At 46.1% G+C, this 60,948-nt stretch overlaps 2 protein-coding genes and 1 non-coding gene across 3 annotated transcripts in view; 2 read left to right on the top strand and 1 right to left on the bottom strand.

Moving 5' to 3' along the window:
• Positions 1-5,791: 5,791 nt before the first annotated feature.
• Positions 5,792-22,668, top strand: TNFSF8 (TNF superfamily member 8). The gene is made up of 4 exons (XM_051636856.1): positions 5,792-5,986; positions 12,463-12,508; positions 21,657-21,728; positions 22,271-22,668. The coding sequence occupies exons 1-4, from the start codon at positions 5,792-5,794 to the stop codon at positions 22,666-22,668; spliced, it is 711 nt and encodes a 236-aa protein (XP_051492816.1).
• Positions 22,669-41,604: 18,936 nt separating this feature from the next.
• On the bottom strand, positions 41,605-41,729 carry LOC127392741 (U6atac minor spliceosomal RNA). Its single transcript, XR_007891328.1, has one exon. It is a non-coding gene; the product is annotated as a U6atac minor spliceosomal RNA (small nuclear RNA).
• Positions 41,730-58,953: 17,224 nt separating this feature from the next.
• TNFSF15 (TNF superfamily member 15) overlaps positions 58,954-60,948 on the top strand; it is a 20,865-nt gene continuing 18,870 nt past the window's right edge. Inside the window, exon 1 of the mRNA XM_051636871.1 lies at positions 58,954-59,139. Within this exon, the coding sequence (XP_051492831.1) occupies positions 58,954-59,139 (186 nt within the window). The remainder of the gene's footprint in view (positions 59,140-60,948) is intronic.

Here is a 60,948-nt window from a genome sequence, read left to right as displayed (position 1 = left end):
ATGCTATTCTGAGCAGACTGTCTAGTTTGGTGTCTATCAGGCAGAAGGACATTTAGTAGCTGTCAAATGGAGAATGCCATCCCTTTGTGTGGCCTTTATTTCTAATCTGGGTACATGATACCACCAGCTAAATCCAGTCATGATGTAATTTTGCTCTTCTAGTGAAGTTTAACCAGAGGTGATGTGGTTGCTGCCGAGGTTTCATTATTTTCCATCTGACCTCCAGACCTTTCAACCCTCTTCAATCAAAAGTTTCCAACACATTCCTCATGCATAGGGAACACAAATAATGGCTTTTGACATAACTAACCAAGTAGTCTTTAGGTCAGGATTCCACTCCTACCATGGCCAATTACCAAGAGCTTCATTTCACACCCAGGAAAATTCTTATTATTACAGCTTAACATTTGCTGATCTAGACCCTTACGTATACATCTCTAAAGAAACCTGAGCTTCCCTTTCCATCTCAGAGGCACTGTGATCCTTGCTGAAATCATTGCTCATCCCCAGGTGTCTCCATACCTCCTGCTCTTCCTTAGGTGGGAGGGCCACAAGCAGATGCAAAACGCTGCTCGAGTCTGATCGTGTCCCACAGCTCAGCCCCCACTTGATGTTCCTTTGCCCAGCTCATCAGTTTCCCAGATAAAACTGTAGGCCCTTTTCCTAAATAGCCTGTCAGACTACATGATCTAAAGGCCTTCTCCTGACTTCAAACCTTGCAGACTTTGAGTGTAAGGTCTTTTTTCTGTGACTCTTTGATCACAGTGCTGCGTTCCTCTGCCAGCTCTGGCCTGTCTTGTTACAGCTGGTTTCAGTGCCACTTCCCTTCATGTGGTCACTGTGTGTTCTCTGCAGACCTCATTGAACATCCAGTACCATGAAGCAGAGCAGTTCTCTTCATTTCAGTGAATTTTGTTGCTTGTTTCTTCCTGCCACCCAAATCCATTGGTTAGAACTTCCTCCTGCTCACCCAAACCCACCTCACGGATCTACTCAGGCCAAGATTTTCTGGTGTGTCCCGAGAACCACACTCACACCAGCAAGTGTGAATGTCCTTTTTTTCCCTCTCTTAATGAACTGGAAATGGATGCATTCCTCTTTCCTTTGAATCTAGACCCCCAAGTCTGAATACACTTCTGGATGGCTCAATTATTTTATTACACTGCAAACAGACATGGCCTGGTTTTCAGGAAATCATAGAATCATAGTGTCATAGAATAATTTGGGTTGGAAGGAAACTTAGATCATCTAGTTCCAACCCCCCTGCATGGGCAGGGACACCTCCCACCAGCCCAGGCTGCTCCAAGCCCCATCCAACCTGCCCTTCAACACTGCCAGGGATGGGGCAGCCACAGCTTCCCTGGGCAACCTGGGCCAGGCTCTCACCACCATTTCTTCCTAACGTCTCACCTAAATCTCCCCTCTTCTGATTTAAAACCATGATGAGAACTTTGCTGGAAATGAAGATCCTTCTGCTGTTTTGTAACAGAATAACTAAATATCTGAAATCTCTAGACATGCCTGAAAAACACATTATAAGTAACTTTGCATTTTTATTTTTTTTTAATTTAACCTATGCTATTACCTATTCCATATTTTCCAGCTTTGTGATTCATGCATTGTTTTCTGCATCTTGTCCCAAGTCATTAATCAGAATATAGAGGGGTTTAATACCCAGGAAGGACCTTTTCCATTGACTGACTCTTAGCAGCAAATGCTGCTAGAAAATACCAGAGATCTTCCAGCAAAGCAGGCAGTTCCCTTCTCTGGGGAGGATGCTGCACAGAAAGAGCTATTGCTTCTTTGGGCAGACAGTAGCTCTTCCAAATGGAGTCTCTGGCAAATCTGTGCAAGTTATTGCACTTTAATAACTGTTCCATTTGTACTACTTTATTTTTGCATTTTATTAGCTATCCTAACGCCTCTGGTTTCTACCTGCACTTCAAAAGAGATGGATGGTGCATATCACCTACAGTATAAAAAGGTGTTTTTTCTCCTAGAGCCAATTTTCAGTTAATTTAATATACCTGGCTTTCTATTGCCTTACAAGGCTGAGTGTTATAATTCTTTTGAACACAGAAGGCAGTTGCGCAGCACGAATAAACACTGTGCAGCTGCCCAAGGAGATAACACTCTGCAAAGGCAGCTCGAACCTTCCTTTTTCTTCTATTTTTTTCTTCCTACCTGTGCTGCTTTGGTTCTGGTGGGTTTTGATTCTGGGACCCCAGGGGTGGCTCCTGTAAGAAGCTACTAAAAGCTCCCCCAGCTCAGGTGGCCAAGGGCAGAGCCATTAGAGACACACCAGGTGCACCTCTGCCATTAACATGTGAAAGAACTGACCTAACACCTGAGCAAAAAACAAGCAGAGGACAAGAAGTGGTGCTGGGGAGCTGGTTTTGGAGGCCCAAACCATGACACTATCTGATGTCTGTTTTTATTTGAGAAACAAAATGAGAAGAGAGCGTTGCTATTCTTGGAAACCTTCCAAAATGTTGCAAGACCAGAATGTTTGGGTGAGACACACAGCATCTCCCTCAAAAGACCATTTTATGGTGACAGCCAACAATATCTCCAGAGCAGAGCTAGGAGTGTGGTGTTGGTATGGCATTTGCTTCATTCTGTGACCACCCTTTGGATCAGGGTCACATAAATAGGCACAGATTCTAACATATATAATTTAAAAAAAAACAACCCACAAACAAACAAAACCACAAAGAAAAACAAATAAACAACAACAACAAAAAAACCCCACACATAAAAAACAAACGACACCCAAACAACTTTGTCAGTGTTGGCCCAGGCACCCATGTGCCTTGGCTGGGGCTGAGATGCAGGGCAGCAATGTAATAGCAGAGAGTGATTCATGAGAGGAAACAAAAGCCTCCAACAACACGATGATTCATCCCCTGAGCACCAGCAGTTTTGCAATAACCTCAATTTACTGATGTTGCGTTTCCATACGAAGCGATTTACAAGCATCTGCCTGTGCCCACACGTTGCTATGGGTGCACTCAGGTGTGACCCAGCCAAAGTCAAGCAGCCCTTTATTTAGTGGGGTCTCTCATTGAAGACAAGAATCATAGAATCTTAGAATGGTTTGGGTTGGAACGGACCTCAAAGATCATCTAGATCCAACCCCCCTGCATTGGCAAGGAAGAAGGCAAATAGCTTTTTTCTATCTAAGACCCTTAATTAGGGGCTTCTAGGAATCACTCAAGGTAATAAAATATAGGTTTGAGCCCATCTTCTTGGAGCTCTCTTAGATTTTTGAAAAGCTAAGGATAAGGTAGCAAATTACTTGGGTGAAAACATGAGGGATGGTTTGGGTGAGAAATGCTCTGAGTTCCCACTGAGAATAAATCTAGAAACTTCCCAACCCTGGAGTTCCATGGCAGTTGGGTATCTACACATCTTCGAAGAATTGGCCATTAAAGTCATTCAGAAAGGTTTTCAGTTCTCACAGACTACAGTCAAGGGTGAATTTCCACTGGCCACGTGGATGTATTTTCAGTTCTCAGCAAGTTTCTTTCCTTTCAGCAGAAGAGCAGCTAAATAAACACTAACAAAGGGCTGGGATGCTTTGTTTTTTTTTTTCTGCTAAAGAAACAACCACTTGCAAACCCTACCAAGAAATAATTAGAACTTCTGGCTTTGTGGTTCAGTTGTTTTCTCCCTCTTTGTCCTTCTCTGCAAAGCTCTTTGCTGCAGAGGGTGCAGCCTGTGTCAATGCAATACAGGGCCAGCATCTGCTAATCAGCCTCTTCAACTACAGCTTGTGACAACTGATGCAACACTGGTCAGAAGGTATGAAAGCAATGAGCTGTGCTCTGGAAAGCAGGCAGAATCAGGCAGGTCAAGCCAACAATGTGATCTCACAGCCAGGAGGGTCAATGCCATCTTGGGGTGCACTAAGAAGAGCGTGGCCAACAGGTCAAGGGAAGTTCTCCTCCCACTGTACTCTACCCTGGTGAGACCTCACCTGGAGCACTGTGTGCAGTTCTGGGCTCCCCACTTCAGGAAGGACAGGGAACTACTGGAGAGTCCAGCACAGGCCACTGAGATGATTAAGGGACTGGAACATCTACCATAGGAGGAAAGGCTGAGAGATCTGGGGCTGTTCAGCTTAGAGAAGAGAAGGCTGAAAGAGATGGGATCACATCAATGCTTATAAATATCTACAGGGAGTGTCAGGAGGATGGGGCCAGGCTCTTCTAGTGGTGTCCAGTGACAGGACAAGAGGCAATGGTCACAAGAGGTTTAAACTAAATATAAGAAAATACTCCTTTACTCTGAGGGTAACAGAGCCCTGGGACAGGCTGCCCAGGGAGGCTGTGGAGTCTCCATCCCTGGAGACATTCCAGACCCACCTGGATGTGTTCCTGTGTGATCTGCTCTTGGGGATCCTGCTCTAGCAGGGGGGGTTGGACTAGATGATCTCCAGAGGTCCCTTCCAACCCCAACGACTCTGTTTTTCTGAGATAGTGTGATAGGGTTTGGAGAGGGACACTGCTAGGCAATAAAGGGTAGCAGAGCATTGCACCAAAGAGAGGTTTGAAAGGGCATCACCACCTACAAACCAGGCTATACAGACACAGCACCCCAAGAACATTTCTTCCTAAGGCCTCTCTTGTTGGTCCCTACTGAAGGCAAGATGTTGATCTAGATGGACCACTGGCAAGATCCTATTTGGCCCCTCTGAGGTCTTTGCATTAACAAACTGGAAACAGCAGAAAGAAATACCACTCCTGGCATTTTGGCTGGGTTACATGAGTTAACAGGCTTGCATAGATGTGACTCAAAAGAGGACACACATCTACTGCGAACATTTTCAGAAATACCCAAGTGTATTTTGAGTTGGACTGGCAAAGCAAGGAAGAGAGGAAAGCAAGGAGTCATCTCACATTAAAAAAAGCAGGGTGAGGAATGCCTGGTCCTTCCACTCTGGAATGATGTACAAATGTTTCCACTTACAGAAATCTCATGTGAGTTCTGTGAGAAGGCCAGTGCATGGCTGGGTGATTGTCCCAGGATAGGACAGAGGAGAGCTTTGTGGACAGGACAGAAGTGAGCATCATGAGCTGCAAATAGGGCAGGAAGGTGAACACAGACAATCTCAGTAGGCACATTTAACCTCATGCTTTCAGCTCTTTGGTGTGACCACTTTCTATGTCTCTGCCTAGAGCCTGCATCCTGCTTCAAAGTCATCTTCCTGACACATTTCTATGAAACACTTCACAGAAAATCTCACCCAGCATCTCCAGACCTTCACAGGCAAGAGCAACAGTCACCAAACTCAAGTCACTTCTGAGGGCAGATCTCTGGAGATGGCAGCTCTGGGATGCCACCAGCAGCGAGGAAAGGAGAAGTCACTGTGTGCAACAGGAAGGCAGAGCTCTGGGGTGTTGTGCTGTACCCAACTATAGCTGCACTGAGTATAAAATGAAACACAATTTGCATAGCTCTCTGTGTGACAGAAAGGCGGGGGGGGGGGGGTACAACTGATCTTGGTAACTGTTCACCTTCTGACATCAGAAACCTCCGATGCGCCAGACAAGACTGTCGTGGCAATGACATCCCTGAGCAAGATCATGAAGCTCCTTCCCCTCTTCACAGCTGCGTCCTGCTTCACGCCCCCAGGTCCCTCTTTCTTTGTATCACAAGTGATGAAGATTTTTTTCCAGATCACATGATCCAGGATGAAGGGGGAAAATCCTGCCAGGAACAGAGATGGGCTGCAACTCAAACCTGATCGAGGAGAGATACAGAGCAGTACCCTGAGACCTATATAAGAATGTGCTCAGCACAAGAGCAAACACTTTCTCAGGTCAAGGACTCTCATGACTCAACCATGAAGGAGAATGAAGACACCGTTTCAGGGAGGTTTGGAGCCACTAACAAAACATGTTTGCTCTTCATCATCACCACCCTCATTGCCTTGCTCGTCTTTGCTTTGGCCACCATCATGGTCTTAGTCATTCAGAGGATGGTAAGAAACTTCTTACTTTATTCATTACCTTTTTCTTCCTTTTTTATTTTTTTTTTCCTTTTCTTTTTAACCTCCTGCTTTCTAAAAATGATCCTGTGGCCAGAAAATCAAATCAGTCACTGCCTTCTGTTCTAAGCTCACAAAAATGAATTAGGGGAAAGAAAGATCAAACAAAGATGGAGAGAAAAGAACTTTCAGGAAAAGAAAGGCAGCATTAATATTTAGCATGCAATTTCTACTTGGTAAATCATAGAGTTATAAAATCATAGAAAATCAAAGTAAATGGAAGTGGAAAGTTCATAATCCAAGATGCAAGCCAAGCCACCCTCTGTCCTGCCTAGTTATGAGGAGAGGTGGGGAGCAGATCCATCAGTGTCTCAGTGTCTGCTACCTGGTTTCATTTCTGTCTCCTGTCACCTCTTCAGAGGGCAACCACCATCTGAATATTACTGAATACTGCTGAATGTGGGTGATGGAGCTAACACAAAACCTCTCTGTGCTGCCTGGTGGGATGCCCCGTGGCGAGGGCAAGCAGAGCTCCCTTGAACTACCCAGAGCAGCAGGTGGAGGCAAAGCAGCTCACTGCCCCTCTTGTTTGTCAGTCCTGTTCTAGGGTAGGATTTTTAATGCAGAAGGAGAGTTATAGATAGGATAAGTGAAGGATATAAGCAAGGCAAGCTCTGACAAAACCAGTTCCCTCTGCCTAGTGACGTGTTTTTCTTCTCACAATGAAGAGGGCTGCTCTCCAGTGGATCTGGGGTGGAATGGGGAGCAGTGAGACAATGAAAGCCCTGGCAGAGGACCAGGTGGTTGTGAATATTAAAAAAAAGTTTTTCTGATCTTACCAGGGAAATTACCATAAACCTCACTCAGGTAGAATGACAGGTTAGAAGCTCTATAGTCTTTGAAATCTTATCACAACTATCTGAATGCTGAAGTACCTCCACTGCTCTTTATAGGATGAAAGCACGAGCATGTGGCTGCTGGAGGAAGTTGGCCATGGGAAACAAAATATGATCTTTCAGCTCAGCATTTTCTCTTACTAAATTTACCCTGTGCAATTTGTGTATCTGTGTATGCACATTACCCCGAAATTAAACCATGAAGGCTTGATTGATACTTCTTCAAGTGGTACCAGAGAGGAGTAATTTACCTGAAAACAGCTTTCTTCCAAAAGAGAAACAGCTTGGGCACAGTTAGAATTAGACATGGGGGCTTTCAAGTGATAAATAGCGGGACATTAAGAGAGATCTTTAAAACAACAGCCTGAGTAATTACAGAATTGCCACAGCTTTCCTATATAATGAGACTTCCATTTTTACTTATTATGAAAGCAAGCATTAAATTACCTCTCCATCAGGAGAAACACAGCTACATCAGTTGCCAGAGGAATGATATTACAGAAAGAGTCAAGGTTTTCATTTAGAAGAGTAATGACATTATTGCAGCTGCTTTGGAAACGAGCTTGGCTGAAGGAGAAAGTAGCAAGCTGAGGTGTGTAAGAAACAAATAAAATCAAATAGCAATTTTATGCTGTGAGAGAAATTTGGCAGCAAAAGCATAACTCCTGTTCTTATTCTCAGGGACCCAAAAGACCCTCTGTTCAGAAGCAGGTAGTAATTCCCCATCTCTGACAGGTCTTGAATTTCCAAACCAGGGAACAAATGTAGATTCTGTGAGACAGGTTCCTCAAGGAGCTTCAGGGCTTGCTCCAAAACCACCTTAGCTCGTGATCACATTGCCAGCACAAGGCTAGGGACAAACTCCTTTGGTAACTACAGCTGTGGATGGTCTGTGTATCTTGTAGTAGTAACTTCAGCAGCTTCAGGACTGGGAGTCTGGGGTGTTCTTGTACTCGGTGCCCTGTGGCTACTGAGTCCTCGGCAGCATCAGTTGGCTTAACTATTTGCTTTGTAATTTCTCAAGAGAGAACCAACATTTTGTGTGATTGGCCTCTTGGGGTGATCTGGTTTTCTCTCCAGGTGTTGTCAGCTGGTTTATGTGAGGGATCCTTGATCACAGGGGCAAGGGTGCCAACTTCATGCCCTTTCTATACTGAGCTGAGATAAAACTTATCTTCCTCTGTCCAGATGAGTGTTACAGGGCCTCAGGAACAATTGTGACCCACACCTTGGGAACCACTGCATTAAGAGGAGGCTTCTGGTGGCAAGCAGATAACACAGTCCCCTACCCAGCATGGAAGCTGGTTATTTGTCTTCCTTTTGATTAATTTACACTTGCTTAGTTAAAGGAAGATGCGTTGGAAAGAGAACAATCACAATGTTTAGAAACAGGGCACTCACATCACCCTGAAGGTTGGTGCTCTGAACAAAGGAAACCCAACATGAAAGACCAAATCAAAAAAAGCAACCATGAGCCCAGAGCTGCTTCTCTGAATCTAACAGCACTTCTAATACACATGACACCCAGCCCCCACATTTTCCAGCACCCTGAGACATTTTCTTTACACCTTGTTTTCAAGAAGGGCAGCACAGCACGGCAGTGTCAGCCGTGGGAAGTTTCACTTTTTGGAACTAACCTACATTTTTTGGAACTAACTACGTGTACTGCTGAAGACAGTTCAGTTCTTCTGCTTGCAGCAGCAGAAACCCTCTCCTTCAGGCCATCCTCTTGCCTAAAGCCTTCAAAAATAACTGGTTTTCTCTGGAATAGGAATAGTTGCTGCATGGTGGTCCATAGCCTACACTTTCCTTCTTGGCCTTGCTATAAGGTTGCTAAAGCCTCCATCCTTCTGCCTCCTGCATCTCACTGCTGCTGGATTCATGTATATATCCACATTTATGTGGATATTTATATAGAGAGAGGGGTACATGTAAAATCAGTGAAAGAACATGGGACAGAAAGGACTAGAGAAATGTAATTTCAAGACACACAGACCCTAGCAATTCCTATATTGCACTGCAAGACCTGCTGTGTCAGACACACAGGCCACCTGCCTCTACCAACAAATTCTGGGTTAATGTCCAAAGTCTGGAATCTAGGACAGTCCATCACTGCTCTGGATTTTGTAGACTTCATATTTTTAACCTCCAGGCTGCCTGGGCAAATCTCAGCACCATTAAGGCCCCAGTATGGTAAATGCTAAAAGTTGGTGCAGTTATTTAGATTTGCTGATTTAGTCTTCCAGGCTGCTCGGGCAGTAAGTGTCAAAGCCCTTCAGCAGTGGAACCGCGTGACCTAGAAGGGTTCCTGCAGCACCTTCATCTCTTTGGGGATTTGGCTCCTTCAGAGTCATCTTGCCAGGGCTCCCCATGCTGGGCCTGTTGGCCCCCTCTGCTGGACAACCCTGGGAAGCACGAGAAGAAAAAAGCCAAAGCAAACTAAACCAAAAACAAACAAAAAACCCCACCCAATCCATTGACTTGTCAGCACCCCAAGCCAACTTCGTGGGGACTTTGGCTTCAGGGTGTGTTTTCTTGGGCCTTCTAGAGGTGGACACACACTTGAGAGACATCCAGGTAAATGAATAGTGACGGTTCTGACACAGGACGTTAGGATGACTCTCTGGCAACACCCATCTCTCTCAGCTTGGGAAATTTTCTTGCAAAATGATTAAGGGAAAGAAGAAAGAGCTTGTTTCCACTGGCACCTGATTTTCGTTCTCTTTAATGAAGCAAACTCAAATTATTCTACTTGCTGAGTAAGCACTGAGATCCTTCACCATCAGCACCCAGCTCACTCCAGACAGGGTGAAATTCATTGTCATGAATTCTTCCTGAGCTGGCACTGCAGAATTTAATCTCTTTGGGCTCCTACTGTGTGCTGCTCTGCATCCCAACTTACAGCATCACATGCAAGGTTTTATGCTGTTAGGAAAGACAGAAGTAATGCCAGTAATATTTCAAAGCAAGATATGAAGTTTTATTTGAATATCTAGGATTGTGACTAGAATAAATGACATTAGTATCTGTTGTTCTCACCCACTTGGAGGCTTCCCAGGTGAGAACACAACACATCAGGACATTTTAATTTTGTTTCTGACTCCAAAGCAAGCTGTGAGTCCTAAGTCTTGTCCAGCACACAATCTCCAAGGGAGGGCTGCAAGGTGACCACCCCACTGATGATCATGTGTCCATCACTTTATCAAACACTTCCCTACAGGCAGCAATGGATCTGCTGCCTGATTTCATTTAGTGCTATCTGGCTTGGGACAGAGCATCCCCTTAAATGCCTGGAATTCTCTGCAGAGGGCAGAAATGCTCAACCATTGCATGGAAAAGTAACTCTTCTCTGAGCCCTGAGTGTGTGTGAGAGGGACAGCCCAGGGCGAGGGTTCAAGACAGGAGCTGAGAAGCTCTGGCAGATGGTCCTTGGGTGTGTTTTCAGTCTTTTCACAGTCCCACATTTGATGATAGGTGTGCACAGGATCCATGAGAGTTTGCAAAGGAGGGTGTCATGTGGGGGAACAAAAAGCTTAGAAAAGCCTGTTTTTTTAAACCTACAGCTCCATGTTCTCATTCTTCTCCTAACTCAGCAGCCTTCCTGCACAGCTTAGGAAAACTGGCTGGAGAAATACTGTCTCGACAGAAAACTTCTCCTCTGTCTTACACAGGTGTAGGGAGAGAAAATGAACAAACCATCCATTACAGATACCCAAATTATGAGGCACATCTGCCATCCTTGGCATTTTGGTGTTAGGTCAAAGGGTAACATTGCTTTGCCAGGAGCAGATGAAGCTCTGCACTTCAGCCATGGTTGAACACATGGTCATGATAGGCCAGAATCTAATTAAAAGTATTTTTAAACGTTTAAGAACAATAAATACTATAAACAGACAGGAAACAACTTCTCTCACTGTCCATCTTCCTTCTCCCCACAACACATGTAATCCTGTTTGCACATGGAAACAAAGTGCTTATGTTTCAAGACCACTATGGATGAAGTTTCTCCCACCACATGCATGTGCCTTTTTTCTCCAAGGAGATAGTAAATGTTCTGCTAAAGCTGGTACTAGGTTCCCAACTTCCTTCTTCTTGGTCATCCTGGTCAGTCCCTGGAACAGGCTCCCCAGGGAAGTGGTTGTGGCACTAAGTCTGTCAGAGTCCAAGGAGTACCTGGGTAACACTCTTAGTCATATATAATTTAATTGAAGTTGTCCTGTGAGGAGCAAGGAGTTGGACTTCATGATTCTTATGGGTCCCTTCCAACTCCAGAAACTCTGTGATCCTGTGATTTGTGCTAGGCCTGGCCAGTCTGCACAGTTATCCCAGATAATTGGTATCCAGATAAGAAGAGCTGGTTTAGACTAACCTGAGCAAAACCCACGCCCTGATACTGAAATCACTGTGGGACTGTCAGATGTGTGTGATTGAAGGAACATGATACAGAGTTTCCAGCACTGAGTTACTCTTGGTACCTTTCCTCAGTTGTTGGGAGGTGTTCTTTGCTCCTTGAGGGCATTGCTGGATTCTTATGAGCTGTCAGTGACTTTACTGGAGTGAAGTAAACCACAGGCAAGCACAGGCTCCAGGGCTGTGTGTTTGGGTGGCAGAGAGGTGTGATAAAATCAAAGCAAGAACATGGATGAAGCCTTCCACATCTCATATTTGGAGCTTTTTTCCTGAGAAGTTCTCAGGCCATGCCAATTGAGGACAGCTTCCCATGTCATCCTGACCCTTGGGTTTACACCCCTGTCAGAAGCAGGAGGAGAGGTGAAGCAGGACAACACTGTCACTCTCAGACCTGGGGGCTCTGCAGCTTTTTTTTCCATCCAGCTATGGGCTTCCAGGGACAGGCACTGGCTCCCAAGTGTGTCCTGCCCCACTCTGTCCTGCTCTTTCAAAGTTTTGCAAGCCCCAGAGTGAGGTTTTCAGGGTTTGTGCTTTCAAAACAGCCCCAACAAAACCCACATGCATTTCTGACCCCACTGAGAGAATCATTGGTTGGGTCAGAAATGTGGATTTTCTATGGCAGAAAAAAAACCACAAAAGGGCCGTGATGAGGAATGACTGTTTGGATGAGTGTGGAGATCCCACAGGAGTTGTTTGCTCCACAGCAATCCCTCATGGACCTGGGAGGCTCTGTAGGAGCCTTGTGCTGGCTCCCTGAGCATCAGGATCTGTGTTACCTTCATGGCATGCAGTAGAAACATTTAAGATCTCTTTTCAGTCGTGCCCTGTGATAGGAGTAGGGACAATGGATGCAAACTAGAACACAGGAAGTTTTACCTCAGCATGAGGGAAAACTTTTTTACTGTAAGGGTGATGGGACCCTGGGACAGGCTGCCCAGAGAGGTTGTGAAGTCTCCTTCTCTGGACATTTTCAAGACCCATCTGGATGTGTTTCTGTGTGACCTGCCCTAGGTGGTCCTGCTCTGGCAGGGGGGTTTGACACCGTTATCTCCAGAGGTCCCTTCCAACCCCTAACATTCTGTGATTCTATGAAGATCCGTTTTTAAAGCACATGGATATTCCCTGCTCCCAGAAAATCCATCCCTTCTCTTGCTTCTCTTTCAGACAGCTGATCCTGCTGTGGAGGCCATCGCAAAACCTATCAGGACAGGTAAGACACCTAACCAATACACATGATTTCTCTCCTTTGCCATGCAAATATTGCCCAGGATCACAACTAAATCAGTTGTGCACATCTTAATAGTTCACATAAAGTCTCTTCTTGGTGAAAAGCCAAAGAGGCAGGAGAAGAAAAGAAAAACAAAACAAAAGATGAAGAAAAAGTGCTTTCAAAGTGCTCTGTACCTCCGGAAACCAGCACAGGGCTGAGGAAATAACAAGTACATCTGAATCTGCCCTGAGGTGTCTTTGTAAATGAGCCTTTTTTCCAGAGGATGTGGATCTCAGTATGTTTAAGCCCTTTTTTAAGGGCTGGTTCTTGCACATGGGGGGGTAACGTCCCCATCTTCGCAAGGCAGGGGAACAAAATGTTGGCAGGTATTTCAAAACAACTGAACCTCCTCCTGTGCTGCTCTGGCCTGGAGCAGTCTTGTGTCTCCTGCTGCTTTGTGGGACCAAGGAGAAGGGAAGGGGCAGGTCTAGAAGGGACAACTGGAGACCAGCAACAAGACACACAGAGCAAGAAGTTAAAACAGGGAGAGGATGAGCACACGGAGCCCCAAATAGGAAAAACTCTCTAACTAAACAAGCAGAGACAGTGTAGAGAGATTCTGTTTTTCCTTGGTGTAAAATAGGAGAAGCACTGTTGATCTCACTGACATTGCCTCCCTGGTTGCATGGCCCTTCCCCCTCAGTAGTCTGACTTCTTGCAAATGCACAGTTCACACTCAGACCTGAAGGAAAGGAGATACCATCCCCTCCTGCTCTACAGATAGGAAAAATGAAGCACGGGGCCCGTTCAGAAGTGATGGCAGAATGGGAAATTAAAGTTCAAGGTCCAGAGTCCTAATCATATAACCATCTTTCCTGCAGTGGTGTTTTTGCACACAGGTGACATAGTCCAGCATTTGGGCAAAGCACATTTGCCTAATGCTCATTTTTTATGTTTTACAATTCCTGGAATGATTTTCTTTTCCCCTTAGAATGTCCCTAGGACATCCTAAGCACATCTTGCTGCCTCTCTATCAACCTAAGCAGCTCCCCAACTCTAAGTTCTTCTGAAGTCTTCTAGTGTTTTATTTTGCACCTGAAGTTCCTCAGAAATAAAGCAGGGTCTGGGCACCTCAGGTATGTTTGGATAAAGGTATTTGGACAATCATATCACAGCTCTACTCCAGTACATCCCAAAAGATGCACAGAAAGGAGCTTTGGAAACCTAACGGGCTGCAGGACTTCAGTTTTGCATCCCAAAACCCCCTGTTGATGATGAAAAGTCCCTTGGGAGGTGATGCAGCCCCAGAGCAGAACCTCTGCTCCTGTAAACCAGAATAAACTCAGAGCAGTCATCAGAGCTGTGCTGGCTTTCATGGCTGAGTTTTACCACCAGTTTGGCAGAGGCAGTAACAGCTGCTGGCGTGGAGGTCAGTGAGGGACAGAGCCAGAGCCCCTGAGACTGTAGGTCAGCATTATTGCAAAGGAAAACATGAGCAATTCTGGCATTCCCAGGGCAGGAAGAAGAGGTCTCACTAATCCAAAAGTACATTGCAATATATATTTATCTTTTTGAAATTTCATAGCAGGCAACTTATGCCAATTGCTTTTTCCCCTCATCACCAACTGGCAGGAGCCAGGCAGGAGCAATGTGCTCCCTCCAGGCATGCACAAGCTGCAGTTTCCTTAGCCAGAAACCTTCCTGTCTTTGGGTCAATATCAATTACAGGCACCCTCTTGCTCTAGATTCTGCTGCCAAAGCTGAGATGATGCCATTAGTGGAAGACAAAGGAGGCAATGACAGAGAAACCCCACAAGGCAGGAAGAGCTGCTGAGAACTGCTGGGGCAGGGGGTGAGCACTCTCAGCCTGCCCCTCTCAGCCCATCTGCCTCTGTTGCACCTCCCTGGCAGGGTGATGTAGCATTGAAGTGATTTACAACAGCCTGTGATTTTTCTCTTAAAATGCATAAAGCAGGGCTAATTGATTAATATAACCCAGTGGATAATTTACTGAGGCTTGATCAGCCAGGAGCTCTGCCTTCTACACAGGGAGCTGCAGCAACACCTGCAAGGTCCACCCAGCAGCTACAGGACAGTAGCAAATAGAAGCACAGAAGCTTTTGGGGATGGGGACTGTGGAGAGGCTGAAGTTGCTGTGGATTTAGATTTGGATCCCTGTCTGCCTCTCAGGCAGCCCAGCTGTTAAAAGTGTAATTTGGATGTATGTCGTGTCCACCTTGTTCATGCCAGGGCTTTGAGACTCTGAGTGGTAAAAGTGGGCAAGTGAGAAAAAACAACAAACCAAACCAACAAAGAGCATTGCTGACTTAGAGGAGGCTCCAGGGAGACCTTATTGTGGACTTTCACTTGAAGGGGACCTACCAGGAAGATGGGGACAGACTTTTTAGCAGGGCCTGTAGTGACAGGACAAGAGGTGACAGTTTTAACCTAGCAGAGGGAGATTTAGACCTCAAATAAAGAAGAATTTTTTTATAATGTGGGTGGTGAAACACTGGCCCAGGTTGCCCAGAGAGGTGGTAGATACCCCATCCCTGGAAAGGTTCAAAGCTGGGTTAGATGGGACTTGGAACAAACAGACCTGGTTGAAGATGTCCCTGCTCACTGCAGGGAGGTTGCACTAGATGGCCTGTAATGTTCACTTCCAACCTGAACCCTTCTGTGATTCTGTGACTTGCCAGCTTGGTGCTCAGCCTTGTTCCAGCCCTGTGTCAGTACCTGTATCTCAGAGATGCAAATGGGGGGTGCAGGATTGTCCTAGTGGGAACAACTGGGATCCCTCAAGTAGATACCACAGAGTGATACAGGTGACTGGTGGTTCAGACACGGCTGCAGCTCTGAATTAATTCTGTAATATTAAAGCAGGAAAAAACCAGTTTCATTTAGATGTCCAATGAGATCACGTTCTATTATTAGCTAAACACCAGTGGGCACTAAAGCAGATGGACAGATGGTCTACATTCCTGACTCAGCTGTCAAACCTCAATGGATGGGTTTGCAGGGATCCCCAGGCAGTAGCTGAGAGTGATGCAACGACAACTAATTAAATGATTGCATGAAAAATCATAACAACCTCCTCAAAACCTGTGTCACTGTCGCTGGAGTATCTGAGCAACAGGGGGAAAGAAATAAGTGCCTCATGAACTAAGTGTTTGTGAAATGTTGGAATAGTTTCTCTGTGGAAACTCATCCACATTTCATAAATATTAAACCATTATATAATATTAGTATGGGCCAAGGAGGTATTATTGTTAGGTTCATTTTTTCAGAGGGAATACTAAGCCACAGAGCAGTTTATGACTTGGCAATGTCTAAGGAAGTTCAATCCTCATAATCTCTTTGCTGTCTTCTGTGAGCCTCATTTCCCCATGAATGTTGTAATCCTGGACTGATGGCTTCCCTGGCTATTTTGAACTGCAAAGACACGGTACCAAATTCTTTTCTCATTTATAAAAGGAAAAACCTGCAGGCAGATACTTACACACATACTATTTATAGATACTTTTGTCAGGCAGTAAGATCCATTAACAGTTGATGGACAGACCAGGAAGGGAAACCCAGCACCCCAGTCACAGTTTCAATGGGAAATAAGTTCCCAAATAAAACTTTGGCTCTGAGAAACTGAGATAATACAGGTGATATTCACATCCTTGCTACCCTAGAGTCAATCAGCCTGAAGGCAGTGAAGCAAACAAGATTGTCCAGACTTGCAGCAGTATCTCTGAGTGCAGTTTGGCCTCCTGCAACAGTGTCTGGTCTCTTCCAGCCTGGAATTGTCCCAGTGCAACTCAGACAAAATTGCTGGGTTGTTACTCACAAATTCCATGATGGTGCATTCCTCAGAAATAGACATTTCATGTTTAGATCATGCAGATTTTTGCCTCCAGTACATGTATGTGCATGTGTGCATAGACATGAAACTGTGTAAGGTTCTGTCTGCTCTGGAGGTTGGGGCAGATGAGCTGTGCTTCTCAGTTCAAAACATTTTTCAAGTCTGGACTTGCAAATGCTAGAAAGAGTGCACAGGCATCCTCCCAGACAAGCATCCGGAGGAAACTGCAGCTAGACAGATTCTAGTTAGTCAGAATGGGGGCTGGTTCTTTATTTAATAATGAGATGATGGGTATTGCTACAAAATGCTGAGTGTTAGATCACGCACCTCCCCGACACATAAAACGCAAGTTCTAGATGAGCAGATGTATATAGAATCGTGGGATTATCAAGTCATTTTGTTTGGAAAAGACCTTTCAGATAGTCAAGTCCAACTGTTAACCCAGCACTGCCAAGGCCACCAGTGAACCATGTCCCTCAGCACCACATCTACATGGCTTGCTAATTCCTCCAGGGATAGTGACTGAGATGAGTAGAAAAATTGATGAAATTGTGTGACCTAAACTGGCATAATCCAGTGGCTGAGGCTGTGGGTTTTGCTTCTTTGTGTTGATGGTTGGTCTTCATGGTCTTAGAGGTCCTTTCCAACCCTGATGATTCTGTGATCCTGACAAGCAGGTTAGACTTCAACAGTTTTGGCCTTAAGCTCTATTGAGAAGCCAGGGGTGCAGTGGTGAGTTCATACGAGGTTCTTGCTAAAGAAAGAAAGGGATGCTTCAAAAATTGGTGGGTTTGGAAGGAGGTGACATTAGCTGCTGAGTTCAGCCTCTTTCAATGTATGGACCAGAGTGACAGTTCTTGGGCTCTTGAGGACCAACAGCACTCGCTGCATCTGTGACAGGCACAGCCACAAGCAGAGTCCAGCTCTGCCACTGTGCCCAAGAGAGGACATCACCCAGCTGGCACTTGTCACAGCATCATTTGGTTGGGACAGTCTACCAGTGCCAGCCAGAAAGTTTTTGCAGGACACTTCAGTGGAAGGAAAGAATTAACAACAGATACAGGGGCTTCAGAGGGCAGCTGCTGAGAAAGAGAATTGGGCAAGTTCTGCTAACTCTAGCACGCAGACAGAGACAGGTGGAGTCACCTTGCCTCATCTTGTAAGCTCTTAAATTGGTGGGGGGATACGGAAGAATTGAAAGCTGTTTGTTGCCTGCCCACACTCCTTCACCTCCTAAGAAAAATTCAGGCTTTTCACCTGCTCTTGTGCCTGTCCACCCTCAGCCTCCAGCTGTGCACACTGCAAAGCACCATCACTGTACCAGGTGCCTGGTACTAGGTCAAGCCTCAAAAAAACCCCAACCCTCTGAGAGGCTTTCAATATCTGGGTGCCACTTTCAGCTCTTGGTTTCACTGCCCTTTCTCTATGCTCCCATCTCAGAGGTGGGGAAACTGAGGCAGCCAGCAAAGAGAGTTCCCCAGGCAGTCACATCTCCTTAGTCCTGGCTGGCAGCAGCCTGTGCATCCACATCTCCCACAGCCCTTGGGTTCCTCCAGACAGCACACAGCCTCTGCTGGGCTGTGATGAGATTTGGTTTCCAGTTTGCAGGTGAGAATCATAGGGATGTCAGTGAGGCCACAGCTCCCTCCAGTCCCATGTTGTTGTCCTGTGGCACATCCCCTTTGGCTGGGTGGGAAAAGCTGCTCATGGCAAGAGTCTGGCCTTTTTCCTCAGGGCTGTGCCCTCTGAATATTCATCCTATGGTGAAAGGAGTCAGGAAGGCAAAAGTGAATTATCTCCTGACAGCTTCTTTAGGACAAAAATAGCCTAAACGGTTTCCTACTAAGACTCCTCCCTTATCAGCAGGCTTCCCAAGCAGCCTGACCCACAGTGTCCATACAGCACAGTGGACCATGAAACCAGTGTGGTCTCCTTGATCCGTAGGCCCAGAAGTACCTTTGATTTTCCATCTCCTCACAGTATGTTTAAGCTCATATAACCCTATTGACTTCTGAGGGATCACTTCAGATTCACACTGTTGGTATGGAAAGCCAATTAGGTGATGTGATTGAACACATTCATCAATCAGTCCTGAAACTGTGGCTACTTCCATCTCTCCTGGCATGTGCTGAAATGTTTCAGATAAAATAATTAATCTGAGAAATAAGACTAGAAAACAGATACAAGCTGCCTCAGCAGAGTGAGAACCGGAAACATCTCTATAAAACATTTTTTTTTCCATAAATTGCCTTCTCAGAAGCACAGCTGATGTCACCCAATAAATGACTTAAACACACACAAAACTTGCTGACATCAATAAATGAGCAGATGCTGCAGGGCTGCAGCTTCCACAGGCTGCCTGGGCAGCAGGGGATTTTCTGCTTTATGAATAAACTCACTAAATGCCAACGAATTTCTCTAAAAAGCAGAGAATCATAGAATGGTTTGGGTTGGAAAGCACCCTAAGGATCATCCAGTTCTAACCCCCCTGCATGGGCAGGGACACCTCCCACCAGCCCAGGCTGCTCCAAGCCCCATCCAACCTGCCCTTCAACACTGCCAGGGATGGGGCAGCCACAGCTTCCCTGGCCAACCTGGGCCAGGGTCTCACCACCCTGTCAGCAAAGAATTTCCTCCTCATGTCTCACCTAAATCTCCCCTCTCTCAGTTTAAAACCATTCCCCCCCTGTCTTCTCAGTACAAACCCTTGTCCCAAGCCCCTCCCCAGCTTTCCTGGAGCCCCTTCAGGCACTGGAAGGTGCTCTAAGGTCTCCCTGGAGCCTTCTCTTCTCCAGGCTGAACATCCCAACTCTCCCAGCCTGGCTCCAGAGCAGAGCTGCTCCAGCTTTGGGATCATCTTTCTGGCTCCCTCTGGACTCTCATCTTGCAGGACACCTGGAAGGGGAGTGGGCTGAGGGCTCTGACTGTGTTGCCAGACTGTTGGTACCACCGTAACAGCTTTAGCTTGAAACAAAGGCCAGAGGGATCTTCTCCCATCCTTTGCCATATCTCCACATCACTGTAGTGTCTGTTCACTCACTGCAGCACTATTGGCATGACTAATATCAGGAAAGTGAGCTTTGGTTTTTCTTTGGGGATTTCCAGCCCAGCCAAGGGACTTTGATATATGATTTAGTCACTCCTGGAGGGCAGTGAACACCTGCCTCCCTCCAAAGTGCATCACCTACTGAAATCAGAGACAGGCTGCAGTCCTTTCAAGATATCCTCAGCCTCCTTCTCCAACAGTGAATTCAAAGGGTGCTATGTTACAAATCACCAAGCAGGGGAACTTGGGTGTGGGACCAGCTTCTCCCTGACCAAGTAGAAATCAGGGAATCCTATGAAACTTAAGATCCTCACTTGGCATTTCATAGGCACCTTCTTGATCATGTAAGAAATAAGCAATATGTCAGCTGATGACATGGACTAGGGTCAAGATTCAGTAGAGCTTAGTTTTGTTTGTTAACTGGTCCTTCAGAGACCCTTTTAGGATGGGTGACTCTTACACGAATTTTATAAACCTAATCACAGGAAAACTTGGGTGATTTGTGTGCCCTGGGAGAGGGGAGCTGGAACTATAAGTCCTTTCCAACTCAAACCATTCCATGATTGTATGATTCTATATAACCACAAAAGAAAGGAGGAATAATCACTGCCTTTCACTGAAAAAGGTCACAGGAGGAAAAGCTTACACAGAACAGATGGGAAGGTGGAATGTGGCTGGAAAGAGGTGAAATGCCAGGGAAAGTGGTGCAGTGCAAGGGAGTTGGGATATCAGGCTGCAGTGCCAGGATGCAGGAGATGGGACATGGGGCAGGGGTGCCAGGATGCAGGAGATGGGACATTGGGATGGGCTGCTGGGATGCAGGGCTGGGGATACAGTCCCGGGATGCAGGGCTGGGATGCAGTCTGGGGATGCAGGGCTAGGGATGCAGTCCCGGGATGCGGTCCCGGGATGCAGGGCTGGGGATACAGTCCCGGGATGCAGGGCTGGGGATGCTGTCCCGGGATGCAGGCTGGGGATGCGGTCCCGGGATGCAGGGCTGGGGATGCTGTCTGGGGATGCAAGGCTGGGGATGCAGTCCCGGGATGCGGTCCCGGGATGCAGGGCTGGGGATACAGTCCCGGGATGCAGGGCTGGGGATGCAGGGCTGGGGATACAGTCCCGGGATGCAGGGCTGGGGATGCTGTCCCGGGATGCAGGGCTGGGGATGCGGTCCCGGGATGCAGGGCTGGGGATGCAGGGCTGGGGATGCTGTCCCGGGATGCGGTCCCGGGAGGCTGTCTGGGGATGCAGGGCTGGGGATGCGGTCCCGGCAGGCGGTGCCGGCGGAGCCGCCCGCAGTCCCGGGTGCAGCCGTGGGAGGGAGCCGCTCCCCCGGGCCGTGGGACCGAACAGCCCCGTCCCTCCCCCGCGGCCCCGCGGGCCCCGCTGCCCCGTCCCTCCCCCGGCGCTGAGCCCGAGCTGTCCCTCCGGGCGCCCGCAGCGGGACAGCCCCTGCCCTTCCCCGCACGGGCCCTTTGGGTTCTGGGGACGTTCCCGTGACACGCGGTTGGCCTTGGGCCGTGTCCCCCTGCCCGTGTCCCGGCTGGAGGAAGAGATGCCCGCAGGAACAGCAGAGCTCGGGACAGAACCACCAAAACCTCACCTGAAGCCCGGGCTGCATCCGCATTTGAACTGTGAAAAGAGCAGAGCAAGGCTCCAAACGCACCCCCAGAGCCGTCTTCAGAAACAGGCTCCAGCTCAACATTTCAGAGCTTCCTTCTGTGATTGCACCTCACAAACTGGAACAGGTTGCCCAGAGAGGCAACTGTTCCTGGAGACATTCAAGGTCAGGCTTGATGGGGCTCTGAGCGACCTGACCAAGTTAAACAGATCCCTGCTGGCTGCAGGGAGGCTGGACCTGGTGACTTTTCAAGGTCCATTCCACACATTCCGTGACTCTAGGGTTCTATGAAATAAGCTCAGCTTAGTGCACTTCCTTTCTCTTCATAAGGAGAATAAGAAATACAGTTTTTAGGACTGATAGCTGCAATCTACCAGAGCTTTAGATGGTAATGAATGGACCAGGTGAGTTATGCTGCCATGAACTCCCTCTGCAAACCAGATATTATCAGCCAAGCAGTGGGATTCATCCTTCCTATGTGCTATTCCAGCTGCTGCTTGTCCCTTTGGAGCTGCTGCTGTGGAGTTTGTCCGTACAGTGCTTGTAGCAAACACATGAGGACCTCAATGCTGATAGCATTTTACAGTACAATGAAATCAGGAGTGCTTACTTAATCTCTTGTTTTCTCCAGGAAACACCTCAGAAGACTATTTAAGTATCCTACGGAAATTGCCTACCAGGAATGCTGCTGCCTACATGAGAGGTCAGTGGGAACTCAGCAGGGAGCAAGAGCTGGCAAAGGGGGAGTGCAGAGCTGGCTGGAGAGCAGGCTCTTCCTGCTATTCAAACAGAGTTTAGTGACTTTTTATGTGAGTGGCTGTTTCGTAGGAAAAGAAAAATAAATCCTTAGATTTCCTGAAACGTGGGTGTGTTTGGTAAAGCCCCATCTGGTCACATGCACCTTTTTTTTTTTCATACCAAAAATTAGATACCTTCTGCACACAAACACATGAATCTACCTCCCTGTTACTTCCCTTTCATCATGGCAGAAAGTAATTTTCACTGCATCTCCCTCCCTTGGCTTTCCCAAGGGCTTACACAGCCCTTGGGACTTTTTAACACGCCACTTCCACATATAAGATCCCAGCCATCTGGCCAAGACCTTTTCTTGGAGCTTCCTGCAGGAAAAGGACTGAGCAGGTATTTCCATTTACCAGGAATGACACTGCTGCAAGTCACATAAGGCTGGATTCGGGTCACGAGAGCTCAGCAGCTCATCTGCAAATTGTTTGTTTTCTTTTCTAGTGTCCAAACCAGTCAAGAGCTCAAAACTGAGCTTGTTTGAGAAGGGTCTTTGTGAAGAGATCCAGTGCAAGAGTGAAGAGCTGGTGATACAGAAACGAGGCATCTACTTGATCTACTGCCACTTGAACTTCCATTTTCCCAACTCTTCCAACAGTCCCACTGACCTCAAAATAGAGTTCCTCGTGAATGACAATGTCAACAGGCAAACATTATCCACATGGTGCGCATCAGAAACGTGCCAAGAAAAGACTTTTAAGACCTTGTTCCAGCTCCATTTGACGTATCTGAATGTGAAGGACCGAGTATCAGTGACACTGAATTATCCTAAATTCTTGAATGAAATTTCTCTTCCCAATGAAAATGTTCTGGGGGTCTTGAGGTACAGTGATGACATGTGAGCAGCTCCCTGACTTGCTGCTGCTGCCCAGACCTGCCTTTCTCTGAACAAATCACCTGCTTTTACTAGGCAGCACCTGGGGTTAAATTTCCCATCTTACCTCATCACTAGGGTAAACAAGGAACTTTGTGAGAGTCCCAAAACAAAAGCTAAAACACTGTGAGACCTGCACCTGACAGGTCCCTCTGGTTTGGCTCAGGGTAGAATTGTTGTGGGATCCAGCAAATAACCCACAGATCAGCCAACGGTTCCTCAAAACCATATTATGTAAACACACATCAAACCATAACCAGATGATGGGAAGAACATGCAATATCAAGACTTTTTGCCTAAGGGACTGCTGGCAAGGTGCCTGTGCTCAGAGGAGGGGGAATTATTTTTAACTGAATTTTCTGGAGCAGTATTTTAACTTGGCCTTTCAAAAAAAACCTAAGAGTCAAAGCTTGTAATTAAGGCTTTCTTAACAAGTGGAGAATGCAACCACAACTCTGGAGTGGGTTTGTGGGTAGATTGTACGAAAGCAATGATGAAGCAATTGTTGACTCTCAGGCTGGTAGATGAAACTCTGGGACAGGACATAGGAGATTTGGGACTTGGAGGATATTTCTGTGCTGCATTCTGCTAGGGACTTTATGCAATTTACTTCCAAGTGTCTTCCTTTTCACTATTTATCCACCTTTTCTATTTAAATATTAAGCTCCTTGGAGCAGAGACTTTGGATGTGCACAGTGCTCAGCCTCTGTTCTCACCTGGAGTTTTCAGACCTTCTTAAAACAAATATTAAAACAGTGATCAGCACTATTAAAATAGTGAACAGCAAAGCTCATTACGATACATTTTCCTTGAATCCAGTCCAGCCTGTTTGGCTGCACCTTGTGTGACACCAGACCACACTGGTGTATGACTGACTACACCTCCAACACCTGCACTTTCTGAAAATCCAAAATCTGAGGTCCAGACTTTTCCAAAGACAGTTTCAGACCTGGTCCCCAGCTGAGAGCTGCGGTGTCTAAACAGTCCAGAGGACAGATGTCACTGGAGCTTCTTTGGCTTCCCAGCAGGCTTGGATAATGAGGGATAAAATGGTCTTCTCCATCCCTCTCATTCTGTGAGTTGTAGTAACACAGGCATCTACTTGAAATGTAATTCATACAGTGTGGGGAGTGAAGGGACCAAAAAGTTACAAAAGCTGGTGCCAGTTCACTCTCTTCTCTTTTCCTTCATCCTTAAGATCCTACTAAGCTCCATTTTCACTGATATTCAGGTTTTCCCCCTTGGTAACCCGTCCTTTCCTTTCCATGACTAGAGCCTGAAGAACTGTTCCCATCAAAACCTTTAGTCACAGATTTAGTTTTTGGTTTCAGAAACTCTGTAAGTGTTTTATTTTTCAAACTCAATTGATGTTGTCAACTGAGGGAGTTTAGCTTGTGTTAGCACACTTAAAATACTCCTGATAATAATTTCCTGCTTGTGTTTTGTCACCAGCAACTCACAGTCCTTATTGGTGAGGTGTCATCCTATTGACCAGATGATTCCAAAATACACAAGGAACTTGAAAAGGGTGGTGAGCAAGTGGTGTGATTCACTGCTAGAAGTGCCTAGAAATGCCTCAATGTTTTGAGACACATTAATGAAAACCAAAAAAAATCCTTTTACTATTCATAGTTGGGGGAAAGAAAAGGAGAAAATTATATCCACGTTTTCTTTCTTTCCTTTCCATCAAAGAAAATAAATGTATTTTTATAAGAGCCAGCTTGCCCAGCCTATGACATTGTAACCTCCCCTGGGATCTCCTCACCCCTCTGGACCTTTTGAATTTTTCATGTCTCTGATGAGGGTTTTTAACTTCTGCCTCCACCTCGACACGCACAACTAATGCCCAACGAGGTTTAAACAAGGCTGGTAGTCAGGAATCAGGGCTCCTGAATACAGAAAAGGCAACTAATGGATGAAAAAATTCGTTTACTTACACATCCCCCCCCTCTCCCCACCTTTCTCTGAAGGCTTTGAATTGAAAGAGAAAGACCATTATTTTAAAAAATAAATAAAGCAGCTCTCTGCACAGGATTATTTTATTCTGTTCTTTTGCCAGATGGAGAAAATCCTGACCAAGCAGTGCTGAGCTTTTCAGCCCCAGGCTTTTTAATACCACAGGAGAAAGCAATCTGGCCTCTCCTCCATCACCTCTGAGAAATAAGAATATATTATAGCCATAAAGAGAGCCCATGAATAGTGAGCAATTTTACCATCAGTTATAAAAATGTTAAATAGCTTTCTCTGAAACAAGGCTTGAGCCAAGCAGCTGTCTCCACACTTTCTGCAGGCTCCAAGTCACTTCAGGCTTTCATCCTTTTTCTTTCTCTTATTTCCTAGGGTTTTTTTTCAAAGCAGGTTGGTTTTGATAACAACCCTGGCCTGGAAAACAAAAAAATCCAGGCTGATCCTTTACATGATGCCACCTCTTTTCAGCAACACCAACAGCAACGTGCTCCAGGGAACAACCTGTTCCCAGGGTTGCCCCTTCATGCTTTGCAGCAGTTGAGCTTTTCTGCAGGAGGGTCCTCACTCTCCTGAGGAGCACCTCAGACCTCCAGACCCTGCCCTGGTTCCCCACCACAGGGCTCAGTCCAGGAGAAGTTGGGCACTAGGGCAAGCACTGAGGTCAACAGAGAAGTTTTGAAAACATCTCCCCTTGTCCTCAGCTGTGGCCAACGTGTGACTTTCTGCCCATCTGCTCCGTTGCTGGGCTGACCAGGAGCAGGAAGGACCAGCAGTCTCACCAGCACGGCTGCTCTGCTGAGGTTCCTCAGCCCTTCTTAGACACCAAAAAAGCTGCACCTCTAACTTGGTTTCTGCTTGGCTAAGAAACATCTACAGGAGTTAATATATGTCATTATTTGTAAACTGGGTTGGCAGGAAAAAAAAAAAAGCAAGCAGATGATTTGCTTTACTTTCTGGCTGCTGTTCACTGCATTAAAAGAGGGACTTCAAGAGATGTCACATTAAAGCAATACATTTCCATCCAAGCTCACCCAGGACAGCAAACCAAAATTAGATCATGTTTAATATCAGAGATGACAGAGTTGGATCTGAACTTCACCACAGACTTTGAATCCAGGGTTGCAATTAGACTTTCCCATGAAACCAGCCTGAGCCCAAACCCCTCACAGCTCAGACAGGAAAATTAGGTCATGGCTTATCTGACAGAGAGTGACTACTTAGGTTAGTCAAGTGCTTATCAAGGGGCTTGAATAAAACCAGAAGTGAATGCAAAACTCCCATATTTTTTTTTTTTCTTCAGGACTTCCCAGAGGGAAGAAATACCACGTTTGCTTAGAGAGAAACCTATCACTGTGTCCTGGGGAGGGACTGTGTGCTACCCAAAACTGCACAGCAGTCCTCTCCTCACTCTGGGATCACTGCTGCACTGATCTTCTGCACTCCTGTCCTCCTCTTATGCACCCAAATTCCTCTGGAGAGCAAGAAGCAGGCTACAAAAGATTCAGCCACTTGCTCATCCTCTTAAATTAATATTATGATTTCCCTCATGCTATTAGATACAAGACTTACAAGCAGTTCTATTTGTTTTCAAGCACCTTATCCTGCAGTTAGAGTAAGAAATGGACCACTCAGCACAATTAGCCAACCAAAAAGCAAAATAAAAAGGCAGTCTTTGCTTTTCTAGACTTCTAACTGAGCCTTATGACAGGACTGCAAAATTGGAAGTGATACAACTTGTGTTTGGTGTTAATAGCAAAGGAAAACCACAAAGCAAAACAGCTTCTGCAAGAGGAATAACTGTAAAAATGAAAATTCTGATGAGCAACATGTGTGACAGCAAGAGTTACACCCAGTGACCTCAAAACCTCTTCCAGCCTTGGTTTTTTGTTGTTGTTGTTGCTATAATGAGCTCAGTTTTAAGCAAGTATGATGGACTGGGAGGGACAGAGTCTTGGAAAAATGATTTGGAAAAGTATGATCTGCAGCCCTGATCCAAACCTTCAGGGCAGCTCAGCTGCAGTGGTTTAAATTCCCAATTTCTGTTTCCAGGACTTATCCAGGAGCTTGAAGATTTGGGGTGGAGGAAGATAGAGACATAGAGACCAAAGACAGGCTGCATGGCAGGCTCTGAAACTCAGGTGCTTTTGTGGAGAGTCCCCAGGGCCAACATCTGATCAGTGCCAGAACCTTCAGCCCCATCTCCAGACCAAGGCCTTGCTGCTGGCAGCAGCCACCTCTGTTGTAAGAGCAGGAGGTTGTACACCATGGGTAAAATCATCAGTTTTTCCTGAGATGCCATATCCTGTAGTATTGGCCCACCATTTCCCTTCAGCTACGTTCACAACATCTAAATTTAGGCTCCTTATTTCCCTTTGTAGCCAGTGTGAAGCAAGAACCTTGAGAGCTGAGTCAGAGCACCCAAAATAGCTGCCTAGATAAGACATCATCTACTACTGAGGGAGGCTTGACTCTCTCCAGCCACTGGGTCCTCAGGCTGAGCAGCCTCCTTCAATTCCTGATCAATAAAAGATCATTTAATCTGTGGATTTATAATTTATGGACACTTTGCACACCTGCCTGTGCTTTGAGGCTGTGTGAGGCTTGTGGGAAGCTCATGGCTCCCCAGGAGAACACGTTTGTAAGGTAAAACACAGATGCCAACAAAGTTATTAGATTTATGAATGCAAAAAATTCAGATTTTCCTGCTTAGATAATTTTCATTCCCACCAGCACCTATTTCTTTGACTTGTCCAGAACTGATACAGGAACAATGATATTTTGGAATTAGGCACCAATTCAATATTGGGGTTTTGAAGTGACTATTTTCTCATCTAAAACAGTTAAGTAAATATTTGACTTCTTTTTTCATCCCTTCAGTTTACCTCTTTTCAATTTCCTAGTGTTCCTGTTATTTTGCTTCTTCCTCAATTTGCTTTGATTATTCAGTCTCTATTTCTGCATAAGAATGGATGGCAAAAGCACATAAAATATAAAGGGGAGAGGGGAGGAAGAAAACCAAAAAATTGTGAAGAATTAGGGAAAAAAAACCACCAAAAGAACCTATTTGGACAGTCCAATGAGCACTACAGAAGCTCCAACTCCAAGGATGTGAGTATTGGCAAATGCAATAATCTGGAAACAGGTATTTTTAAATGGTTTAGAGGAAGAATTTAAGTTGAATGCTTTAAAATGATGATTTTTTGCAGTTCTTTTGATACTTTATATGAACGTCATTCCAAGGGCTTCACCAAGTTCCTCCAGCTTGACAGTGGCAGAAGAGCAGAACTTTTGCCCCTGGCAAGCAGAACTGTGTGCAGAATAGCAAAGCCTTTATATTTAAAGGGAATGATTTTCATGTAGAAACCTGTGTTCTGAGACAGTTCACTGGGGGCTTTAGCCATGTGAAATGTCAAAATAATTGTATCATGTGAAATGAAACCATTCTGTGTTAATTATTGGAATTGAAAGATTCGGATATGGGTGTTTTCCTGAATAAACACATCTGATTCACAAGCCAGTGTGTCTTTAATCACCTCCAGATGTCTCACAGAGCATGTCTCCAGGTAGATGTGGGTACAATCCTGATCCTACAGGGAGTTCAGCTGATGCTGGTGCACAGGAGACCTTTGGACCACCTGCTCAGGCAGGGAGCTGCAGGGAACATGGATCCTTGCAAGGGTCATGGAAACATACACATACAGGTCTAGTTGGTCTGTTACTAAAGTCCAGAGGCCAAGGAAGTGACATTTGGGCTGATTTATAGAATCATAGAACCATCAAATGGTCTGGGTTGCAAGGAGCTTTTAAAGGTGATCCAGCCCAACCTCCCCACAATGAGCAGGGACATCTTCAGCTAGATCAGGTTGCTCAGAGCCCCATCCAACCTGACCTGGAAGGTTTCCAGCACTGGGGCACCTACCCCATGCTTGGGCTGCCTGGGCCAGTGTTTCACCACCCTTGCTCTAAAAAATTTCTTCCTAATGTCTAGTTTAAATCTCTGTTCATTCATTGAAAACCATCACCCTTGTCCTGTCACTAGAGGCCCTGTTAAAAAGTTTGTCTCTGTCCTTCTTAGAGGCCCCTGTCATGTATTGAAAGGCCACTGTAAGGTCTCCCCAAAGCCTTTTCTTCTCCAGACTGAACAACACCAGTTGTCTCAGCCTTTGCCCTTTAGCAGAGCTGCTCCAGCCCTCAGATCATCTTTTTGGCCTCCTCTGGACTCACTCCAAAAAGTCCATGTCTTTCCTGTGCTTAGGACTCCAGTTTAACTATGAGTCCTGCTAGATAGTAAGCTATCCATGAGTCAGCAATCTGTTCCTGTTGCCAAGAAGGCAAACGGAATCCTGGGGTGCATGAGAAAGTCTGTGGCCATCAGGTCAAGAGAGGTCATTCTCCCTCTCTACTCTGCCCTGGTGAGGCCACAGATGGAAAACTGCAACCAGTCCTGGGCTCCCCAGTTCAAGAGAGCTACTGGAGAGTCCAGCAGAGGGGAACAAAGGTGATTGGGGGATTGGAGCATCTCCCCTATGAGGAAAGGCTCAAAGAGCTGCAACTGTTCAGCCTGGAGAAGAGAAGGCTGAGGGGAGGCCTTATTAATGCCTCTAAGTATCTGAAGGATGGGTGCAAGGAGGATGGAGCCAGACTCCTTCAGTAGTTCCCAGTGACAGGATGAGAGGCAACAGGCACAAGCTGAAATGTGGGAAGTTTAAGTTCCACTTAAAGATGAGGAAAAACTTTTTACGATGAGGGTGAAAAAGCCCTGGGACAGGCTGCCCAGGGAGCTTGTGGTGTCCCCTTCTCTGGAGATATTCCAAACCCACCTGGATGCAGGCCTGGGTAATGTTCTCCAGGGGATCCTGCTTTAGCAGGAGAGTTGGACTAGATGATCTCTAGTCCCTTCCAACTCTGACAATGTGATTCTGTGAAATGTGTTGTGATCTGGAACACACCTGGGGGCTGGTGGTTGGTCCCCTGATGGACAGCTCAGACTGCAGCAGAACTCTGTGCTGCTCTTGGGTCAGCGGCGTCTGAGTAAAGACAACTGAAAGCACCACAGGGCTTTTGGTGTTCTAGGGTGGGGGTGAGAGGCAGATCTGGCCCTGAAAATGTAGAAGAGCTTCATTTCACAGATGCACAGAAGTTTGCAGAAAGTTAGCAGGATCTTTCAGAGCTGGGCAAGTTTTTGTTTTTCTCAGATGAGGATAAAATGCCTGTATGAAGATGTAAAGCTGGCAAGCTTTTAGTTTAACACTAATTGAAGTTTTGGAATTCAGTCCCAGGAAGTGCTTGGTACTTTCACCCACCTTCTCAGTGCAGACCTCACCTTCAAGCAGGTGTTTCATTGCAACCAAAAGACTCTGAAAATATGTGGCCACTTCAATACTTGAGTGTTTTTAAGAACACTTAGATACAGGAACAGCCCCAGTGCACGAGTTTAGGTGCCTGAGCAATTCTGGGTCATGACACTATACATAAGTCACTCAAAGGACAACAGGCATTGATGAGTCAAAGAATTCTTTTAAAAAAATCTTTAACTGATTAAAAAACAAATACATACAGCTGATAAATGAAACTGTAGCAACTATAAGTCTGCATATGAAAACAAAAACACAACAGATATGACTCATTCTACTACTCCTCTTATATTAAATTCTGTTTAGATAAGATAAAGTCACTTCCTTATTGTAAAAGATAATTAGAAAGCAGCTTTATAAATTATCTACCCTATGAGGTATCTGCTGTGTACAAGTCAAAAGGTAATATATTATTTTTTACTGGAGTCTGAGCTTTACCACCCGTAGGACTGTAACCAAACAAAAATATGATTTATTGTGAAATGTTATGGATTGTCAAGGATATGCTTAATCAGCAGCATTTATTAGACACTGCCAGCTAGAAGACTGATCCTTTTAAAAGATGAAGTAAAGCCAGTGGATGTGTTGCAGGGGGAAGCAAAACTGGGCGGCCTGAGACAAAACCAAGAGCCACTATCGCAGGGCCCGCAGTGGGCAGCACAGCCACCCCAGGGGACAGGCCAGCCCGTGTCCCCAGGCAGCATCCCACCCCCCCTGCCACCCCTGCAGACCACCCAGAGCTCTGACATGGGATGTCCCAGGTCTCCTTAACATGCTATATGCAGATCAACACCCCATCACACTTAAAGATCACATTAAAGCCTTGACGCTCAAACTTCCCGAAGCGCAAGAACCGCTGACTAATCATCCAGAAATGTGAAGGGTGTGAGAAACAGGTCCTTTTGCTTTTGTTTTGCTTTTTCATTTATGGCCTTTCTATCAGAGTGACACAGCGGTTGCCTGGCTTTCCATTTTGTGTTCCCAAAGCAAAAAATGACTCACGCATCCCTTGTTGGAGGTGCAATCCAAACAAATCCTTGTTTGAATTACAAACCATTCCACCTGTTGCTCTCTGAGCCATCCACCAGAACGAGGTGGCAAATATGGGGAGGAAAGATCTGGAAACAAACAGCACACAAACTAAAGTGCATGTGAGACATGCACTTCCTTTATCACCTTGTTTAATAATTCAGAGAATTTGGTTTTACACATTCCAAAGGTTTCTATTTGTTCTTGACCATAGGACCCAAATCCTGTCAAATGGCAAAATGAATGTGTTGAGTAACAGTGATAACAACACATCATCTGGGGAAATTCTAGCTTCTCACAGCAAGGAAGTCTTTGCCTTAATAGATTTTAGAAGTTCTTATGTTGCAGCAGATTTATCTTCCAGAACTGGAAAATATTCTGAGCCTACTCACATGCAACATCCCTGTTTGATGGGGACCTGTTCTGCTGAATACATGCACACATTCACAATCCTATTTTTTCCTGGAAGAACAGGCTCCAAAGGGGAAGAAAACCACCTATTTCTGAACTCTGTGCCAGCAATTACCCAACTGAGAATCAAAATAAATAGATTATGCTAAAAAAAAAAAAAAAAGGGATATTGCATACAACCAATGGGAAGTAGGTGGGTTTTTTTCCTCTTTTTCCCAAAACCTTTAGGGCTCAGCCCCACAAAGAAAACCAATGTCCCAGAAAGCACAAGCCACAATTTTTTTCAACAAAGCCACATTTTTTTCCTCTTTTTTTTTTTTTTCTGAAAAGTACTAGTTTCACCGAAACCCTTATCAGCAGAAGTTGCTAAGACCAGGCTGGACTTTCTACTCAAAACCACAGAAAGACCAAGACACTAACACCAAATATCCAGGGGCTCTGGCTCTGCCCAGAGGACACAGGTGCAAAGTTCTGCTTCCAGCTGCCACCAACAAACCAGCCCTGCTGCCAAAATTCCTGTTAATTAATACAAGAATTGAGAATGGTTAAACATCCTGCTGGGATGTCCCTCCCCTTGGCTGCAAAGTAGAAGCTTCCTTCTTAATAGTTTTATTCTGAACATCCCAAAAGAACTAAGCAAGGAGCTAAGCACTGAAAACCAAATCTGGGAGCTGCTATGTGGGGTGGCCCAGGACAACTCCAATGCTGGAAGGATTGATCCTGCAAATATCACTGCTTTCTCCCCAGGGAACAAGAATGCCTCATCCCTCTAAGTCTAATAGGTCCTGTAGCTCTGTCCCTGCAGGTCTAATCATTAGGCTTCTATTATTTGATTTGGTTATTTTTATTTGAAGGTGATGGGAGAAGCTCTGGAGAGCTGCAAACACTCCTTCAACAATCAGGAGTGACTTTTAAATTTCAGCATTTACTGTGCCTAGTTATTGGAGGTCTCTGGAAAACCCCTCACTGTGTGATTGCCCAGAGGAGGTGATACTCATCCCTTCCAGATTTTGCAAATCATCCCCTTGGAAGAGAGCCTGGCACAGCATCAGTCAGCAAAGCAGCACAGAGAGTACTCACCCTTACATTCATGCTGATTTTCCAGCTATGCCTCACTCTGCTCTGATTCCTCTCTTTAAAATGTAGAAATTCCTAGAAAAAAATCTTCCAGGCCTTTTCTTGGCTATTTTCCTTCACCACACAGAAAGGCAGAAAGTGCAAGGTGCTGACCAGAGCTTCCTCTTCCCATTGTCCCAAGTACATTTCTCTCCCCTGGGGATTTGCTTGGTGCCAGTCACCTGCTGCCACCTTCATCCCTGGCACCACAGAACTGCAAGGGACCCTGTCTCAAAAATGGGGACAGACAGAAACCCTTCAGCAGAAGGGCACTGGGATACAGCTGCCTGCTTCCTCTGCTTTGGAGAAACTCTTCCAGGAGCTAAAGAAAGAAGAAAATCATTTTGCAAGTTGAAAAGGTGGATCTTTTCATTTGCTAGAGTTCAGGATGGATTTTGGTTGGGGTTTTCCAAGGAGGCCAAACCAGTGAATATTCAGGTTTCTTAGAAACTTGCTGATATTTGAACAGCAGCTTTTAAAAAATACAATATTCCTGTTCATTCCCAGCTCTGCCACTGTCCTAGGATGCCTGTGCCCATCCCGACCTGAGGGCAGAGTTTGTCTGGGGCCTGGTGCTGCCATCAGGCAATCACAGTGCTGGGTGCTGGGGGTGAGGGTGTGACAAGCCCCATTCCCAGCACGAGGCTGGAGCTATCTAGGAAAGATCCTGGGAGCAGTGATGCTGCTCCAAGGCAGGCAGCATGGCTAGCCAGGCTCATCTGCAGGCAGATGTTTCCCTGACCCGTATTAAAGTTTCCTTTTCCTTCCCATCCCTCACCAGATCTGACCCTGTATCCTGCTGCCTGTATTCTGTTTTATCTCAGGCCATGTTTTGACAGCACAAGACATCACAGCCAGACTCAGGATCCAGCCAAAAAATCCACATTCAACATGTAAATCTGTGCTCTGCAAGCCCTGGCAGTCATGGGCAACCGTTTTAGGCTCTCTCCATTCTCACAAGCACTGCTTGAAGTGAATTCTTGTCCTCAATATCCCCTAAAAGGACTTGCACAAAATGAGCTACCAGCTATGAAAACATCTGCCTGTACCTTATCTGAGGTTTATGTTTCCTGATCCACAATGAAACATACCTGACATTCCTTTAGCTCTATGTCATCAAATAGACATTCTAAAATTACAGCAATGACAGAGCAACTTAAAACCATGACAGATGCAATTGCAGAAGGCACAGAAGGCTTCCAAGGGCAAGTTGTCAGTACTGGATATGGATGAACCCCCCCCTTGGGTTACAGTCCCTGGGACCAAAGTGGTACAGACAGTTCCCACAGTATCATGGATCAGGATCCAAATACTATACAGTGAAAGCAGAACTAATCCAGCATGGCAGCTCAGACTTAATTTGGAGACAGTTCAACCATACATTGCACACTGGGTTATGCACTCCAACCACAAATAAAGAGATACCATCCAAGGACAAACCACTAGGACAAGTTTTGTGAAGTTTAATTTTGCTGATGTTCACTATTCTTTTTAGGCTGAAAGCTAAATTGCAGTGCTTTCCTCTGTTCAAAATGCTGCTATCTAAAAATTATTTCTGATCTTCAGAATATTGCTGTTTACTTAATTTAATCTTGACATGAGGGGTAGGAGAAGTTAGGACTCAATATAATGAGACAGAAGGAATAGTAAAAAAAAAAATCTAACCTTATGCTTGAAAATAATTTTTGATGTCATATAAAGAAAAGTCTTTCAAATCCTCTTTTAATTATTTTCTAGAAAATGTTAAGAAAGGACAATCACAGGTATTAAGCAATCACAAGCACTGAACAGACTCTCAACCAGCTTTCCCTGGAACTGACAAATACCCTCAACCTTGTAAACAATATTTGTGCATTGATTCATTTGCTTCATTACAAGCATCATTCTCATTACTTTCCTTGACCTTTCATTTTGCATTTTATTCCAGAAAAGGGATATAGAATCATAGAATGGTTAAGGTTAGAAGAGACCTTAAAGATCATCAGGTTCCAACCTGACCAGCTCCCTGAGCCCATTCTGGGCTGGGCCACCACCAGTTCAGCACAGGGTTTGTTTGTGGCAAGTCACTAATGAAGTCACCCAGCCTGGGTTTCATTCCAGTCAGGCCTTGGCATTGCAAGGCTGTGGTGAGGAGGGGGAAACCCCTAGAGCTGTGCTTTTCCCTTTCCTTTCCCCTGATGAGCCAGATGCCACCACCCAGAAAACTCCTTTGGGAATGCTGGCATTTCTCCTTTCACTTTTGTGGCTCTCCACAGGGGCAAGGGAAGAGCTTTTTGGACCCTGTCCCCTGAGCCTTCCATCAGACATGGTGGGTCTAATGGAGCCACAAGACTAAGTGGCAAATCCTCGTTACCAATTGAAGGTTCCAAAAGAAATGCTGTGGGTTTCCAGGCAAACCAACAAACATCCCAAGCTCTGACTTACACAATGAAACACTTGGGTGAAGAATGGGAAGAAATGTCTCAAGGCAGACCACAGAGCAGTGATTGTATAGATATATTACCAGGCATCGAGGCAGCCCAAGCTTATCACAGCTCCACAGCAAGGTTTGAATGACAACTTGCACTCCATCCAGGAGAGGACCCTGCAAATCCATCTGAGTGGTGGGATCATCTCAGAGATGGAAGGAGGCATGTGACCAAGTCTTGTGTAGGTGGAAGATGTGTTTGAACACAAGCAATGAGGAGCCCTGTATCCCTGATATAGTAACATTGGAAGTGACCAGGTATTACTCTGCTTAAAGCAAAAAGTGATGAGAGAATGAGTGTCCCTGCCCACGCAGGGGAGTTGGAACTCGATGATCTTTAAGGTCCCTTCCATCTCAAAATACTCTGTGATTCTGTGATTCAGTATCTTGTGAGGCATGAGCCAGTAATTGCTCTTCACTCTGCTCAGAGGATGATCAAATGTGTTCTCTCTCTTTCAGCCTTTTTTTAATATGACAAAGAAGACAGTGATACCATCTTTGTCACTTTCTCCTGAAACTGAGCAAGCAGCTCCATTACAAAGGAAGGGAGGTGAGAAGCACCAGAGGGAAGACCACAAAAGCCCAGGAGCTAAACCATTTTGCCTTACATTTTCCACACTCCCCACTTATGCCTGGCTTCTCAACAAACAACTAACATAATCTCCCATCAGCACAGTGACGTCCTCACACTGCAGATCTTGCTCATTCCCAGCTCCCAGTGTGTTCAGACATGCCTGTGAGCCGCAGTGTCTAATTTCTGACGCCTTCCACCACAACCACGGTGCTCTAAAACACCTCCTTCCCTTTCCAAAGGGAAGGAAATAGTAGATACAGGAGAATCTTCACTTTAATTAAAGATGCAGAGGAACAGCCAGCAACCCACTCGATACTGCGTTACGTTAACTTTGTCATTAATATCAGAGGCAGGACCTGAAGGTCCTATGACATTTCCCATCATGGTTTCTTTCCCTTGCCCTGTGGATAATGAAGAGTCCTGCAGATGCTTCCTGCTGCTCTCAGTCTCTTGGTGTAACACACAGATGTGGGGCTCTTTAAGCAGAAAAATTACATTTGACCAGACACTACCAGAAATTGCAAAAGGAATGGGAACTTGCCAGGGATCTACATGACTCCCGGACCTGGGCCAACCCAGCAAACCATTAGTCTGTTTTTGGCAGGAAGAGAAGCTTGGCTTTTGGGAGAGAAAAACTTTAAGAGAATAAAGGCTGAATATAGTTAAATGAATTACTTGGCAGATCCCTTGGCTCCAGGTCCATTCTAAGCAGCACAACATTACTCAGCAAGCACTCATACTGCACCCATCAAAGAGGAAGGGTGAAGAGCAAAAGGGTATTTCAACTCTGGAGACAGGGTTGTGCTGCCTCTTAGTGCCCCTGCTGAGCTGCCAGAGTGGCCAGTCTTTTCCACAGTTGCTTTCCTGCTGAAGAGATATTGATTTGTGGACAACTACGGATCTGGAAGAACTGTGGGAAGGACTGGGCTTCTCCTGGCCCAGTGAGGCCCTCTTCTCCAAAAGCTCAATTGGTGACCACCCAGTCCCACATCTTTCCTGGTCCTCACTCTGGGCCACACTTGGCATGTGGGTTCCTACATCAGTGAAGTCCAGCTGCCATCACACAGCCCACACATCAGCTGAAGCCTCCTGCCTCCCAGAGCTGTACCACCCTTGGGGGATGCTGAGTGCACCCACATGGTGAACATCTCTCTTGACTCAAAAGAGGTCCACAGCAGGGTGAGGTACCCTCTGCCTTCTCAGCAGCTGTGCCCAGCACACCCTACCGAAGGCAGAAAAACCTCCCTTGACCTCTGGAGGTCTTCTGCATGTACCAATGGGTCTCTGCAGGCCTGCTAGCAAGTTGTCCAGGCAGGTCTCCTTTAAATCCACATTTCTCATGACTCACAGCAGCTGCTGCTACTCTTCCTTCTGCTTTCTTCATCTTTGTCCAAGATCATAATTTCAGAATTAGCAGAATGAAACAATGACGTATATAACGTTGCATATTGCTGCCTGCCCTGCTGACCAGCATTGCTTCATTGCTCTCTCTCCATGGTCATTTCTCCTCTCACACAGAGAGCAATTATTACCATTGCATCTGTATCTCAAAAAGCACCACAACATCTCCCCAGAAAACCTCAGATAAAGTAAGTTATCTGAGTTATAAACTTTTATGCAGTGATAACTGGACTTGTCTCAAGCCACTGCATGGAACCATGTGATGAAAACACCTTGCTTTGCTGGTCACTTCCCACAGTTAAGCTGAGCAGAGCTGGAGGAATTAAGGTCAGGAAATTGCTGGAATTTGGCTACGTAACTAAGGATTGTTTTCCACTTTGCACAACATCTGACATGTGAGCAACTTGATCCTGCAACGATGCTATTTAAACTGTTATTAAAAACACTCTCCTCTTTAACTAATCTGAGTCTTTGGCTGAAAGAATTTCATATCTACACTGGCTGAAAAGGATCTTTGGGGATCTAGTTCACCCTCCTGCTCGAAGTGAGACTGTCACTGGCACTAGATCAAGTTGGCCATGGTTTTCTCTTGCCAAGCCCTGACATCTTGCCAGGGAAGGGACTCAGGCACCTCTCCAGTGGCCTATTCTGTGCTTCATCACCCTCTGAGTGAACAGGTCCTCCTAACACCATCATCACGTCCCTAAAATGCAGTTGGTGGCTGTGAACAGCCCCTGGGTTTATTAACTGGCATTACCAAGGCTTTTGGCTCCTCTTTGTCAAACTAAACCAGCCCAGCTCTCTCAGTATCTCCTCACAGGTAATGCTGATCAGGACCCTGAACATCCTTTAGTTCTCATGAGAAATGGAGAAGGAGGTGCTGATCTTTTCTCCCTGGTATCCGGTGATAGGAATGGTTCAAAGCTGTATCAGGGAAGGTTTAGACTGGACATTAGGAAACTCTTCTTTGCCAACAGCATGGTTAAACACTAGAACAGGCTTCCTAGAGAAGTGGTCAATGTCTATAGCCTGTCAGACTTCAACAAGCATTTGGAGAATCCCCTTAATAATTTTTGGTCTGGCCTGAAGCTGTCAAGCAGGTGGACTAGATGATTGTTGTAGGTCCCTTCCAGATGAAGCCTTATCTTCTCTTCAGCCAAAACCAGACACCATATCCCAGATACAATCTCACTCTCACCAAACAGGAGGGTCTAACAATGTCCCTTGGTGCACTGGACACTCTCCTCATTATTTGAAGGAAGACATAAATAAACTGCCTTGTTTTTGTCACCCACATCTAGTTGGGTGTAACGGGGCCTGAGTCAAACCTGCATCAGAAGCTGTAGAACACCCTCCACTTCTTTCACTGAACTGGGATCAGACCCTCATATTTTATTGGCATTTCCAGAAGTGTGACAACAATGCCAGATGCCCACAGAGCATGAGTTTGAATTTATCTTACCCTGGATATTGGTGTTTTCACCTTCCTGGGCCAGAGGAGCATTGTCACCCCACTGGGATTACAGAGAACACTCCCTCTCACTATATCCTTTCAAGTGCAGGTAAGTGGAAAGTTTATTTTATATTGGTTTTTGGTGTGTGTTGTTTTTTTTTTTTTTTAATTTCCTCTGGCAGCCCCAGAGCTGCCTGCAGCTGCAACACCCACATCATTCCTCAGTGCCTCATTTCTCAGGGAGAACCAGAGCAGTTTCTGTCCGTGGAGGTGGCCTTCTCTGCCACCTCCAAACATGGTGAAAGGGAGGAAACACTTCTCAGAGAGTTTATTGTGGCAAGCAATGGGACTTTCATCCCACATGGCCACGTGTGGGCTTCTCAATTTTTACTCCTTTTTTTTTTTTTTCAACTGCATTTTTATGCAAACCATATCTAGAGATGGAAGCAGGTATTTTTCCCTGGAAATCTGAAAAACAGTGCAAGATTATAAAGCTTTGCTAGATTTCTGGAACTTTTCTTCTTGGGAATTTTTCTACCTTGGTTGAAGAGTTTTATGAATTAGACAGAGTTGTCCTCCTGGTTGGGCTCTGCTCCATCACCAAAGAAAACTGGATGTAGTCTTCCAACCAAAAGAAAAAATAAAATTTCAATTTCTCTTCAGCATCTTCTGACTTAATCCATATTAATCAGGGACAACTTCCTCAGCAGGGGTGAGATGAAGTCCTAGCACACCATGCTTGTTAGCTTTGTCCCCAGAGCATTGCCTTCAGAAAATAAGCAATGGATGCCTGTCATGAAGTGTCCTCCCTGTAAGTTCAGGTTGTTCAAAGTGACCACAGGGACATTCCTGAGACACTAACGCTTCCAATTCAGCACAGATGTAACCCACCCCTCAGATGGTGCTGAATGGTGGGGGTGAAGTGATGTCTTGAACTCATGGCATCTGTACAGAGGCAGCTGAAGGATGCTGTGATGCTGACCTGAGTCATTTTACTAGTTTGTGTCACCAGACGTAACTCACTTCATCACAAGACTGCAGCCAAGAGGTCCTGGCACTCCTGGTCTCCCTTAGGACCAACCAAGCTGACTATTGTGAAAGATGGGGGCCAACATGGGCAGAAAAGGACACAGCTTTCTCAGCAAAAGCCCTGTTGAGGACCACTACACAAAGACCAACACCTATTGGTGTCAGCAGATGCACTGAGACAGCAAGTTGAGCAGCTCTCAGAGCGTAGGGCCCAGGTCAGCAGGTTGTCCCCAGCTTTGCTCTCTGCGAGCACGTGCTGGAGGAGCCTTCGTGCTGGTGTAGCTTGCCAAGGAGAGCAGATGTGCTGGGGAAGTACCAAAAAGTAAAGCAACCCACCCTCTGCAAAATCTGACCTGTGTGGAGAAAGCTTGATTGACCGACAAGCTGTACGATGCTATGATTTCCTCCTTTAGTAGCTTCTAATCCAGGCTTTTCTGGAAGAAATTATGGCTGTCCAGAAAAGCCCTGATAAGTGAGACACTCACTGGGTCTAGTCCAACTGTCTCTCAGAGGAATCACAGAATGATTTGTGTTGGAAGGGACCTTTAAAATCATCTAATCCCAACATCCCTGGATAGGCAGGAACACCCAAAATGACAAATACTAAGACCTGTAGAGAAGTACATCACAATACCACAGACATGACTGCACCTTTGGGTTAACCTCACGAACGTTCTGTTGATTACACCATATTCATACCAAGTTTGTCACGAAACAGCTTAAAACTCCACTTCTATTTTTAGAACATCCCTTTTTTTAAATCTGTAAGACAAATAAAGATGCTGCACAGGAAAATAATGCAACATTTCTGACCGGGGAAATCAAGACGTAGCAGACAACTCTGGAAACGTGTTTGTGCAGATTGTGCACAAAATAACTGTTTGTATGAGCAAAAAAACCCTCTTTTTTTTTTTTTCTCATAAAGACTGTCTAATGCTATGACAGCCACAGGTTGGTGGGGTTTTTTTTGGCTGGTTGGGGATTTTTTTTGTCACTGCTACATGGAGATGATACTTGGAATTTCCTTTCTGTAGGCAACATTCAGATGGTTCACTTTGTTTTTCTTCCAGTACAGAGTGAAAAGCTGATTTTTTTTTCCCAAAGAGGATTCCCCAATTTGTCTAAGATTTCACTTCAGCAGAGTCGAGGGGCTTCTTCATAATTTTACCAAGACAGAGGAAAAAAAACTTGATTTGATTAGTTTGAAATTAAGTCGAAACAGAAGAATCAAACATCACTGAAATGAAAACTATGGATGATTCCCCTTGACACAGGCAGTGTCATTCCTCCAAGAGTTTTCAGTTCATTCAAGCAAAATTTCCTCCCAGAGAAGAAATCTTTTTAATCAGAAATATTCGGGTCAGGTTTGACATGGCTCAAGGGGAAGTGTCAAGGGATGGATGTGCCCTGGGGTTGAGGTTCTGCAGCTCACCCTCTGTGGACTAACCCAGCTGAGCTGTCTGAAGGATGTAGCAGCAGGCAGTGCTGTGCCCTGCTCCAGGCTGCTCCTTTTCCCTCCAGTTCATGGTTTTGACTCAGGTGCCAGATGAAATGACCATCCCAACACATGGCAAAGGTGGCAGCTGGGCAGGACTCGGTGTTAACTCCTGTGAAAGGGTTTCCAATCACAGAACCATAGAATCACAGAATCATTAAGGTTGGAAAAGACCTTAAAGATCATCCAATTCCAACCCCCCTGCCACAAGCAGGGGACCCTCCCACTAGACCAGGTTGCATAAAACCTCCTCCAGCCTGGCCTTAAAAACCTCCAGGGATGGGGCATCAACAACCTCCCTGGGCAACCCATCCCAGTTCTTCACTACCCTGATAGTGAATAATTTCTTCCTAATATCTCACCTAAATCTCCCCTCTTTCAGTTTAAAACCATTCCCCCTTGTCCTCTCACTCCCTGCCCTTGTCCCAAGACCCTCCCCAGCTTTCCTGGATCCCCTTCAGGCACTGGAAGGTGCTCTAAGGTCTCCCTGGAGCCTTCTCTTCTCCAGGCTGAATAGCCCCTATTCTCTCAGCCTGTCTCCAGAGCAGAGCTGCTCCAGCCCTCTGATCATCTTGATGGCCCTTCTCTGGACCCTTTCTAACAGGTCAGTAGAACATGGTTAGATGCCACGAAGTAGGTGGCAGCACCTTAACCACGTGTGTTGTACAGGCCATTAGGGCCTCTTCCATCTTCATGAATGGGGTGCTGACCTTCTCTCCTTTCATACAATCAGACCAAAAGAAGAAACCCATTAGCTAGTAGAGCTTAAGTTGCAAGAAATTTCCCTTAGGACTTCTAACCCAGGTTTCCTTTCAGTTGCTACCACCTCTCTGCCCTGGACAGTCCCCCCACCTGCCCATCCTGGAATACTTTGTTATCTTCATGTTACAATTCCACTGATTGGGGTGTAACCCTTTGGTGCTGCATGGTATGTGGTGATCTTGAAATGGACCTGAGGGTTGATATATTAATTTTTTGAAGCTGAGCATTGAGGCAGAGACCACTGTGTAGCAGCTAGATTCTCAACACCATTTTAGCACCCATTTCACTGATGGGCATCCAGCACAATTTCCAAAAGCAACTAAAAATACTACACAAGAACCATTCCAGATGAGTGTCACTGCATTAACACCAAGGAGAAGCATCCCATGAACACAGCTGGATTCCCATTAATGTGAAATAACAGTGTATCAAAAAAAAAAACAACAAAAAAAAACAGACAAAAATCCTCTAAAAAAGTTTTGTTGGTTCCCTTCTGCTCAGTTCTTATGATAGACAGCATAAGATTTGTGTTACATGACCTGGGATGACTTAGAAAGTATTTCCACACCCCAGCTCCATCTCTAAACAGCACAGTCATGAATCTAAACAATATTGGTGCTGCAGATGAAAGTATTATTAGCATTTCAGAAATGCCTGTTCTGGAAGATATCTGCTTCAAGAGTAATACTATTAATAGCAATATGGATAATAAGACTAGCAGTAGCAGTAGTAGCAATAGTAGTAGTAATGACAGTAGTAGTAGTAATCTGATTAAATCCTCAAGTGCTTCACAAATAAAAAGCCCAGTATCATAGCCCATATTTTCCCATTATGAGTTCAAGCAAAGCATCAGGCCAGTGCAAAATGCCTGTTTTTAAGCTCCTAGTCAGTGTCCTTCCTTTTACTTCCTCTTGAGGGTATTTTTATAGCAAAGGTTGCCAGCTCTCAAAGAAGCCTGTAATCATCTTTCAACCACACACTTACCTGTATTTCTGGTTTGTGCTACACTCATTTTCCACACCTCTACTAATCCTCACTGGGAACACCTTCAATTGGACATCCTGCCACAGAGGTGCTATGGACATACCTACAAGACAGCACTTTATAGTGCTCTTTCAGTCTTTTCCTCAATGCTTTGAGCCCAAGTGCTCAGCAGCCCTGAACCTCACGGAGCTGTCTGGCCATTCCTGACTGTCTTCTCCAAAGATGACAGTTCCCCCAAATGGCCGTGCCCCAGCAGGGAGGTGAATTGTCCACCCCTAAGGCCCAAGCTGACTTTGGGCTGGCTGGGGAATGAGTCCTCCCCGTGCACGAGGGCTGTCCTTGGCTCCCAGCCTGGCTTTCCCCTGGCACTTCAGCAAGAGGTGGCTGGTGACACGTCACCGAGCAACCTGGGTGCCAGGGATTGTGCAAACAGTGGTGGTGATTTCCAGGAGCAAGAGGACTTCCCTGACATGAGAGCAGCCACTACAAAGAGCTTTATTCACCCTGGTTATCACGTTAGCTGGCTGCTGAGAGCAGTCAAGCACAGGTCAAACCTATGGAAGAGGCAAGAGCTGGGTTGGCTGGTAGCCAGGAGAAGCTGAGCAGAGGAGCTGTCACCTCCTGGATCCTACCTGTGGTAGCACAGCTTGGGAAAGGCATGGAGGAAAATGAAAGAGCTACCAGACCTAGATGAGAGTAGCCTTTCTACCTTGACTTACTAGTTTTTTTCTACCAAAGGTCTGATTTCCATGAAAGACAACAGTTACTCATGCCTTGTACTGACCATTTGACTCCAAATTGTACATACCATTTGACTCCAAATGTCCTTTAATTACTCATTCTAACAAGCAGTCCTTAATGATTCACCACAGGAGATTTTTTTCCCTTGAAAAAATCCCTTTTTCCCCATCCCCAAGACTTTAGCTATTCTGCAAAACCCAAAGGGCTCAGTGGTGAGACACCACCGTGGGAGTTCAGGGTTGAGGACCAGAAAACAGAGGAAGAGCATTCAATGGTGTAAAAAAGATGTTATTGTAATGACCCTGAGGACAAGGGAGGGGGAAAGAACAGTGAAGAAAAGAATTTGGGAAGACAAGGGAAATGGTGTGACTCAAAAAACTGGGAGAGATGTCAATGGAAAAATGAAATAGAGGAGTCTGCAGGCAGGGAGACAGGAATCACTTCATGATTCGAAGTGAGGTTCATGAGGAAGGGAAGGTTGTTCTGCTAAAGGCTCAGTGGAACAGGATAAAGGAAGCACAAGGTCATCCAGTACCTACTCAAAATGGACACACAGACAGTTCATTTTTATCAAAGCTGTTTTGCTGAAGGCTGTAGAAGTCAAAGGATAGGATAGGGTAGGGTAGAATAAAATAGAATCAAATAGAATCAGATGGAATCATCCTGGTTGGAAGGGACCTTGAAGATCATCAAGTCCAACCATAACCTAAATCACCCTACCATAACCTAATTTACCCACTCAGTGTTTAACTCATGTCACTAAGCACTGCTTCTCTATATTGATAGATAGATATCCCTTCTGGGGTTTTCTACAGCCTCACTACTTTTAGGTTCTTGCTTTTTCTCAGCACACCAGATGTTTGAGGCTGGTTTTCCCATTTGCCATACTTCAGTTTTATATAATGGGTGAAGTTTCTGGGGATGGTGTGGCAGCCTGCATGGTACTTTTGCAAATGAAAGAGCTTCATTACACATTACAGACAGATGGTAAAGCTTTCCAAAATAATTTACCCTCCAGAGACTAAAGAGGAGAGCTTAATCAATAATAACTACAAAGAAATGGTCATTAGTCCCAAGTTTACATGCAACTTGTACATACAAAGAGACTAGAACACAGGGTAAGATCATGTTACAAATTTGGGAGAAGCCAAATCTCCTCACTTGATTCACCTACAACAGCATATGGGTGGAAAAGAGGGTGTAATACGTGCCAGTTCCCTAATTAAAAGTTGTTAAGTCTTACACAACAAATCCTCTCCAAGTACTTCAGCTTGGCCTGAAGGTGGAACCTGAGTTTCTCACATTCTGCAGGTACTGCTGAAAGTTCTGGCCCACATTCTTCAAGTTGGTGTAGTGAGACTTAGGGACAGAAAAGACTAAGGAAAAGAGGCTAAAATCCTTCTGCCTGCACCTTCTTTAATTTATCATGGCAGATCTACAGCCCATTCACAGTCCATTTGCACTTCCCTCCAACCTTCCCTGTAGCTCTCCCCTTCCCACCCTCAGAGCTGGGTGTACCAGGACCCACCACATACCTGAAAGGGAAAGTCACTTCTGTGTCTGAAGCTTGGGTCTCAAGTGTCTTCTAGAAGGCCACATCACCGCTGTCTTATAACATGGCCACACACTTCAAAATATCACTAAGTTACCTGACAGTTTTACGTGACAAGATGGAATTAGATGATGAACATAAAATACTTCTGTTGAGTTTCTTCCCTCACACCCAGGGATATTTTGCATAACAGAATTATTATTCCCTCCAGCTGCCTCACCCTGCCTAAAGTCTCACTTTGCTCCTATTTTGTCCATTGCCAAGACCAGAACTTTGTTGATCAAAGTAAAACCCAAAGGGATTTGCCTTTAACAGTTGTGTGGGGAGGAGCACAGCCATTCTTTGTAGGAGACCTTCATGCTACTCACGTCACCTCCACCTCCCCTCTGGCACACCTCCTGCAAGCCTACTTCCTCTACACTTAGAAGAGTCAAAAATGAAAAATTCTTCATATTACCATAATTTATAGGGTTCAAACCCCAGCAAATTACGTAATAAAACATTCCAGAGGCTGATAACTTTGCCCAGCATTACGGCAAGACATCTCTATGTTCCTAACAACGACTGTAATGAAAGTATAACTGTAAGGTGATGTTTAACCTGGGGAATGGGATGCACTTACAGATAAGGAGCTGTATGACTGGGTATAACTTTGTGATAAGGCTCAGGTTGTGTCATGTAGCTGGGCAGCTGTTTCTCAGCCTTTTCTGCATGTAATTCCTTGGACATCAACCACTGTCCTTTTGATTTGCCATACCAGAGAGGCTGCAAGTGGGAAAAACTAGCAAGCTGCAAGTGAATGTTGATTGTTCAAATAAAGCTTTGATCCCAGTTTTGCAAAAGGTAACTTTTACTGCTTGATTTCTGTGTAGGTTAACCTAGAACTTCTAGCAACTATAGCTCAGAGTTCAGCTCTAAGGAAGTAATGAGCTTTAATTAGACACAATCAGTCTTACCAAAGAGTTAAAAGTCTACGTTTGGTTCGTGGCATAGTCACATCCTGTGTCAAGAGATAATGATCCCTCTAACAGCTGTACTCCTGTCACCCCATTATTTTGCCCACCGGAAATCTCAGCTCTGATGCCCAGAGCAAATCCTTTCTACTCCTTCCCAGTGGTCACTGACTCACTGGTTTTGCCTGGGAAAAGTTGCATCAGCCTTCCAGGCTCAGGGACATACTGGAACACACAATGGCTCTATCTCCCATTTGCGTGTCCACACTTGCACACCCTTGAACACTCAGAAGATGGTGTGGTCCCAGCTTTTGCTTTAGCCTGCAGTGTGGTCGTGGACTATGAGCACACCCACAAGCCAGGTCTGTAATAGCAGAGGGCTCCTTAGCCCACAGGTGAGAACCTGCCAAGAGAACCCAGGGGAAGAGATGAGGGATACAGGATGCAGAGCTGTTGACAAGTTTCAGGAATTGACTCATTAACTTCCTTGGCACTTGAGAAAGGCCCAATTAAGAGGCAGCAAACTTCTGACCTCAGAAGGCAGCCAGAAGCGTTAGGCTCACAGAGACTCCTACCTGGTAGGAGCCTGCATCTGAGGCTGGGCTGTTGCAACAAGTCTCCTTCCTCACCCACTCAAGATGTAATTCAATCTATGAAGCTGACAGAGCAATAATGCCTTTCAGTGAATTGCCTCATTAGCCACACCCTGCATCCTTGGTTTGTGCTGAGACAACTTGTCTCATGCTCTTCCTCCATCCCAAGCAGGTAGGCTTTGGAGGTGCAACTCCATCCTAATTACACCACTACTTTTACCAAAACCTGCTTGGTATCGAAGCATGCTTTATCTGGCTGCATTCAAGCCTCTTGTAAGCCAGTTTCTTGGATGTGACAAACCTCCTTTCCCACCTCAGGGCCTCTAAACCTAGATCCTAGCAGCTAACAAATCACCAGCCTCCACCAGGTCCTTCTGCACAGACTGACCATGACATTTGGCCTTTGTGTCTTCCACAGACCTAGTCTCCCCGGGATGTTCTCTCATCTTTCAGCCACATCTACTCAGACAGCCAGATGTGTTCATACTTCAACCTTACCTTCCGCTCACCTGAAGCACTCCCCCCTTGTGATGGGAACCTCACTGATCAGTTCATACCAGCATCAGGCTCATACAGACAGTCTACAGAGTGATCCAGGGGTCAAGCTGTTCCCTTGAGGAGTCCCACCTCATTATTACTCACTTTGGTGGCCTGCAGTTGGGTTTAGTGCTGACAGTTACTTTCTGCCTAGTCATAACTTGGGCAGCCAGCCCTCTGCATGTGTCATGAGGCTGTCAAAGCAAGTTGTCCCAGGCTAACAGCTCAGGCTCAGCTGCAGAGGCAGACTCTGCAGCTTCATCCACTCTTCCAACCAATCCTGGAGGGAACTAATGCCTAGTTATCCACATGATTCCAATTATGACTCTCAAGTCAAAATATTAAATCCAATTATGGATTTCAAAGCAGAAATATGAAAGCAATCGCAGTGGATGACATGCATGCAAACACAGAAGTGCCCTGACAGACACTCCTCTGCACAAATGTCACCTCAGAAAACCAGGAGGAATTTCCCAGCTTCACTCCAGAACAAACAGTACATCTCAAGAATGCATGTTCTTTTCCTTCAGGGAAGCTACAGTTTTGTTCAATGTTTTGGAACATCAGTCCCAGCAAAATAGGCCTGTTCTGTCCCAGAAAAGCAGACCTCAGGAATTGTTGATATAATATCTGCATTTCACAGGTGTTGAGAGGCCCAGTGAGTTCATATTGTCAGAGCACTTTGGAGTCTTTCACAGCCAGAAGCCACATAAAGACTCAAGGTAAATGCTGGATAAAGCTAATATGATTCTCCTGGTAATTCTGTAGAACTCAGATGATTTTTCTCTTCTGTTCAGATTTTCACAGATGTTTATATCATCCCTGAAACATTAACCTGTTCAACATCAAATACAGCACAGCATAACTGAGTGAAGGCTTGAAGTCTTGCTTGTATTAGGGTCGTGTCTGCGTTTGAAGCCATGACAACACATTTTGTGCAACGTGAACCTAATGCCATCTTTCTCTGTCATTTTTCTTTCCCTAGTCCCACTACACCTCTCATCCTAGTCTGAGGTCATACTTTTCTTCACACACAATAAGTAACATTTGTCCTCAGACAGCAGAGGCTCATGAGGCCTCACATACCTTCCATAGTGTCTCTTGGTTTGGTTTGCATGTCTTGTGTTCTGGGCTGAACCCCCCTTGTGAATCACAACAAACTTTATAATATATTAATTCAGCAGAGCAGCTTATTCGTTGCGATTTCCAGGGACAAAACTCAAGGTCAGTCCTTTATAGATAGAAAACCACCTTAATGCTGGTTGACAACTAGTCTCAAAAAACTCACGCAGACCACATTGAAGGATGGTTTTGCAAAAAAGAAACATCATCCTTCCAATACCTACCAAAAGGCTGACCCTGAGAATGCACTGGTCCTCTACCAAGAGCCAACCATCTCCCATCTGCCTGGCAACACTTTCACTGGTTATCAATCCCTCTTCAATAAAAAACAACAAAAGGGAGACAGGCAGAAACCTTTGAAGCATAAAGAAATTCACTATGTTTTGCTGAACTAACAACCTGGTGCTTCTTTTCTTTACAAAGCAATATTTGGGCTACACTACAATGAAAGGTTTGCCTTCGTTAACAAATGAGAAATAAGTAAGATATATATATATATATATTACAAAAGAATCAATAAGCAACAAGCAGTTATCTCACTGCAAGGTAAACAGTGTGAGCTCAAGCCTGGCTGAGATTAGTTCCTGCATCTTTTTTCAATATCAGAATAATAAACCACAGTTGCTTGTCTGTAGTTCACATTCAACAACAAAAAAGATAGCTGTGGGGAGTTAGCCATCTCTGTCAATAGAAGCAAAATACCTTTGTATTATTGAAAAGCTTGTAAGATCATGCAGTTTCACACAGGACCTCTAAGAGAGGGGAGTTGAAGCATGAAGATCAGCCTGAAAAATCAATGTACAATCCTCGTGCCTTTTCCAGCCTGTGTGATCTCTGCACCATGTATTTGCTTCAGACATTTAGAAATGTAGAACTGGTCTTTCCCATGCTACTTCCACCTGCAAGGCTGAAAATTCTCATCCTACATCCTGTTTCTGAGAACACTGGTTAGAAGATCAGCTCATGAAGAACAGACATGCAGAACATTTAGCAAACTGACTCCCCGGCTGCTGTGAAAGTGCATCTATTTCTTAATCCCTATCTTCATTCGAGGTAGGGTGAGAGTTTTGTGTGGGCAAGCAGATTCTTCAGAACTGCAGCCAACAGAAAGGGTGTGTTGGAGGGAGGAGGAGAGCAGTACAAGGCAGGAGTCTCCCACGCCAAGTGCACAAGACGTCCATCAGCAACCCACTTGGGGATATTCTTCCAGAGTTTACCTGGGAGGTGTTACTAAAATACCAGGCTTAGATCAGGAAATGTGCAATTAATACTGATCAAAAGAAGGAAGCAGACTGAGTATGGCCTCCTTCAGTGTGGGCACCCATCCTTTGTTGGTCATCAAGGTGTATCCCCATTACTCTGCAGCCATAGCCTCCAGACCTGGCATAATATTTCCATCTTCCTGCAATCCATCCACAGTTTCCTCCCACTGAAACAGTAATAAATCACCAGTATCAGGAAACCACTATGGAGTAATTTCCAGAAGTGTCCCAGTGCTGCCTGATTTTTGCTGACTGCAGCTGGTGATCCACCACGAAGACATTTCCACAGGCACATCCCAAATCTCCCTGGCTTTCATGCAGATGTACAGGGCAAACATATATGATTCTTCCTCAAATCATTCTCTCAGCCTCCAGCAATCAGAGGTCCAAGGACTTCCTGAGACACACAGATTCTGAGTATTTAGTTCCCACAAACAGCTCCTCTTTTATAAACATATCTGGCATGTGTTTGAACCCATGTAAACTTTCCTGTTTTCAGCATCCACAGTATCCTATGGAAAAGAGTTCTACAGCTTGAACTAGGGAGAGGGAAATGTTGGGTTTTTTTTCCTCTCTCCTGCTGGTTTAGATTTTCAGTGAGTGCCAGAACCCGTTCCAGCATTCATTAAAATGGTTCAGCTGATGGTGGCCATAGTGACCTGTGAAGGCTGATCAGAAAATTTCTGTGCAGGTTCCTGTAATGTTCAGAGAACCCAGCATGAACCAAGCTGCAGATGTTCACAGCAGTAATAATATCACTTGTAAAATTCTGGTCTGCTGAAGATTGAGCCCAAAACCAGAGAGAAAGACCCTACAGACATTTATTCTTGTATAGCTATTAATTGCATTCTCTCCATCCAAACAAGTGCTTCCATGGTATCCTGATGCTCACTAACAACTTTTATATGGTGACAGGCCATGGATCATAGACTCACAGAATCGTGGAATCATTTAGGTTGGAAAAGACCTTTAAGATCATCAAGTCCAACCATTAACCTCACTCTTACCAAGTCCACTGCTAAACCACGTCCCTAAGCAGCATGTCTACAAGACTTTTAAACACGCCAAGGGATGGTGACTGCTTCCCTGGGCAGCTTGTTCTAGTACTTGACAACCCTTCCTATGAAGATTTTTTTTCCTAATATCCATCCTAAACCTCCCCTGGTACAACCTGAAGCCTTTCCATCCTATCACTTGGTACTTACAAGACAAGACTGGCCCTTGCCTCTCTACAGCCTCCTTTCAACACATCTCAAAACTCACAGGAGGCCAACTGCCTCTCCTGGACAAGCTGCTGGTTTTGGCAGAGTCCTTCCAACCTCCTGGCTCTGAGACACACACTTTCCCTTCCTCTCCTCTCCACCAGCCATACACAGAATGGCTGCAGCCCCTGGGCCCTGGTGAGCCTACCCCACCTTCCAGCTGAGAGCTGAGCTCTCATCACTTCCCCAGTGAGGCCCTGAGGTGGTCAAGCTGTGTGAAAGGCAAGTCCTACCTCCAAGGTCCATGTAAGGAGTCCTGGTCTCATCACACATCTAATGAAAGGCTCTCCTTGCTTCTCCCACATGTATCCCAGGACAGTGGGCTCTGGCTCACCAGCTGGGCAGGAGAGCTCTGAAGTAAGAGTGAGTGAACACTGGCCCTGCATGTGTTTATTTACCTGCTAGGAAATGGTCCATAAAGACTCTGTCAAAGCAAGCCATAAAACTATCAGAGAATGGCATGAAGAGCAAGACTTTTGATAATAGAAATATAGCAGGAAGTGTGTAAATGAGAAATAATGACATCACACTGTGTCTTTCAAGAGGCAAAACCAGGATTAAATCAGCACCAGGAAATTGTCAGCACGTGGAGAGAATTTATCATGACCTTCTTATCCTACCTCACACACAGAAAGACATAGAAAGCCTGAGGTCAATTTGTGCTGACTTCTCTTTCCTGTCTCTGCCCTGGGCCAGGGCCTGTTGCCTGGGATGATGCTGGATGTGATCATCCTGAGTTATGCAATGAGATACAATATCCCAAGCAGAGTAATCTGTTTCCCAAAGCATAAGGATTAAGAGGTTGGATTTAATTACCTCTGCACATCCCCAGCTAGAGGGCCCTATCTTTGGCAGAGCCATTCCTTCTGAGTCCACAGCCACCTCTCTGTTGTACCACTGAGCCCAGTCACAAGTCAGAACTTCTTCCTTTGCAAAAAGGTTTTTAGCACTGGATAAAGGCTGCAGCTAAATCAGAAATGCAATGGAAAAAAGTTTGGATCTGACACAAACCTTCCATCTTTGACTTCCTTAGAGCACATCCAGAAGACACTTTCCTACATTCCTGCTTTACCATGCAAACAACCCTCTGTTGTCATCCTTCTTCTGAAACCCTCTGGATTTTGCTTCCTATTTTTTCTCCCCTGTAAAAGCATTCCTGCAGGCTTTGGTGACACCCCTGTGGTTTGAGGGAGCAGGAGCAAGGGCCACGGTGGAAGTGGCTCCCTGGTCCTACCCCGCTCTGGCTCTGTTTGCCCAGCTGCCACACAGCTGTGCCACCAGCAGTGTCCTGCCCAGTGCCTCAGCCTTGCCTGAGTCTATTTTGGCAGATTCACTGTTTATGAAAGCACAGGTCTTGTCTGAGGAAACATGGGGCATCCCCACATGGAAAGAAGACAACTCCTACCTGCCAGGATCTCACAGTTCTTCAGGTGTCAGCCAGAAACTTGAAGTCCTCTCTCAAAGGAGAAACAGGCCTTGCTCAAAAACCTTGGCAGACAAAGCCTCAAGGGTTTGAGGGCATATCAGGGCAATACAGGCCAAGACCTTGAGTTGAGGCTGTGTCACCTCTGCCCTGCTCAGGGAAATCTGGAGTCTGGAGCATATGGGCTGCAGGACCCTCTGATCCCATTGCTCACACTTGACAGTTGCTGGACTGCATCGTGCCCAGAGAAAGCAACAGAGAAGGGAAAGTCCAGCTGTAACATACAAGAGGAAGGTAATTACAGAATCTTCCTGCCATTTGTGCCATGTACACCTCTCTACAAAATAACCAGGAACTTCAAGATACAATCAGATTTTCTTAATTTATTTGCATTTGCCACATAGAAACGTGCATCACTGATGATGCCTTGTGTGTCCTCAGCAAACTATCAATGTTCAGTCAACAGGAGCTATCTGTGGTTTCCTTCTGCTAGACCAAAAGAGCAGAGACAAGAGCTCTGCTTCATTGGATCATTTCCTAGGAACTGCCAACAGCAAGGAGAAAATAAATCTCTAGATCACAAAGGGCTTAACAGAGCCAGCTTCCTTGTAAGCACTGAGGCAGATGGGAAAATGTCCAACTAATGTGTCCCAGACAATACAAACACACTCTTGCAAAACTTGAGCAAGACTCCTCTCCAACAGCAGGCAGGAGTAAGCAATGTCTCCGTAAATCTTGTACTCAGCCCAGGAGAAAAACCTTCTACATCTTACCTGATTATTTCCTTCTGATGTTATTTGTGCCCTAAACATCCCGATGAGTAAGGAGCAGAGTTCAGGCTTTGTGTCCATGCACAGGCACATTGTGTGAATCTCACCCCAGCAGAAGTAGGGAGGTCCATCCTCAGCTGATGGGCCCTGGTTTCACTCCCTGATTTCAACTTACCTGTACCAGCCAGAAACAGAGCACCTGCCCCACTGTTCCTTTTTGAAAACCTCACCTGGAGTTTGGCTAAGAATATATTTCTCAGCCTTGTAATTCCTTGGGCCTAAGCTATTGCAAAAGTTAATGGTAAATGATCATTTTGGTTGGCAGAGCAGTAGTTTCCACTGTTTTTAATAATGGGCTTTCCTCTGTCTCTCTGAATAATTTTTTTGATCCTGGGAAATTCATTGGGAGAAAAAGCATAATGAAAAGCAGAGGGTGTTATGCTTCAGAAAGAGTGATGAAAGTGAAAGGGTCTCAGAGCACTAGAAATTAATTTCCAAGAGGATAAACCACCTTGTGTTGCTGAGCTGCAACAACTCCAAAGTCAGTGCTGGAAGCAAAACACCCTGGTGAAATACAGAGTTCTCCTACATGAGAAATAGGAAGCCCTGCACTCTTTTGGCCTGAAGAGAGATCTGAAGAGAGAGGATAAGATGCTCTTGAAGACTAAGGCAGAGACTGAGCTGCTCTTTCCTTGATGAGCTGATCCTTCCCTGTGTCACAGTATTCCCTCCTGGACTCCACTCTTGGGCAAACCAAACAGTGTCCCTGGTGAGAAACTTATCCATAGAACAGAGAATGAGGTCTTCCAGGGTCTACATCCCACAAGAACCATGCTGGATTTTGATCTCTTTGCTCAATACATTTTGTCAAAGTTATTCTAGGAGTCTTCATGCCCTACACTCCCATCATGCCACCCCACTCTGTCCCAGTGCACTCAATACTAGGAGCCTGGTAGAGCACATAACACCCTGAGTACTATTTGCTTTTCTCTCCTTGAAGTACAGGCAGAGAGGTTAAGAAAGGCTTATTTGGGCACCATAAGAGAGCAAAACTCCCATCTGTGTCCCATCTGGGGTCTTGTTGCTGGAAAATATCTCATGGCAGCAGCAGCAGGTGAGGCAATTCAGCAAGGAAAGAAATGTGGTGCCAAGTGCACCCACTTTAAATTCCAGAAATTCCAGCTTGCCTGCCTCATGCAGACAAGCATCATGGTTTGCCAGGGGATAGACCAGGATTTACCTTGAAAGGTTCTCCCAGAATCCCTGGCATGGCACAACTCCTGTCTCACAGCCCCTGCCTCCTCCGGAGCTGTAGGCTGAAGCCAAGGACACTGGAGCAGCAGTCCCTTGGGCCATGACATTCCTCCAGTTTCTGACACCCCAGGAGTACCACTCAGCTGATCCCCTCGTTGTGTGAGTGGGAGGGAAACCTGCTCACAGGACATGTGCCTGTCTGTGGCAGGAGGAGGATTTCAGCAGTGGGAGGTCACGGCAGAGACCGAGTGGCTGGAGGTGGGGAACCATCCTGCACCTCCTACTCCTTCCCGTCACACATCACCCCCTGTCAAGGGGCAGCTCGTGGAGCTGGTCCTCATCTCCTGTCTGCTGACCAACCAGTCCCACTGGGTAACATTTCCACACAGCGATCATCTACGTCCTCCTTCTGCACATTGGTGGTCAGGAGTTGTGTAAGAGTAATGACTGACCTGAAAAGTCCCTCCTGACACATATCCATACCTGACCATGGCAATGGCAAAACCCTCCCACAACCCTTGTGCACAAGGGTGGACATAGTTCCTCTTCCAGGGCAGTGCCAGTCATGCTAAGTTGAACCCCACATCCCTCTGCCATCTCTCCAGCCCTGCTGCTCTCAGCAGTCACAGGCAGCAGCCCTTGAGTTTATTTGGTGTCCACAGGTTGCCCTTGGTGCAGTGGAAATGTCCACACCAAGAGCATTCCCTGCATTCACTGGTCCCCATGCCCAGCTCTGGCCACAGGCTGGCAGAAGCAGGCACTGCCCTTTGCTCCCTGGGCAGGTTCCATGCTCAGCTGAAGAGGGATGAGGGCTGGAGGCCACAGCAAAGCACCATGGAGGAGCTACCACTGAGCACATGCCAGCAACCAGCAACCACAGCATGGAAGCAGCAGCAGCAAGACAGAAGGATGAAATGCCAACCTGGAAAGTCATGAGAGGTGCTGAGAGCACTCAGCACCAGCTACAGCCTGTCCATGCTGCATCTCTGTACATGTGGTGCCTCTGGTGGGAGACTCCAGATGACTGAGCAAAGCACTGAGCAGGAATCATAGAACCATGGAACCATTTGGCTTAGAAGGGACCCTCAAGATCATCCAGTCCCAGCTCCCTGCATGGGCAGGGACACCTCCCACCAGCCCAGGCTGCTCCAAGCCCCATCCAACCTGCCCTTCAACACTGCCAGGGATGGGGCAGCCACAGCTTCCCTGGACAACGTGTTGCAGTGTCTCACCACCTTGCCAGGAAAGGAAGGATATGACCAGAGCAAGAGAAGCAAATACCATGAGCTGATTCCCCCTCTGTTCCCAACTGAAGGATGCCCTGTGCCTTGTTTTTTTAAAGAGGAATGTCACAGGATTCAGCCACAAACGGTGCGGATAAAACATTCACCACTCTGAACACAGTGAGCAAGAAGCACTTGGAAAACTCTTAGAAAATGTATGAAATTCTCTTTGAATGCTCAGTTAATTTCTCTCCATACTAACTGCAAGCTTAAAAACTAAAACTGCAGCCATTACCCAACAAAAATGAATCAAGGTGCAATAGTATCTTCCATGCTGAAGACAAAAATACCCACAAGCCCATCTTTGTCTATACTACTTTATCCCTGCTATAGATAGGACTTAGCTTATTTGTCCTGGGCAAAATGCCCTCCCACATCTCATGCACAAGCATGCAGAAAGAACAAAAAAAGCACCACAGAGAGAAGAGGAACCTCAGCAGCACGGAGGTGGCATGGCCAGGTGATGAGTTGTTTCTTTCTCCTCTCATGGATGCCTGATTCCATTCATGCATTTCTTCTCTTTATAAAATCTCCAAGTCCTGTGCATTTAACTCCACAGTAAAATGTCTCCCCCTCTTGAAAGCCTCAAAATGCAGAGGTGACCTGGATTGGGAGCTCCTGAAGACTTCTCTAATCACTACAAACTGGTCAAGGACCACAGGCTGAGACAGGTCTGACACAAGGAGGAGAATTTACCCAGCAAGGAGGGCTGAGAGCTCAGCTGGGGCAAACGGGGAACATCAGGAGGAACGTGACAGCACCATGACAGGCAGCAGAGAGGACTCTCCCTGCCCACACAGGTCCAGCTCCACTCACGGGACAGATGAGACTGTTGTGGTTATCAAAGTTCCATTCCCTGTTCTGCAGCCAGGACATGGCCAGGAAATACTCCAGGTAGGAGCCAGGGTGGCCAGGGCCCAGCTCCAGACCAGAAAATCTGCAGAGCTGGGTTTGTTCTGGCTGCTCCAAGGCTGCACTGCTGAGCCCTCTGGGGCCAGTCACCTCAGGCAAACAAAAAGCCCTTTGTGAGCCAGAGGTGTTTGCACTCTGGAGAGGAAAAATGAAATTTCTGCTTCCTTTCTTGGGTTTTCTAAGAACAAATCCTCAGCTTGGCCTCCTGAGCCAGCTGCAGTGCACAAGCCTATTCCCACCTCATCTCTAGAATCCAACTGGCACATCCTGAGGCTCTGGCTACTCATGCCTTTCCTGCCAGAGGTTTGCAGGTCACACACCTCTGCCAGAAGTCTCAGGCCAATAAAAGATCTTACAAGCTATTTTAACCCTGAACTGGCTCCACTAGAATTCCCTGGAAAACAAAACAAAACACACACAAATCAAAACAAACACAAAAACAATAAACAAAAAAGAAACTCCAGGCATTTACTTTGCTGGTTTAGAGATATCTGTGGCTGGCTGTGCTTCTAAGGAATGTACCTTGAATATATATTGAGCAATCTGTGATACTCACAATTAAGACAAAATTAACTTTGACACTCTCGGCCAAAATATTTGTACTAGTCTTCTAGTACTTTGCCCTAAACTGAGCAACTGGGGCTCCAGAAAATAAACAAACCCACATCTCTAGGCAGCACTTCTGAAGAAATATGAATTTTCACTCTAATGATCTTAGCAACACCTTCCTACCCATTCTGGTTTTTAAATTTGTGATGGGTGGAGCCAAGCTTGCCCTGAAATCTGCTCTGGGTGCTGTAAAAACACAACGTACCCTTGTCCTCAAGGTTTTACAACCTCAATGAAAACAAACAATGAATTAAAGAAGAAACATAGTCAGTCACTAGCCTAAGGTCACAAAGGAGTTCTGTGGCTTGGCTGGGATTCTAGCACAATCCTTCGGTGCTTTACCAGCACTCTTGTGCCATCTCCCTAAACCATAGTGGCTTTCACTATTTCTTGTTTTCTCTTTCACACTTTCTCTTTCCTGAGGCTATTCCCTGTCCAGTCAGCTGGCAAGGATCCCTGTCCTGGCTGCCTCAGTCATCTTCCCTGACTAAATCAGACATTCTGCTCCGAGCACCACTTTTTGCTTTCTAGTCCACCAAGAGCTGCACTGGGCTATTGTAAGATCTCTAGCAAAGTGCAAGTGGTAAGAACTGGCTGAATTTCTATCAGGGGAAGGGTTTTCAGGCAGATTGGGAGACAAGAAAATAATTCTTTCCTTCGATATTATTTTGTAATAAGACAAATTGAAGCCTTTTTTACAGGGAGGTGGGGGAAACCAAACCTTGCTGCTCTCTCACTGAAAAATGGGAAAGTTTCCACCCTGTTTCTCTACCCAGGGAAAAAGGAGAAGTTTCTGTACAGAACTGTGTGTGCGTGTAGAAAACAAAGTTTCAGTTTTGGTGAGAACTTTATTTTCCCCAGGGAGGTGTGTGGGGGGGGGAAATCTGGTTTCAACAATCTGGGTAAATCTGTATGGCAACATCTGCAGTGAGGGCTCCTGCCAGCTTCTGCCCAAACCCAGGCAAGGTCAGGGCACAGAGGGTGGATCTGCTGCCTTGTGCAGGGAGCAAGGATGCAGCCAGCCTTCCCTGGGGGAAGGGAGCCCCTTCAACTCGACGTCAGCTGCCCCCTGAGCTCGTTTCTCCTAAATCTCCTAAAAGAGCTGCTGAGCAGCTCCTGAGGTTGTCAGCAGTAGGACCTTTCAACCAGAGATAGCAGCTATCAATAAAGTAAGGAGACATCATTTTTCCCAAGTGCAATAAAATCGCAGCTTTTCCAAGCAAAGCTGGCAGGGTGGTGTAAAAGCACAAGCACAACCCCCAGGAGTTCAGGCAGGACCCCCACAGCAGCGAACACCCCACAGCAGCTCTGTCCCTGCACTGCTGAATGCAAAAGCTTACACGCAGCAAGCTGCAGCCTCCTGAGAGTTCTGCTAAAGGGCAGGAAGAGAGCAACGTTTCAGAGCACCAGACCGCTTCTTGGGGGTCCCTTGCCATGTCCTCGCCCTCCCTAAAAAACCCGAGACTCTTCCCTTTCCTCCCGCGGCGGCGCTGAAACCGCCGGGGCCGCGCTCGCTCTGCCCCTGCTTCTCACTTTCACTCCCATTGGTTTCACGTTCCCTTCGCCATGCGGAAAAAGCTTTCAAGCTTATCCAGCCCGGCAGCAAGAGTTTGTCCTGGTTCCACCCCCCGGGACTTTCCTAGCTTCCTCCTGCCCAGCGGAGGGGGGGGAAAAAAAAAAAAAACCCAGCGCCGAGCGAGCGGGGCCGGGGAGGCAGCGGCAGGATCGGGAGTGCGGGAGCTCCGGGCTCCCGTTCCCTGCGCCGGGTTTCTGGTGTAGGCGGTGCATTCCTCGGGAGGGAGGGTGTGTGTGTGCCGGTGCCTTCCCACACTCGGGGGCAGCTCTTATTTAATGGGGGTCTCCATGCAGGGCAGGCTGCAGAAGAGGTTTTGCCGCTGCCGGTTGCCAGCCGGGAGCAGCAGCTCGCACCGCCAGGCATGGAGCGAGGGGCCGAGATCAACCTGGAAGACGCGGTTCCCGGCACCAGGATTCACCTTCGGGAGGATTTGAGGAGGATGCGGTGGACAGTGCTGCTGTGCCTGCTCTCCGTGCTGCTCCTGGCGCTGCCCATTGCCTACCTGCTGGCTGGAAACCTCCGAGCTCCCAGCTCCTGCTCCAGCCAGGTAAGAGCTCCACGGTCTGTCCTGCCACCCCAGGGCTGGGTCTGGTCGCTTCTTTTATTCTCTTTTAAGAGTTTTCCATGTTTAATGGAACACCTGGAACAGGTTGTCACTTTCCTTCTTCCTTACACCAATCTGCCTCGGATAAGTCTTGTAATGGTTTGGTCTTTTTAACTAACGGGTTCTGTTCCTCTTGCCCGAATTCCATGAAGGTCACATTGCAACATATGACTTTAAAACTTTTATTATATGCTCTAGGAAATGCTTAAGAAGAATTGCTAGTTGATGGAAATTAACGTTTAACCACTGGCTTCAGATTTTGACACTATGGCTCGTTTTCTTCCCTTCTTCTGGGACTCCAGATGGGATGCACACAGGTGTGAGGAATGAGGGGTTTAATTTTAGCTCCACAGCTGAAATTCCTCGAGTAATTAGACCGCTTGTTACATGCTCACTTTGAAACAGCAATAGAAAGAGGTGTTAGGAAGTGGCCTGGAAGGCAGGTTTCTATCCTAGCACTCCTGGAGCCTGCAGATGCTCAGGCTGGGTGACACCTGCACCTTGGCTGCACAGAGATGTGCCAGTCCCTGTTTGACCCTGCATCTGGGCAGCTGGTACCTTGTGCCCAGGCAATGCCAGCTTCTGTATGCAGCATCTTCCATGGGACCTGGCTGTGACTTGGTGCACAGCTGGAAGGAGGGGGCCACAGCCTGGCACTGTTCCTCAGGCTGCTCAATTTGCTCCTTTCTTGCACACATGAAAGCTCCTGCCCTGCCCTGTCCCTGCTGCTCAGGCCAGTTAGAGCGGGTGGAAGCCCCTTTGGATAATCTCAGCTCCTTTGCTCTCTGTTTACATCCTTTGAGGTTGTACAGAGCAAAACATTTCAGTTCTTCAAACTATCTTAGGGTGAAATACTGAGACATTAACCTGTTTGACTAACACGTTCCTGACTCTTGGCCCTGCTGGCAGAGTTAACAGAGAAAAGTCTGATTGCAACTGGGTTTGGCTTCTCCAGCAAAAAACACAACACAAGCCACTAGTTTTGCTCTAGCCTGGGCTACATTATTATGTGCTTCCCTGCATGTGCACCACATTATTCATGTGTACTATTCTCACAATGATGTAATGAGGTGATCAGGTGAGCTACTGCCTCGGCAAGTCTCGGGGAGGAAGAGAAAAACCACGGGGGCTGGCTGGTCGCCCGCGGCTGCCGTGCCAAGCCCCGCGTGGGGAGCGCCCGGCTCCAGCTCAGCTGTATCCTGCGTGCTCTGAGTATTCTCATTCACTCCCCTGGTGACTGGCTGTATCTCCAGTGTTGTCCAGCCAAGCTGGCTGGATTTCTCTGCTAGGGGAGTTTTCTGTTTGTTCCCCAAAGACCCACATCAAGGGCTGAGCCCAGGTGCTCATTCCTGCTGGTCAGCTGCCCCAGTCCATGGGAGTGTTTCTGGGCAGAAAGGCTTCAGGAGAATGTCTTTGTTTTTTGCATTTTTTTCTTTTGAGCTTAGAGAAAAGGAAGCTGAGGGGGAATGTGATTAATGTTTATAAATACCCATAAGGGGTGTCAGGAGGATGGGGCCAGACCCTTCTCAGTGGTGTCCAGTGACAGGACAAGGGGCAATGCTTGCAAACTGATACACAGAAGGTTTAACTGAATTACAAGAAAATACTTGTTTCATCTGAGGGTACCAGAGCCCTGGGACAGGCTGCCCAGGGAGTTTGTGGAGTCTCCGTCCCTGGAGATGTTCCAAACCTGCCTGGATGTGTTCCTGTGTGATCTGTTCTAGGGGATCCTGCTCTAGCAGGGAGGTGGAC

This window comes from Apus apus, chromosome 19, assembly GCF_020740795.1.
Source record: "Apus apus isolate bApuApu2 chromosome 19, bApuApu2.pri.cur, whole genome shotgun sequence".
Lineage (NCBI taxonomy): Eukaryota > Metazoa > Chordata > Aves > Apodiformes > Apodidae > Apus > Apus apus.
Note: the sequence above shows the minus strand (reverse complement) of the source record. Positions and strands in the feature narration are given on the sequence as shown.

Coding starts and splice junctions, on each gene's coding strand:
- TNFSF8 (XM_051636856.1), top strand. CDS start 5,792: ATGTGCTCAGCACAAGAGCAAACACTTTCTCAGGTCAAGGACTCTCAT. Junction 5,987..12,462: donor TCTTAGTCATTCAGAGGATG/GTAAGAAACTTC, acceptor CTTCTCTTTCAG/ACAGCTGATCCTGCTGTGGA. Junction 21,729..22,270: donor TGCTGCTGCCTACATGAGAG/GTCAGTGGGAAC, acceptor TTTCTTTTCTAG/TGTCCAAACCAGTCAAGAGC.